The 69,985-nt window shown below is 33.7% G+C and overlaps 8 protein-coding genes and 1 non-coding gene across 18 annotated transcripts in view; 3 read left to right on the forward strand and 6 right to left on the reverse strand.

The window, feature by feature from the left end:
- Nucleotides 1–1,598: 1,598 nt before the first annotated feature.
- LOC101262223 (DDT domain-containing protein PTM-like) lies at nt 1,599–9,772 on the forward strand. 2 transcript variants are annotated; one of them, XM_004242059.5, is made up of 10 exons: nt 1,599–1,908; nt 2,164–3,109; nt 3,745–4,449; nt 4,617–5,469; nt 6,530–6,821; nt 6,950–7,074; nt 7,173–7,639; nt 7,719–7,747; nt 7,830–8,291; nt 8,383–9,772. In XM_004242059.5, the coding sequence occupies exons 2-10, from the start codon at nt 2,295–2,297 to the stop codon at nt 9,342–9,344; spliced, it is 4,710 nt and encodes a 1,569-aa protein (XP_004242107.1). In that variant the 5' UTR covers nt 1,599–1,908; nt 2,164–2,294; the 3' UTR covers nt 9,345–9,772. The 2 variants fall into 2 exon arrangements, with proteins under 2 accessions (XP_004242107.1, XP_069155545.1); XM_069299444.1 differs by lacking the exons at nt 1,599–1,908; nt 2,164–3,109 and adding an exon at nt 3,430–3,569.
- Nucleotides 9,773–9,892: 120 nt separating this feature from the next.
- On the reverse strand, nt 9,893–25,989 carry LOC101246147 (AP-2 complex subunit alpha-1-like). Of its 2 annotated transcripts, none has more exons than XR_003247280.2 (27): nt 23,505–25,989; nt 18,773–18,904; nt 18,364–18,489; nt 18,145–18,207; nt 17,959–18,056; nt 17,670–17,877; nt 17,358–17,429; nt 17,148–17,240; nt 16,650–16,751; nt 16,339–16,436; nt 15,922–16,003; nt 15,705–15,793; nt 15,407–15,512; nt 15,241–15,306; nt 13,512–13,618; nt 13,334–13,438; nt 13,109–13,229; nt 12,747–12,926; nt 12,409–12,654; nt 11,970–12,050; nt 11,725–11,908; nt 11,536–11,622; nt 11,332–11,457; nt 11,075–11,155; nt 10,916–10,987; nt 10,568–10,647; nt 9,893–10,478 (listed from the first exon to the last, which is right to left on the reverse strand). XR_003247280.2 is itself a non-coding variant. In XM_004241252.5 (27 exons), exons 1-27 carry the CDS (start codon nt 23,634–23,636, stop codon nt 10,343–10,345), a joined length of 3,054 nt encoding a protein of 1,017 aa, XP_004241300.1. In that variant the 5' UTR covers nt 23,637–25,989; the 3' UTR covers nt 9,893–10,342. The 2 variants fall into 2 exon arrangements, 1 of the variants encoding a protein (XP_004241300.1); XM_004241252.5 differs by having other exon boundaries at nt 11,725–11,889.
- A 1,509-nt stretch (nt 25,990–27,498) lies between these two features.
- TRNAR-UCU (transfer RNA arginine (anticodon UCU)) lies at nt 27,499–27,571 on the reverse strand. Its single transcript has one exon. It is a non-coding gene; the product is annotated as a tRNA-Arg (tRNA).
- A 780-nt stretch (nt 27,572–28,351) lies between these two features.
- Nucleotides 28,352–32,705, reverse strand: LOC101245851 (UDP-D-apiose/UDP-D-xylose synthase 2). Its single transcript, XM_004241251.5, has 9 exons — nt 32,127–32,705; nt 31,494–31,586; nt 31,213–31,320; nt 29,776–29,890; nt 29,569–29,702; nt 29,370–29,471; nt 29,196–29,288; nt 28,942–29,077; nt 28,352–28,852 (listed from the first exon to the last, which is right to left on the reverse strand). Exons 1-9 carry the CDS (start codon nt 32,391–32,393, stop codon nt 28,740–28,742), a joined length of 1,161 nt encoding a protein of 386 aa, XP_004241299.1. The 5' UTR covers nt 32,394–32,705; the 3' UTR covers nt 28,352–28,739.
- A 1,870-nt stretch (nt 32,706–34,575) lies between these two features.
- On the forward strand, nt 34,576–38,571 carry LOC101261928 (putative phospholipid:diacylglycerol acyltransferase 2). Of its 3 annotated transcripts, XM_069299451.1 has the most exons (7): nt 34,576–35,570; nt 35,764–35,830; nt 35,918–35,986; nt 36,275–36,558; nt 36,808–37,147; nt 37,266–37,528; nt 37,670–38,571. In XM_069299451.1, the coding sequence occupies exons 1-7, from the start codon at nt 35,035–35,037 to the stop codon at nt 38,151–38,153; spliced, it is 2,043 nt and encodes a 680-aa protein (XP_069155552.1). In that variant the 5' UTR covers nt 34,576–35,034; the 3' UTR covers nt 38,154–38,571. The 3 variants fall into 3 exon arrangements, with proteins under 3 accessions (XP_069155552.1, XP_004242106.1, XP_010322424.1); XM_004242058.5 differs by having other exon boundaries at nt 35,764–35,986; XM_010324122.4 differs by having other exon boundaries at nt 35,764–35,986; nt 37,269–37,528.
- A 341-nt stretch (nt 38,572–38,912) lies between these two features.
- On the reverse strand, nt 38,913–45,995 carry LOC101261630 (uncharacterized). Of its 2 annotated transcripts, XM_010324121.4 has the most exons (12): nt 45,714–45,935; nt 44,153–44,470; nt 43,273–43,458; nt 43,115–43,180; nt 42,853–42,992; nt 42,297–42,423; nt 41,536–41,690; nt 40,982–41,117; nt 40,635–40,719; nt 40,279–40,535; nt 39,887–40,023; nt 38,913–39,650 (listed from the first exon to the last, which is right to left on the reverse strand). In XM_010324121.4, the coding sequence occupies exons 1-12, from the start codon at nt 45,810–45,812 to the stop codon at nt 39,644–39,646; spliced, it is 1,713 nt and encodes a 570-aa protein (XP_010322423.1). In that variant the 5' UTR covers nt 45,813–45,935; the 3' UTR covers nt 38,913–39,643. The 2 variants fall into 2 exon arrangements, with proteins under 2 accessions (XP_010322423.1, XP_004242105.1); XM_004242057.5 differs by lacking the exon at nt 43,273–43,458 and having other exon boundaries at nt 45,714–45,995.
- A 1,076-nt stretch (nt 45,996–47,071) lies between these two features.
- On the reverse strand, nt 47,072–51,943 carry LOC101245552 (uncharacterized). 2 transcript variants are annotated; one of them, XM_004241250.5, is made up of 6 exons: nt 51,498–51,943; nt 49,932–50,900; nt 48,477–48,524; nt 47,961–48,387; nt 47,429–47,504; nt 47,072–47,344 (listed from the first exon to the last, which is right to left on the reverse strand). In XM_004241250.5, exons 1-4 carry the CDS (start codon nt 51,705–51,707, stop codon nt 47,974–47,976), a joined length of 1,641 nt encoding a protein of 546 aa, XP_004241298.1. In that variant the 5' UTR covers nt 51,708–51,943; the 3' UTR covers nt 47,072–47,344; nt 47,429–47,504; nt 47,961–47,973. The 2 variants fall into 2 exon arrangements, with proteins under 2 accessions (XP_004241298.1, XP_010322422.1); XM_010324120.4 differs by having other exon boundaries at nt 49,932–50,950; nt 51,498–51,900.
- A 6,477-nt stretch (nt 51,944–58,420) lies between these two features.
- Nucleotides 58,421–60,059, reverse strand: LOC101244961 (agmatine coumaroyltransferase-2). Its single transcript, XM_004241248.5, has one exon. It carries the CDS (start codon nt 59,821–59,823, stop codon nt 58,489–58,491), a length of 1,335 nt encoding a protein of 444 aa, XP_004241296.1. The 5' UTR covers nt 59,824–60,059; the 3' UTR covers nt 58,421–58,488.
- An 8,720-nt stretch (nt 60,060–68,779) lies between these two features.
- Nucleotides 68,780–69,985, forward strand: part of LOC101245260 (uncharacterized RNA-binding protein C1827.05c) — a 4,198-nt gene continuing 2,992 nt past the window's right edge. The window contains exons 1-4 of one of the 4 annotated variants that reach the window (XM_004241249.5): nt 68,780–68,938; nt 69,056–69,162; nt 69,602–69,716; nt 69,806–69,861. In XM_004241249.5, coding sequence (XP_004241297.1) covers nt 69,058–69,162; nt 69,602–69,716; nt 69,806–69,861 — 276 coding nt within the window. In that variant the 5' untranslated portion in view covers nt 68,780–68,938; nt 69,056–69,057. Of the gene's footprint in view, nt 68,981–69,055; nt 69,163–69,601; nt 69,717–69,805; nt 69,862–69,985 lie in introns of all 4 variants that reach the window. The other 3 variants (XM_010324117.4, XM_010324119.4, XM_010324118.4) reach the window with 3 other exon arrangements.

The raw sequence follows: 69,985 nt of genomic DNA on the forward strand, positions 1-69,985 counted from the left end.
TACTTAGGCCTAATGGACATGATTAAGAGAATCAAATCACAGTCTTTGGGTTTAGACTTGGGTCTTGCTTTTTTCTAACCTTTTCAATTTTTGATGTCAAATAGCAGCGAAGTTAGAAATTTCATCAAATACATTCACGATTGATATATATATATATATATATATATATATATATATATTTTGAAATAATCTTGTACTAAATATATTGTGCAAACTTACATCCTGCACTACATGTGGCTACTTATGCCATTGTTGAAGCCCATAAATATTAGTTCACTATACAAAATGTCATGTATTTGATTTTTTAAAGTATTAAACATGTTGTTAAATCATGTAAAATCATTATATTTGAGTAATTTTATAAAGTGAACATCAAATCATAGTTAATTATAATTTAAAAATTAACTATTAGTATAATATTTCTTGTAATAATTTATAAATATGAATAGATATAAATAAATTATTGTACGCTATATAACATAACAAATATTTATATTTAAGTTTTTTATTATAGTTTTGAAAACCTTTTTCAATTGAATTAATTGTTATACAAACTAACAATTTTTTTTTAGAAGGATTGTTATGATTCATAAGACATTCAAAGTTAAAATAACATTCTTTTAAATTAACTATTTCATGAAGTCGGATTTGAAATGTTTAAGAAGACGATTCAAATAATTGAAGATGGTTTTACAAAGTTAATGTTGAAACATGATTGATTCAAATTGAAGTTAACAAATTGAATCTTGTTCAAAAGCAAATATACCTTTTAAAATGAAAATTTATGCGGAAAAATAAACATATACTAATTAATTATCTAATATAGTTATAGTTTGAATTAATTACAGTTCGCAGCTTAATTTTAGCTGTATTAACGTCTCATGTCCTCTTTTATACATATACAAATATATATACAATGATATGACAGATATAGAAATACACCACTCTCTGCCCTTTCTCGCTTGCTCACCCCTCTCCTCTCTCTCCTAGTCTCGCTCGATTCTCTCCTCCCCTCCCAATCTCGCTCGCCACATATACAAATACATACGTATATCAATTATATATACGTCTGACAAATATACATATACAATTCGTCTCTCTATACTCTGTCTGTTGCCTCTCTCCTCTCTCTCTCAGTCTCGTTCGCCGAATATACAAATACATATGTATTTCAATCACACACATATATATATATATATATATATAATTATTTGACAGATATATTTATACAATTTGACAAACATACATTTACAATTCATCTCTCTCCTTTCTCTGTCTTCTCTCGCCTCCCTCTCCCTATCTCGCTCGCTTTTATCCTCCCTCTAAACATGTAACACGAATTATAATTAGCAAACTATAACTATGGATAATAGTTAAATTATTTTTGGGTAACTATAAGTGAAAATTCTCCTACAATAGATGAGAGTTTGAGATAATTAAAAATAAAAGTAGGAACCAAAACTCTAAGTTTATCTGTCAAATAATATAAATATAATTTATTATCATGGAAGAAAAAATCTTAAACGGTTAAAAAAGAAATCATTTAGATGAGTCGGAACTAGTTTAAAACATGGGATTGTCGATAAAAACAAGAAGAAGAAAGGAAGACGGTTAAAAAAAATACTGTAGAATTTTAATTTTTCTTTTATTCTCGGGATTCAAATAGCTTCACACACCGCCAAATTCGCCCGAGTCACGAGTTTGAAACTCAGAAAAACTGAGTTACCATATATTTCTAAGCCCACTAAATATATAAATGGAGAACCCTATTCACTATAAACTCCTTGTAGCAGAGTGTGATTTTTCCGTTTAGGGCAGAGAAGCCTCTTCACCGTCCACGTTACAACTCCTCTCATCGCCGGAACCGTTTCAAATCTTCATCACTGGCGCTGCTTCTTCTCTAACAAGGTATGTGTATGTGTGTGTGAATGTTCAATTTATATATCAGTTTAGTGCGAATGTATGTGTGGATGGATACAGTGTTTTATCCTTCGTACATAACGGTAGCTGGAGACTTATATGTTTAAGTTGAGTTCAAACCTTAATATCGACTTAAATATACAGATTGAATGCTTCATAATCTGCTGACTTTTTTGGTTGTTGTTTTGAGTTATTGCGATCTATGGACAAAATCCTAACGTATTCATTGTATATGTGAAATAGGTGCAATCCGAACCGGTATAAGTAACAAGGTGATCATTACTGTGGTGAATAACTGTTTTGTGTTGTGTTTTAAAAACAAAACAAATTGGTGTATGGTGTGATTTGGACAGATTGTGAATTTGATTGGTAGAATGAGGGCTTCCGTGGACAGATCAGTGAGGCGAGGCAGAAAAAGGCGTCAAAACTATGTTCAGAATGATCAGGTGGATCCGAATGGGAAGAAACGGGCAGTAGTGTTGAGGCCTAAGGCATTTTTGGGAACATATGTTAGGAAGAAGTTTAAGGGCTGTCGGAAATATATGGGGAAGATCATATCTTATGATACTGGTTTGTATAAGATTGTTTACGAGAATGGAGATCTTGAAGATATGGATAGCAGTGAAGTGAGGGTGGTTTCGTTGGAAGATGATGAGTTGAATGGTCAATGGTTGAAAAGAAAGAAGAAGCTAGACGAAGTAGTTGCCAAGATGGAGGCAACAAGTACTAAGTCTTGTGTTGAGAATCCAGCTGAGCCAATTAATGGCGTAATTGATAAGTTTGAGCCAAAAGATCGGGGCATAGGTTGTTCAGATAAACTTGAGGTCAACCACCAAGGACGTGATTCTGATTTGGTGAATGATTTGTCTGAATATTATATGGAGCAGGATTTGAGTTCAGGGGTAGAAGTGCCTCTAATTCCTGCACCTCAACTGCCTCCTTCATCTAACAGTATTGGTATTCCAGAGGAGTATGTATCATGCCTCTTGTCTGTTTATAGTTTTTTACGGTCGTTTAGTATCAGATTGTTTTTATATCCGTTTGGACTTGAAGATTTTGTGGGAGCACTCAACTGCTCTGCTCCAAACACATTGTTCGATTCTGTTCATGTTGCCCTTATGTGCGCTTTGAGGCGCCAACTCAACAAGCTGTCATCTGATGATTCTCTGCTTGCATCCAAGTGCCTAAGGTAAGCATATCTAATTATTTCATGAAGGAATTTTTCATAATGTGGTTGATTGTTTGAATGAAATTTTTGATTGTTGAATACTTTTAATGAAATTCTGTTTTCATTCTTATTTCCTTGAGTGCTGCCACCATTCTTCCACAAAAATATATGAAACGGGAAGAATGTCTCGAGATCTGCTTGCAGAAAGAAACTAAAAGCTAGATAGTTAGACAGGGTTATCAAATTGATAAGCTCAATTTACCTATTGCATTTATGACACTATACAGTTACATTTCTACTTAGTCTGCTTGCACTTGCACAGGGTTGTTCTGCCGCTGATACCTTCCTAAAGACATTGGAATGCCATGATTTTCTGATAGCCCCTTGGCTAAAAGTCAATCTACTCTCGATTGTGAATGAATAATTTCCACAATTCCACTACAACTATGCAACTTTATTAGCAGAAGACAATTGCCTTCTGGTAATGACATGATATTTCAACTGTCCTATGTTATCCTTATTGATTTACATTGCTCATATGTCTTTCTATGGATGAGCAGAAGTCGGAGAACTTCCCTTTACATTGCATATTTATGCTTATTATTCTTACATTATTTCATGAAAAGTCTGAATTAACTTATGCTGCTTCTTGTTAGGGGCATTGATTGGGGCTTGCTTGATACAATTACTTGGCCAGTATATCTAGTTCATTATTTAACAGTAATGGGATACATAGAACAACCTGGCTGGAAAGGTTTTTATCCCCATACTTTGCAGAGGGAATATTACTTGTTATCTGCTGGAAGGAAGATCATGGTTTTGCAGATTTTGTGTGATGATGTTCTAGAATCTGAAGAAATAAGAACAGAAATCAACATGCGTGAAGAATCAAAGTTAGCCATTGAGTCAGATTTACTTACAGATGTTGCTTGTGTCAGTGCACCAAGAATAGTGCATCCCAGGTATGCCAAAACTTCTGCCTGTAAGGGACAAGAAGCAACCGAGCTCTACAAAGAAAATCATGAAAGAAAGCAGGGTTGTAGTACAGATAATTTAGGACCCAAGGTTAGTAACCAAGATTATGTCTCTGGCGGAGTTCAAAATAGTAACAGTGATGAATGCTGTCTCTGCGCCATGGAGGGGACTTTGCTTTGCTGTGATGGGTGTCCATCGTCTTACCATGCAAGGTGCATTGGAGTTAGCAAGACACATATACCAGAAGGGGAATGGTATTGTCCTGAATGTACAATCAACAAAATTGAACCAAAAATTACGAGGGGAACAACTCTGAAAGAAGCAGAGCTTTTTGGTGTTGATTCGTATGGACAAATCTTCATGGGTACTTGCAGTCATTTGCTTGTGTATGTCTCTATAACTTCTTTTCGGATAAACTCTGTTCAGTTTCCTTATTTGGCTGTTGGCTGATTTCTATTTGGAGATATAGAATGCACTTAAACCTTTGTAATTTAGGCTGCAATCAGCTTTAGCTCTGTCTCTTTCTGAAACACATTCTGATCTTTGGTTGTAGGTTGAAGACCTTGGCTGGCGCAGACTCTATTTTCAGATACTACAACGTGAAGGACATTCCCAGAGTCCTGCTAGCACTTAATGCAAATGCACAGCACAGTACTTTATATCAGGAGATATGCAAAGGAATAATGCAATACTGGAAAATTCCTGGCAATGTCTTTTTCCCTGATGGTGAACTGTCTTTAATTGGTTCAGACAGACCAAATGGAACAAAATTTACTTGTTTCTCTTCATTGTCACTTAGTTCATTGATCAAGGGAAGTGCTGAACAAGTTGGAGTGGAATATATTGCACCTGGTGGTTGCTTTTACATGGGATCATCCTTTAGGCCTCAACAATACATAAATAGTTATCTGCATGGAGATTTTGCTGCATCTGCTGCTGCAAATCTAGCTGAACTTTCTCTCGGAGAAAACCAAGGTAGTGAGAGTCATGCTTCAGACAATAGGCAGAAACATTCTGCCAATGCTTTACTTCAAGCAAAAGCTTTCTCATCAGCAACAACACGCTTTTTTTGGCCGAGTACTGAAAAGAAGGTTGTGGAAGTACCAAGGGAAAGATGTAGTTGGTGTCTTAATTGTAAGGCTGCTGTGACTAGTAAGAAAGGATGCTTGTTAAATGCTGCAGCATCAAATGCCATTAAGGGGGCAGTAAAGATACTTGCTGGTCTTCGTTCTGCAAGTGTTGGGGAGGGAAATCTACGTGGTATTGCTTCATATATTATATTGATGGAGGAAGGGTTATGTGGTCTGACAGTTGGTCCTTTTCTAAGTACAGCTTTTAGAAAAGAATGGCGTAAACAGGCAGAAGAAGCTACTAGTTGCACTCTGATAAAGTCTCTTCTGCTTCAAGTAAGTTATTTTGTTGATTTTGTTAGCACCTTCATCAATTCCAGTTTGTTGGTTGACTAGATGAAAAATAGGTTTGTTTCGAGGAAGGATGTGAACACCGAAGAAGGAAATGTTGGTTAGTTCTTTAGGAGGCAGAACTTGATGTGACCACAAATAAGGAAAAGTTGGTTTAGTTCCCTTAGGGATCAGAACTTATAATTTCACATAATTTATTTTGTTATAAATGGCAGAGCTGTATACCTACTTAGTTTTATTTGCTTTTTCTACTTCCAAACGACAAGGGGAATGTCAGTTATTCCCCCTCTTCTCTTACCTCCTCTTCTCTGCCTCTCTTTTTTCACCTCATCAGCTCATCCAAACATTATTCCTTTACTGAACTATAAAATTAGACATTGCAGAGCGTTCATTGTAAACAATTTTGATTTAATAATACAAGAAAATCTACTAAGTTAATGTTATTGCTCAAGGAAGCTAGTTGTTTAGACTACTGTTTTATTTTATTATGACTAATGTTGTTGCTATTAAATAATGAGAGAATCACATGGGAACTAAATGGTGGAAAAGTTACCATCAGGCATCAGCACTGAACAACTTCTAAAAAGTTCTGAGGCTGGATGAAGTTCAGAGGTGCATCAACACCATTTGCACATGAAGCTTTTGCCCTCAACTTTGTGCTTGTTTATTGAGGAATTATTTTTCTTCCGCAACTGGTGTAATGACATGAACCTTGTGCATTGATTACACTAGCGGTTCATCAAACTGAATTTCAATAATGGATCTGACATATACTACTCTGCAAAATCTAAAATTTCTTGCACTCTTGATTTGATATTTTACGAATTTATGTGATAAGAATTGAATACTTGTTATTTATAAACTGGTAGCTTTGCATTTACATAAGAAGCCTTATCCCAGTTTTAAACTTTTTCTATGCGTCCCCAACTGTTGATTTTCCAAAGTGCTACTGAATCCAATTGTAGATTATAGATATTTTTTACATATGACGTGACCTATAGAGAGTATATTCTTCATGCTAAATAATAAAGTGTATGCACTGCAGTTTGAGGAGAATATCCGGTCTGTTGCTTTTTCTGGGGACTGGTTTAAGCTTGTTGATTGTGGGGCATCTGAATCTTCCGTCACTCATTCAACTGCTGGTGTTGTGGAATCATCTCATAAGCATAAATCAGGGAGGCGGGGTAGAAAACCATTGCCAATGGTTAAAGTAACTGCTGATGATTGCAAAAATAAACCGAAGGACTTCACTTGGTGGAGAGGAGGCATACTCTCAAAGCTTCTCTTCCAGAAAGCAGCTCTACCTCGATCAATGTTGAAGAAAGCAGCGCGTCATGGTACCTTGTGTACCCAATGAACTTATTTTTGCCCTTCATAGAAAATTTAATATTTTTGTTTTTATAAATTCAGTGGAATACAAATTTTGGTGTGGGGGAGAATCCACTGACAACTTTTACTCGAGCAGGTGGTCTGAGAAATATATCTGGTATTTGTGATGCTGAAGGGTCCAAGACTGCCAAAATAAGCAGGCAGCTTGCTTGGCGAGCTGCCGTTGATGTGTGTAAGACAATATCAAAACTTGCACTTCAGGTGATTTATGACATTGCAATCGATGATTTAATTCCTTTTGTTCTGCAGAAAAGTCTGAGTCAGGCTATGTATTCTGATAATGTTTGGTAATGTAACAGGTCAGGTACCTAGATGTGCATGTGAGATGGAGTGATCTTGTTAGTCCTGAACAGAGCCTCCTGGATGGAAAAGGTCCCGAATCAGAAGCTTCTTCCTTTAGAAATGCTTCCATATGCCATAAACGAATCGTTGAAAATGAGGTTAGATATAGTGTTGCTTTTGTAAATCAGAAGCATCTCCCATCTCGTGTCAAGAAGAGTATAATAGAAGTAGAGCAAAGTCAGGAGAAGGGAAAGGAAAAATATTGGTTTTCTGAGTCACGGATTCCTTTGTATATAATAAAAGATTATGAAGAAAACTTGGAAAAAGATCTCCGCTCAGCCAACAAGTTTGCCGATGCACTTCCCAAGTTGCAGAGAAGGTGCTTGGTGGCTTCTTGTAAAGATATATTCTCTTATCTTGCACAGAAGAGAGACGGAAATGCTAAATATTGTTGTGCTTCATGTGAAGTGGTTGTGTCACTTAGGTACCCATTTAATGTATATCTCAACTTTCCTTTCAGCTCTTTTATTCAATCCTTTATTGATGTGATCCCTCTTCTCCAGGGACGTAGTCAAGTGCAATACATGCCAAGGTACTAATTGATCAGCTACTTTCGCACATCAGTCTGTGCATCAGCAATTGATCTATTTAACTTCTGAGAATTTTTCTTGTAGGTCTCTGTCACAAGCAATGTACATTTAGTTCAACAATTATTGGTAATGAGGAGACTGAGTTTTTGACCTGCAAACAGTGTTATCAGAATAGAGCTTTAACACAAGCTGAAAGTAATCATGAATCTCCTACTAGTCCTTTACTCACGCAAGGAAAAGACATTCCAATTCCTATGTCAGCCAGAAAAGGAGGAAAAGTTGGTAGTTCTAGCAATCCATCTGCATCTACTGCGACTCTAAAGCATTCTTCTAAGGCGAAGCTTGCTAGTTCAAATTTGGCGACACGATGGAAGCACCACTGGGGCATTATTTGGAGAAAGAATAATGAGGATACTGGTGATTTTAGATCTAAACACATTCTTCTGAGGGGAAATCCAGATTGTGATTCAATAAGACCTAGTTGCCGCCTTTGCTGTAAGCCATATGATCCTTATCTAATGTATGTCCGTTGTGAAACATGCACATGTAAGTTTTTTCCACGTAGGAATCTTGTATTTTTGTCTTGAGTTTGTTGGTCACCTTTCTTTGGGTTTACAATTAATCTCGTGAGTCACAGGTTGGTACCACGCTGAAGCTGTTGAACTTGAGGAGTCGAAGATTTTTGAAGTGGTGGGGTTCAAATGTTGCAAGTGTCGTAGGATTAAAATGCCCATCTGTCCTTACTTAGATCCAAGAAGCAAAAGACAAGCAGTGGAAAGGAGGATGTGCGCAAGGGCTTTAAAAATGGATAGACAAGGAATTGATTCTGGGTTCATTTCAGAGCTACAGAAAGATGAGAATATGGCCACTCCAGCTTTAGAGGATAGTAAGCCTCTTGTTTCTGCTGTTGAAGAACTTACTGAGCACTTTCAAGTGGGTGATTGTGAACGGAATGTGGAAACAATATCTGTGCAAGGTCAAAGAGAACAGTCAGTCAGAAGTCATATAGAGAATGAGACTGATTTGAAATCTTCTGAGTTATCCACTCCTCATGGAGGAAACATAGTGTTTCCTAAAGATGAAATGCCAACTCATGTTGAACCGGGTGCTAAGCAGCTAGTAAGAAGACATGTAAGACTTGAGAAGGATTCAGATACCCCTTTTGCAAGCGATCCCGTGAATGTTCTGAGGAATACTTCAAGGGAGAGTTCTGAGGAATATGGTCATGAATGCAAGTATATGGAGTTTGAGCCTCAGACTTGTTTCTCTTTCAATGATTTACTTGCATCGGATGATCTTGGCCTATTGGATGATGGAGTTGACTCGTCTGCCACTATAAACAAGGATGTTGAAATATCATCAGGGTTTCTACCCAATAAGAATGCTGATACGTCTTATGTCAAGCACGAGCCTGCAGTTAGTACAATACCTACTGCTTCTTTTACAGCTCCATGTAAGTTGTGTTCACGTAAAGAACCAAGCCCTGATCTTTGTTGTGAAACATGTGAAATATGGATCCACCGTCATTGTTCACCTTGGAATGACGAGGATTCTGGACAAGATGATTGGAAGTGCGGCAACTGTAGGGAATGGAGATGATTGATGCTTAATCACTATGTAAGGGGGTGCATCTTGGGCATACACAATGGTTGATTGAAGGGGCTTACCCTTGCTACTTCTCATCACAATTGGAGAATGAAACATGAGAAAGCCACTCGTGATCTGCATAATCAAGTTCCATCATTTGGTATCACTGGTTTTGTCATAAAAAAAACGTATACTTTCCCCATGATACAAGAGTAATTGGGTTGATTCAGAAAGACTTCACCATGCACAGATTCTTCAAGAAAAGATTATTCGGAGGTTGGCCTTGATGGATAAGCAACCTTTCTCATTGGTACTCATCTGATATTTTTTACTGTAAAAAGAGGCCTTACAGTTGCCAATTCTTTTCGTTATCATTGAAAGAAAGACCTAAACGTTTAAATAGAAAGAAGACGATATGATATATTTACCAGTTCATATAATGGTTGTTGTCCTGCATTTTCATCCACTAGCCTTAATAGCTTTCACAGCTCAAGACAAGCAAATATGAAAAATAATCCTATGCTGCTGTATTAACAAGCAGTGCGACAGGATAAGTTCAATTTAGATAATTGAGTGTTTATCATATGAAACGCTTTTAACACATCTTCAAGACAACAATGGGCAAGAAATTCAATCACGCTATTTCTTTTTCCTAAATATAGTAGTAGGAAACTAAAATACATAGGGGCAAACCAATATGTAAAGCCTGACTAAAGGGAAATATGAAATTTAAAGGAGAAGAAAGAAAAGAATTAATAGACCCTCACATCTAAAGGCTACAGACCTCACGAAAGCACAAAATATATGTGCAAAAGAATCTCAAAACTCCGATTTAACGTCCCAGAAATCCAATGATATGCTATGCCGATCAGAAGTCTCACCCTCTCTTCCGCCAGCCCTGGCATCCTATTTCTCAATGTCCATCTTGCCTTTGGGACTTGTGGTGTGCAATATAAACAAATTTTACAGCCGTCGTTTGTGGACAAAGTCCATCACAAATTGAAAACCACTTAAAGCAAACCAGCTAGCAGTGCCCCAGGGTCTGATACTGGTGGAGATGAAGAGGTTGGCTGAGGAACTGGTTGTGCAGCAGCCGTGGCAGCTGTAGGGATTATAATCAATTGTTCTTTAATGAACTCCTTCAACCTACATAGTAAGAAGAAAGTTCGAAAGTTAATAAGAAGTTGGCAATGAACACCAAAAAGTCTCATTACAAATGCACATTTTGGTCGTACTCGAATGTCAGAGTAGGATCTCCAGAAGCAACTGTCATACGCAGTTGAGTTCTATCAGCTGGATCTGTTTCTATTCTCACCTGTATACAACCATAGAAGTTAGATAATAGTAACCATATGATACATTATGCCACTGACATCCTATGTAAGGTACAACAATTACCACCTCCAACAGAAGGAAATGACAACTTTTGACTACAGGCTAATGTAAAAGTTTGTGAACAGCTCTAACCAGTCACAGTTACCATATCATACAAATACAAGTCATACAATATCTAATTGAATCACTTTCAAATTAAGGACATTTTACAGAACATTAATGCCCAGAAACCACAAATCTTAGCTTACCAAACACAACATGGCTCGTGTACTGTCGGAGTAGAAAGTTGTGCTAGCAACCAAATTATTTGCATTTGGATCCTGAATAAGAAAATCAGAGGGGCAATTTAACAAATAAATTCACATGGACAGCCAAACTAGAGGAATGATAAAAGATCAAAAACTTACAAGCCCTGGACAAACCATCAAGCGTAAACTGTTGAACAGGTTTGTCATTTCCAGAAGTGACATTGGTCTTACACCTCTAACCTGGTCATATTAGCCAAATAAGTTAGGGATAGTGATTGGGATTACAATATAAACTACATACACAGAGAAAGAGAGAAGTTCAGAATTTTACTAGTAACGTTCTTATTCTGGTACATACACATTACAGAATGATATGTATATTCTACAAGGCAGGCAGTAACCAAAAAAAGACATACCACTTCTTGCAGCTTCAGTGGCGGCCCAGATAGTGATCTCCACTGCGGGAAAAACTCTTCGGCAGATACTGTAATAGGCTGAAGAAACTTATTCAAGATGGCAGGGAGTCGAAGTTTAACATTGACCTGTAAATGCTAAACTACGTCAATACACATATAACTATAAGAACTGTGGATTGATGATCAGAAATAAATGTCTCATACCAACTGCGCCCCAAAATTATATGAGAAGTCAAGAACCGCCACATCCCTACTTGGACGGAGGTTGACTACTTCAAGAGGACATTGAACCTGCAGGAGTTCATTTCACTAGGTAATCAAAAGGTGAAAAATTACTTACAAGAACAAAGTGCAGGAAGTCCAATCCTTGTAGAAGCACAATAATAATCTAACCTGTGCACGAGGAGGAATTGTCTCGGGTACTAATGACAGTTCTATTCTCAGATGAGATGGGGGCAATATCAGAGCCTGAACCGAAACAAGAGGAGCCGTATTCTTGTTTCCCAAGAAGAGGACCAACCGTCCATGATGTGCTCGCCACTCTGCTTTTGTGCCAATCTGGAATTGCATAAACAAACTAACCTAAGAGCTGTAAAGTCCGTCAGTGATAGTACCAAAAAAATTAACACAACAAGTACCTGAATATAAGGATCCTCATACAGTATACCACTGTCTTTGAGGACCAAGGCTTGAAACCTTTCTGCAATATTTCCTATTGGCTACAACCACGAATCGAAAAACAAGATGGTCAGAAGCATGAATTTAGAGGTAACAAGGGAAACTGAAGCAAAATAATAAATGTGGCAAACAAGCTCTCTGAATGTCGAATATTGATCATGTAAGTCTTAAACTAAAACCAGTTAAAAGAACTACCACTGGCCATATATTTGTGGTCACGGAAAGAATGCCCCTATTACTAGCCAAATACTATTTGAATCTTATTTTGAATTTAGTTGAATTACCATGGGAACTGGAGACAGAAGGAGAGGGCAGCATCTTTCTTTCACAAAATTAGAAGTCATCACATGAAAGCCAGAAGGTAAAGCAAAATTACCGAAGTCGGATGGGAAGCAGTACCTGAACTGTTGCAGTCTGTTCTTCAATAGGTGCAAGTGCTAGCGCATCCTCTGCATTTGGAGCAATGCCGACACCAGAACTCAAGTTATGGGCAGGTTGGGTGGCAGCAGGTTGAGGACCTTCAATAGCCAATGGACCTAAAAGATCTCCCAGGACATCAGGTGAAGGTACTGAAGGAGGTTGAGGATCCACAACAGTCAAAGTTCCATCTGGTTCAGACGCCCTTTGATCCGCTAAGTTGCGATCCTAACCATGTAGTAAATGTTAATTACGGTCTTATACTCACCATTAAACAATTAAATCCACACTTCAGCAAAATGGTGCAAGAAACATCTTACCGCGTTGGTCATGCTTGGAACCTTCACTAAACCAAGGTGACTGACTGGCGGAGTACCGTTAGCAGAGGGTTGATCTGTCACTGCAAGAGCATTAGAGGTCTGCTGCTGTGTACGCAGCCTGATTGCACTTTGTTCAGCAGTATCGGCCTCAGTATCTTCAGCCTTTTTAATTAATGAGGACTACATCCAAAGAGAATTTGTGGCTAAAATCAATGATAACTAAAAAAGGAAAAGAATAAAAACGATATATTGTACTCTTGCGAGGGAATAATGTAGCCGAAGGCCATCCCTCAAACCAAAAAGGTCAATTATGCAAACACAGTGTAGATAATAATTAATCAAAAGTAAAATTGGTTTCATACCTGTCGCTCAGGGAACTTGGGCATTTCAGCTAAGACATCCATTAAAGCTGCCCCTTTCTTACTCAACTCCAAGTATTCCACAGCTCGTTGCTGTATTTCAGCATCGATGCAACTCTCATATCTAGGATATTTGTGCAATTTTATCCATTAGCTGAATATATTTGGATATATTGGCACACTGAATAACATACAGGATTCACAAATTACATCACTCAAAAATCTTACTTTCTGAATATTGCCAATATCTGATTCTGTAGCTCTGGATCTGGTGGTTGTGTGTGCATCAAAATTTTTGCATATGTCGAAAGAAGAATAGGAATTGTTGAAGTCCTGAACAACATCACTGGTGTAAGATAACAGAAAAATGATGGCAAACTGAGATCAAATGTTAAAATGCCCTTACGAAACAGTAGGAAGCTTCTCATGAATGAGGCTGAAGATCTCCTTCGGACTACATCCTGGCCTTCTGGCAAGAAGATGGCTGTATTCTCCAAGGATATATGAACTTACCTGTTCCATCATACAACACCGAAATTAAATATTCCATTAGCTTCGCAATAATGTTTTGTTTCCATCATTGACATGAGGTAGAACACGCATCCATCAAGATTTAGACTAGAAACATGTGGAAAAGAAATTTTGTTCCTTGGGAGTTCATGTTTGCACCATTGCAATTAGTCTGTAAAACTTGAAAAGAAACTGAACACTAGGCAAACCTCTATGACACATTTTTTTGTTTGTTAAAACTACTGACAATTGACAGGGTTAGATATTGTAGCCAACAATGAACTACTAGGCAATCAATGTTAGTTAGAGAAGGCCATGTAAACCTTATTTTTAGGTGTTATATGCTTGAGCTGCAATCTTGAACAACAGGAGGCCCATGCAGTGTTATTAAAAACCATCGCCTTTTTGTTTAAGGCAAGTGTGCAAAGTGAGGTTATAGCTTCATGGATTAAGTCATGCGCTTCATAGAAACGTGCACTTCAAACAATGGCACGCAAAGTGAGCCGTACTACGGTTCTATGAACTCTCAACTTTAATGAGTTGGATTAATACTGGCACTATTGTACATTGAATATAAATTAATTTTTTTAATTGCAACTTGATAATTATATCATTATAGTAGTAAATTTATATATGATTGGTTCTTTTAAATGTTGTAACAAAAAAGAATTGTGTTTCACGTATCGCTTTTCTCTTCAAGCCCCTTGATCTGGTCACTATTTGCACTTTTCCCTATTAAAGAATTGGGTGCATTTAAAACAGAGACATGCAAAACTGTAGCTAAAATTGTTAAGGACATGGCTTAACTTTTGAATCCTCAAGAGAAAACTATTCCAGGTATAGGGTATACACTACACCAAGGTGAAGATCATAGAGAAGAAAGTTTTTCTCAGTGGTGTATTGACATCTTATGGACATCTCAAGTCAATCTCTCTCTAAATTTTGTCGGAAGGGACACGTTCAGCTTCTCTTCCACCTGGGAATCAAATATCTAAGACTTGGTTTTGACAACTAAGCATGTGCCTTCAGGTGATCGGAGCAACCTTTATCACAATGTCTTGAGAGTATTTTATACGTCAACTGCCAATATTTAGATGTTCTGAGCGCTCATGAGTTATGCAAACACAAACCCCTAAATTAGATTAACCCCTTCAAACAGTTTACTCCAGTAGTTAGATTTCAACAATTTGAATTCCTGTCATAATAGACACTGCACTGCAGTCTTAGTATCATGTGCTCTTACAGCTCATGCAAGTGTTCAGCGTATCAATTACGGGGTTAGCCATTCCTATTTGCAGCTAGCAATGTATTGCATCACAATTACGCAGCAAAAATATCATAATTATGCAACAACACATCCACAGGGTTTATAATTTATCATTTTGAGAAATTAACATTTGTTGTATAATATTAACTGCAGCATATACTGTTTAGCTGTCCGTAATTACAAAAGAAGAATATAATCTATCAACAACTTACAGAGAAAATCAACAAAAGATTCTGACTTCCATATATTCATTTTACACCAAAAATAGTAAAGGACTAAGCAATATCCTCAGCTTCTGGATAATTTATAATTATTCATTAACATTAACAGGGTAAAGTGTTATTGCACAAGAACGCACCTTGACCATTGTTTCATGAATGGCAGGCTTATCAAGATATTCTCTGGATTTCAAAGCTGCATAAGGCTGAGGAAAGAAGTTTGAAAATAAGACACGGAGCATACTGACTTCCACCTATATAGAAGCTAAGACCACACTGCACCAATGGAAGGACATCTATAGTTACCTGAAGATCTTCATTATTAGTAACAAACTGCACAACACGGAACCAGATGTCATCACTGACAAAATCGCCGGCCTTGTCAATTAATTGAAGGATGACATCGACATACCTGCATGTGAAACAGGCATACACTCTTAGATGTTATCACATCATATACCAACAAGGAAACACAGTTCGTAGAAACATCTAGATCTGAGTACTCAATAAAAACACGAGATATTTGTATGAAACAATCTCTCAAGCGTGACTTCACATAGTACATAAAAACAACGGCATTTTCTGTTCCATATCAATTTCATACCATGACAGATCAGGAGCAAACTTCTCTGCAAGAATTGCTATTTTAAGTGACAGTTCTTCACGCATCACGAACTCCGCTGTACTGAGATACTGGAAACACATAAAGTTAGTTGCATATTTTCTCTTAACCTTCTTCAACATTTTCATTCCATAGAGGAGATATCCAAATACATTGAAAAGAAAAATTGAATATAACTCACAGTTAGGTGGTTATATACCTGTAATAATTCTTCTACTATGTCCTTTGCATTAGAAACATCACACATGCCATAAAGTAAATCAAGGGCACGTCTCCTAATGCTGTAGAGAGTAGTTAACATCAGTAAAGGAAGCAACTAAAACTTTGTGTTAGAACAATGTGCTAAACTGAGTCTTAGAGTAACAGGGGACAGGCTTTACAAGGAATCTCTTTCCCTGATTTTTTCAAAAAAGGGAAACGCAATTTGAAATAAGAACACTGCAGATAATCAAATAAGACTCCAGATGTATTATCAGACAAATGATAAGCAGCAATAGCTAACGCGATTTCTTTAAGTTACCAATTTCCAAAAGTGTTTTACTTTTGCTTAAACGCAGATGTCATAATATAAAAATCTTAAAAATAGAAAACTTCCAACTTAATACTCATACTCCACCTGATATCAGGGTCCTTCAGTGAGGTAATAATTTGAGCTTGATGTCGTTTTATAATGTCCTGTACATCTGTAACCATCAACATCCGAGTCATATTCTCCTGCATTTAAGCAATAATAACATAGGAAAATCAGACAGTCGTCTAGGCTGGAATGCTGTTAACTGAATTTATTTGCAAGTTCGTTTTGAGAAATTTGGCATAAATAGGACCAGCGTGTAAAAAAGTGCAACAGAAGAACTACAAAACCTCTTAAACAGGCAAAATAAAAATGATAGAAGAAATAACAAGAATAAACATGCTGCTACCACTTACCAAGCCAAGATAACGAATATTAGGTTCGCGGACAGCAATGAATTTCCCGAGCAATGCAACACACTGAGACATCATTTCCTTTTCGGCATCAAGATGCATGACCTGCAGTAAAGTGCTTAGAATTCAACCCTCAAATGTTCCAAGAAAGCGGAGGAAACAAGAAAATTTAACCAGCAGTCAAGTTTTGAAAATCTGAATAGTGCCATATAGCATGTCTTAGCACGTAATGTGCAAAAAGGATTAAGAGTGCAATATTTTCTTGATGAACAAGCAGCAATTTGGTAAAAGGAACAGCTCTCAAAGTGGAAAGAAGAAAAGCACAAGATCAGTTTTGAGTTTTGACTTAGAGATAACCATGCATTATATATGAAGAGACTGTTCTCCATAAAGAACTAATTTACTAAAATGTCATTTGCCATAGCCAATAGCATTCACATAAAGCTCGGAACTGTACCTCAAGAATGTGCAAGGATAAGGACCTGATAATAAGAAACTTACAAGAGCAAGGGCTTCAAATAGGACTGCATGTGACGCATTATTTTTGTTCACATTTTTCACCACATCAGTTCCCATCAATATCCGTTGTAAAACCTAATTGATTAAAATGAAAATTGAATGAGTTATAGGACATCAATCCAGATTATTTTTTTCCTGGCATGGAAAAAAATATGATACTTTGCAGTAAAAGAACTTTTAGAGATGATTTACCTCAAACAATGATCTTCTAGTGCTTGGATCTTCAATAGTCGGGAAATATTGAAGAGACCTCATAGTCTTCACCTGAGATCAAAATTTAAGATGATATGTGAGCAGAGATTACGATCCTGTTCTTAAATTACTGGCATCAGTGCATCAAATTTGTAATTTACAGTACCAGCCCTTCCATTTGCGCAATTTTCAATTTAACAATCATCCAATTGGGAAGCATAAGTGTATTTCAAGGTTCATGGGATCAATATGCAGTTTTAATCCATAGTAAATACTGTCTTTGGTATATTCAACAGTAATGAGTAACCTAACCTGAAGCCAGGGAGACGGTATCCCATAGTAAGTGTATTCTTGTGGAATATCTTGGTTCCTGGCAAGCCTTTCCAACACTTTAACACATTTTGGAAGACAACTCCAATATGCTTCATGGTTACTAGCCACTAATGCAACTAGAAGGCTCATGCAAGATGTCAAGACACCAAAATCCCGTTCATCTAGTAGTTGTGCCATCCTATCTGACCTGGAATATCACAAAAACTCCAACTGTTGAATGATAAGTTAAGTCATCCCATAAACCATTCAAATACAAAATTACACCTACCAGCCATCAACATTCACAACATCAGGATTTTTTCTAAAAAGGCGCAAAAGACACAGGGCAGCCTTCTTTCTCACAAGTGGCCTACAACTGCTTGATATCTTGCAGCAAAAAAGGAAGGACAAAGAAGAGAGTCAACATTACTTTCAAACTCTGAAATATCAGCTCAATGCTGCAAGTATCACTTACAAGTAACTTCTGAACATCAGGTGCCAGAGATTCAGCAAATTCCCTTCCCCCAATATTTCCAACCTGCGCGCATATTCATGAAAATTTATATTTCGTAATATATGATTTAAAAAAACCTCAAAGCTTCAATTCACTTAACAATAAAAAGAAATCCTTCTAGGAAAAGTAAATAACTGCATATATGCAACTAAAGAACCACAAAACATTTGCAAGTCTTACCAAAGTCAATGCTAGACACTGGAAAGTTTCGTTGCGACCTATAATGTCATTGCGTACTGTATTAATTGCTAATCTCAAAAAATCATGGTTCTCATTGAGCAAACATGATGTGACTATGTACCCAACCTGCAAACCATCAAAAAGAAAAAATCAGTTGAACCTTTAGGTCGTTGCTTCAAATATTACACAAAACAGAAGCTGCAGCATAGGGAAGACTAGAACATGCACCTCCTCAGCCTTATAACCAACTATTTCAATCAAAACAAAATCATGATTTCAATAGTTTTTAGAGAAAGTACAGCTGAAAATACATATCTTGGACAAAGAAATAGGATTACCTCATATTACCACAACATTCAAAGGCGATTAGTTATCCATGTGATTGAATGAAAGAAGAATGAGGAGATACCTGCTTCTCGGGATACTTTGGAGCAGATATCAGAGATACAGCTTCCATGTGACCAAAATCCACATCATAACCAAGCATATAAATGTAAAGCATTTTCCAGACATATTTCTTCTTCTCGTAAGGTGTCAACCCCTGTTGGAAAAAAAAGTACAGAACTCCATCAATAGGATTGAAACCAATTAAATTTTTGCACACAAAACAGCTCTGATCACGCTAAATAACAAATTAAGAAACACGGAAATTAAATGAGAAATCAGAGTAAAGTACAACTAGAATGGAACAAATAAACAGCCCAAGCCACATTACCTAAACAAATTAAGAAACACACAAATTAAATAAGCAAACAGAGTAAAGAACAACAGATGGAGCATCTGCTCCCAGGTATTTAAATGAGAAAGAAAGAAGCTATATGGAAAAACATCGTGATCTGTTGTCTGAATATTCAGAAAGAAAAGATGCTAGCTTTAAGGTCTGAACTTGATTTGTTTTGGTAATTCATAGAAATTCAAGGTTATGCTTTTATACATCTTAATATCCTTAGCAAGGTAAGGTGATGTACAACAACAATAACAACGTTCCCAGTGTGGTCCCCACAACGAGGGGTCTAGTGAGGGTAGAGTGTATACAGACTTTTCCTCTACCTCAAAGGTGGAGAGTTTGTTTCTGATAAATCCTCATCTCTATTATGACCAAATAAAGCTCTTGTTAAATCCATATATTTGTGTTGGTACTATACTTTAAGTTGTTTCCTATCTTAGAAGAGTGTTGTGGTGTACAATGGTTGTGAATGATGAACAGTGGTATTTGTGTTAGTGGTAGGTGACAGGTATCCTGTGGAATTAGTCGAGGTGCGTGCAAGTTGGCTCGGAAACCATGATTATCAAAAAAATGGTTGTGAATGATCTAATTCACTAATTTCAGGGACAGTGAAGAAAATGGAAGTGTAACTGCCTTTCCATTTCCATGCAATTCAGATACAACGTAATACCAAAATATGAAGACCAATACCTGCACACCAACGTGTCTAGGATCATATTGTTTCGTCTGTCTCCAGTTTAGAAATCTCTTTGGTCTTTAATTTGAGCACCAACTAAATATATATCTATAGATTACTCAAATATATAGATATGGCGTGCATTTTCTTAGATTCTGTCCATATGAAGTTTTTGAACATTATTAGTTCTCTATAGCGGTGGAATAACGTGATTATCATTGCAAAAGGGATGTTATTTTTGCTGTACCACCTGAATAGAAATCTCACCTTATCAAGAGAAAAAAATGGAAGACACTTTCATCAAAAAAATGCTTCATTTCCTATAAAAAAAGATTATTTTCTGATAAACCAAAACAGTTTTTAAGCTTTCTATATGAGTATATCTAGTGAATAAAGAGATGTTAATTCTAGTTCATAAGCACCTTTCATCCTATCAGAATTTTTTGGACTGATTAAAAGGATATACAAGAATTTTCAACGAGGGTATGCTACTAATCTTATTCAATACTTCACCTCTTAGCATCCTATAAGATTGTACAAGGGTTATTTTCTTTTGGTTTTTGCTGACTAACTTTTTTTAGAACCAAGAAATCCCTAAGGACAAATGCGTATGGTTCAAAACTCAGTGAACATGGCCCGCCTTCTCTACTCTTTCTGCTTAACAATACAGGCTTTTTTTCTTCGACAGAATTTGAACCATGCTCTTACCAGTAGACAGTATCCCTACGGATAAAGGATATACTGGCATTCTTATTCAATGCTTAGCCTCTTAGAATCCTACATGATTACAAATGCATTCTTCTTATAGTTTTTCCTCGCTGTAATATTCAGCACCACCATAGTGTTGCTTTTATAATACACCTTCCTCTCTCTTAAGAGAAAAAAAGAAGAGATATACCAGCATTCTTATTTCTTGAAAAAAATATTTTCATGTCAAGGACAAAGAATTGCACAAGTACTGACTACAACTTCTATGACGTACAAACTTCTGGCATTAATATACCAAGCATAATGAAAAGTAAAAGTTTGTAAAGGGTTGAAATACTTGTCTTATTTCTTGAAAAAGAGAAGTTTGTAAAGGGTTGTAATACTTTTCTTATTTTCATGTCGAGGACAAAAAATTCCACAAGTACTGACTATAATTTCCTATGACGTACAAACTTCCAACATTAATATGCCAAGCATAATGAATTTTAAGTGGCCTAGAAGAGAAAAATCCCAATGTTTTCTACTAAAATCAGTTCTTTTTTTCAGAATGATGGCCTAAAGAGCAGGTCAAAGAAAGGATACATTAAATAAACCATTCTAAGTATTTCTAGAGTGTTAAACCTCTGTGAACATGAATTATGATACTAAGCTTCAGTTATGACATTAACCAACTCAGGGAAACGAAACCTAGAAATTATTACACTACAAGGATCCAAATGTGTGGCCTAGTGATCAATGAAGTGGGTGGAGAACCATGAGGTTTCAACTTAAATCCAATTTCTTACCATCTGTCCAAGCCTTGATAGGCAGAGTTACCCAATACACGACTACACGTGCTGGTGGAGGCAGCAGGAACCAGCAAACCAGGATACTACCGTCATAAAAATAATTAATTAAGTAAATAAATAAATAAAATATTACACTACAAAAATTGACGAGATGTTTTATCGTCTAGAGAAAATGCCTTGGAAGACAATCAATGCTTACGAAATTGCTAACCAGTTAACTCTTGCCCCTCCTTTGAATAGCACCTTAATAAATAAAGACTTTGAGAAATCTTCATTAAAAATCTAATACTACATTTGACCTTTTATGATTTTATTCCAATTAAAAAAAATCTAATTCTTCATCTTTCTTCCTGTTTAAGCGTGTTCAATGTCCCATATTTGAGACATGAGATCTATGTTCAATACCTTACATATGCAAGAAATGAAGAAGCAAAGATAGATTTTTTGGCTACTACAATATTCTCAGTAGATGAATACATACTACAGTGCCCCTTAACAAACAATGAGGGCCTAGTGAGATTATTATGTAGTATCAACAACATAGTACAAAGAACTCGACACTGTCCTGGTTGTAAAATCCTGCTCATATCCCTTTTACCTTACACAATATTCTAGTAAAGGCTTATAATTGCAGAATCATTGCACACTCGGTAAGCAATACTCCCTCCATCCCAATTTATGTGATACTCTTTCCACTGTTTTTTTAGTCCCAAATTCCAATAAGAACGACATATTTCTATATTTAGTAACAACTTAACTTTAAACTTCTCATTTTACCTTTAGTGAGATGATTTATAGCCACACAAATGCCTATGACTTATTTTAGACTACAATTCTAAAAAATCTTCCTTTCATTCTTAAATGTGTGCCCTGTCAACACCATCACATAAATTTAATCTTTGAGAGTTTCAGAAACATCATCAAATAAATTTATCTTTGGGAGTTTCAGAAACATCATCATATAAATTGAGACCGAAAGAGTAACTATTTTAGATGCTACTCCAGAGTCTTTAACTACTCCCTCCGTTCATTTTTACTTCTCCGCTACTCCAAAATTAGATTTTCATTTCTTTTTTTTGACAAAGGTAATATTGACATAGATTTTTACTTTTACTTATGAATTTTACCATATCGAGAAAAGACAATTAATTTTTCCATGTTTTACCCTTAGCATTAATTACTTCTTCCCCAAATCATATTCCAAGAGCTAATAATAAACATCAATTAGTATGGGTATTCTAGTAAAACACTCGTATCAATCATTATTTCTTAAAAGGCTTTCAAAGTTCAAAGTGAATAAGTAAAAGTGAACGGAGGGAGTATGTCTCATGATAAGAGAACACCATCTACCTGCTCGGATCGAAAAAGTTTTAGACCTAGAGTTTGCTTTAAACTTCTTGACTTTACATGATAATGCATATAAGAAATTCGGATTTCACTCCAGTTTAAATATTAACAAGCGCTCAATTTTTTTTTCCTTTTGTCGCCTTGGTCCAGCTAATAGTGTCAGATACGTCTACGAGAACCATTTGAAAAGTTAAAGTGAATTACGTGGATATATAGATCCACATTTAGATAGGAACAGTCAGCTTTTGCATAGACGACAAAATTGTTCCATTTGCACAATCACCACAAAATGATTCCACGCAACTTTAGTTGTTAATCACGCTAATGAAATCATCACAATTCACTATCATCCATTAGAAAATCTAAGAGATGTCTTTCTCTGACAAGTGCCGTTACGATAATGAATGAAGCTGGACAACAAGGTTCACGCTTCACACTTCTATCTTATCTAGCCTAAATCGGGGCGTTCTTTTCCTAACAAGCAAATAATTAAGCATCTCGCCACTTCAAAACCGGAGTAAGCATCTCGCATGTTCAAAACCCTTATACTGTAAAAGACAAGCATGAATTACGTGCATTCTGCTTTCTAATTAACTACCAAATGAACCCATTCACTAGTGAACATTCAATTTAACCCTACAATACCCCCTTCCTAAGCAGTTTGAACCTAAACCTAAAATCAAACAACACCATTTACCACTTATACCATATAAGTTATAACCCACAGCATAGCTCATAATACCAAAAACCCAATAACACTTCAACTGAAGCTAAAATCAAAGGAAAACCAATTAAAAGGCAAACACATCACACACATCTATAAAACAGCAAAGATATCCAACCCAAACTAGTTTAGGATATATAAGCTAAAGGGAGAAGGTGTAAAAGTTGTTACCTTTTCGTTTTTGAAGCGTGTACGAACATTGCCAAGCTCTTTATCTACACGAAGACGTTCCTGTTCTTTGTTCTGACAATTACGAATATCGCTGATGAAAACTGACAAACCTCTCATGCCGGATAACGCCATTTCCGTTCAGATCCAACCCGAGAGGCTTTTTGTAGATCCCTCAAATATTAGCACCGAGATCTTCTCCTATAAGATCGACCCTCACAATTCACCTAAATTCAAGTACAAATTCCTTTTTCACCTATACATACAATATCTATGTATGCATATGTTGTACAGAAGGGGGGTGGGGTGAGGGCAGGAGGTAGACTGAGAAATTTAGAAAAGCCGTCAGGGCAGTGGAGGAAGACGACTTTTAGTTTAGTTTAGTTTAATTTGACGAAACACAAAAGCATTATTTTCATTTCTGGCGATTTGAATTTCTAAATTTTAATTTTTCCTTTTTTGCATTGATTTTTCTTTCTTATTTTCTGTGTATTATATTTATTATTAGAATTAATTGCTCACTGTTCGTCATGCCAATGTAACGTCTGGGCCACATCTTTTTGGATTTGCATGGAAATTTTGGGTTCCTTTCTTGACCCGAAAATATAATGTGGATCCATAGATCCGAAGGGCTGTAATTTGCTTTGTATATATAGCTTTGTTTTTGTGATTATGGTAGTTTTAACGATTAAATTTTGGGAAAATTATATGAAATGGCAAACATTCATAACTAATTATATCATAGGGGTATAGTTTAATTTATTTACCTTATACAATTATAGTTTAATTTTTTTTGCTATAATTAATGGGGTCCACAACCTATTATGTAACCAATATTATAAAAACCTTATTTTCTAATTTTGTATATAATTATACACAAAATAATTTTCTCTCTCCTTTTCTCATTCCAACTTTTTCTCCTACATTTAATACTCCAGCTATCCGGTTTGAATTTCAAATTGTTGTCCAAAATTAGATTACTCCCTCCCGAAGTTGAAGTCAATTTCGTAAGTACTCCTTAATTTTAGTGTTTACCTTTTCTTCTTTTTTTTACTTATTCAAAATTTGTATATGTATTCTGTTTATTATTTTTTTCATATATTTTGATGAAATAATCGATTTTTTGTTCTTGATAGATCTAAAATTGGTCAAATAATGAATGAATCATCTCCATCTTTGAGGATTACCAGAGGTAGTCCTTTGCATGTCAATGTTGTTGACATTTTACCATCCTTTTCAATGGGGTTAACTCAAGATTTTGGGGTTGATGTAGGGTCTTTGGGAAAATCAAAACAAGTTATACAAGAACAAACCATGGAAGAGCTGAGATCAAAGAAAAAAAACGACCCTATGACAGTTCAACAAATTATTAAAAATGTCAAAGCTAGAGGCATTAAAATTGTGCAAGGAAGAAGAAAGAGGAAAGATGTAAACATTGAATCAGAGGAAAATGATTCTGAAGTTGTCGGATCTGAAGAACTTCATAATCATGAGGTAGTGTATTAAAACACAAAGTTAGATACAATTTTTTGGTTAATTAGTTGTCAATATACAAAAAATATTGCTTAAGTATTGTATATAGTATATTCCATGTTTAGTAATTGTATATAGTATATTGCATGTTTATGTTATTTTTGTTTTTTGTATATATATACAAAAAAGTAATTGGACTTAAATATACAGATGGAAAATTTTCATATACGATTAGAATTTGTATATTCTATTAGTTATATACAAATTATTGAAGTTAGTAAATATTAAGTTTATATACATATACAAAAATTGATATGTACATGTCTGTTTTAATAGCTGGTAGTAGGGGATTGTATATTAAAGGCTCGTTATTTTTTTTATATACATATATACACAAGTAATTGGATTTAGTTATATAGATGGGAAAATATCATATGTGATTATAATTTATATATTGTAGTAGTTATATAGAAATTATTGAAGTTAGTATATATTAACTTTATATATTATTGAAGCATATATAAAAAGTCATTTAGAAACTTGTATATAATGTCATGTTTAACTAATATATTCATGTACACATATCAATATACAAAAAAGGTAAGTTCATATATATATATAGAAATTAATTTGTGCATGACTTCTTTTTTAATTTTTTTTTATATATATGTAAGTATATATAAAATTATATTTTTGTTTCACTTGCTGTGTGATTTTTTTTTTTTTTGAATTTGAACGTTTAGCTTAAAAAAAGGGACGTTTTCCTAAAATTGTGGCATTATCTTAATTTATTGTTAGCATATTTAATGCTTCAGTTACAAACCACTTTTTAAAATAGAATTGTATAAATAAAAAAAAAACCTTTATATACAAAATTAAAGATACCTAAAATAACTAAACCATACCCATATAATGTAATTAGGTAAACTATACCCATATAATGTTATTTTTTGTTCATTTCTTGAAAATGATCAAGATTTTTTATTAAAATAACATTCTTATCTTCCGCCAATAAAATAAATATTAAAAAAGTGGAGTTGAATACCAAGCGAGATCCAAAGGATGAACTTAAAACGGCAAGCTTGTAGCACTAAATGTTTTTGAGTCGAAAGGAGACAAATGAAGGGAGGCATTACACACTAACATCAATAGATTATCTTATAGAAAAAACTTTTAACCCAAATTGAGAATAATAAATTCACCAATTCTCTCAACATGCATCAGTGATTGCAAAGAACCTTGAAATGATTCAGATGGATGCCTAATAAAAGTATTGGCATGTGGTGGTTGGATCTGATAACACAATGTTTTTGGTGAAAGGTGCCAAATTAAATTTCAAAAAGAAAGGGAAAAGTAGCATAGCAATAGGAATTTAGAAAGGATGTGTGTCATGATTATTCTTCTATCAAATTCTTTATTAGCTGGCTTACTCAAGGATACAAGACACCTAGATACCATTATTAACATCTCCTTTATTTGTTTTAACATATACTATTTGTTATTTTCTAAATTTCAAATCACAATACAAGAAGATTTTGATGGTAAATTTCTTGTAAAATGATTTAAAACAAAAACAATCACTATCTCTAGCTTCCTTTGGATTAAAACAAATATTTTTTTTGGTAACTAAGTGATCTCTATCTTCAAAACAGGACCTGTATAGCACACAAATAGGATCAACATTCAGTCCCCATTTATTCAGTCTTTCAGCCGTTACTCATCTTTCCATGAAGGCATAACCACAACGTAAATGTAGCTTTTGACCAAGCCTGGTTTTGGAATATAAGTCCCTTCAACCTAACTCGTGATAGCTGCCCCAGCAGTTGTAGGTATATACTTTTAGTGAAACTTCGACTAGGTTGAACGACGATATGCAATTTCTCCAAGATTATTTAAGCCCCAATAATTTTCCTCACCATTCAACACACTGCTAGGAATTATAATAGTAGCCAAGTCCTTTATATATATATATATATATATATATATATATATATATATAATATGTATTTATCTACCTGATTCACAATCTGTTTTGTTTGTTAGCTAGATTCTAGTGAAGTTTGGCTATAGGAGCTTGATTTCATAGATGTAAGTTAGGCAAGTTAAGTCCCCCAACTTATTTAGGAGAACGAACTTTATCCAATGCTACTAATGCTCTTAGTGATTGTATGGACTCAGACTATACATAAGTTTTGCAGAATGCTTCAATCGTTTGAACACTTTAGTAGGTAGTAAAAATAATTGAGCCCAGTAGGTTTGGATACCAAATATAACACTTTGAATCAATTGTACTTTTACCACCTAAAATAATTTTTTTGCAATCCATATGGTGATTCTGTTAATAATTTTTTTTTTTCAATCAAGGATTGTCATTGTAGTAGGATCATTTTTTTTTACAATGGTATTCCTAGATACTTGAACGGAAGCTCTCCTTGTGCATAAGACAAATATTAATCAAAGCAAACAAAACAAAAATAGGATTAAAACAAATATTGATCAAAGCAAACAAAAGAAAAATGAAAAACACACCCGGTGGGACTCGAACCCACAATCGCCTGATTAGAAGTCAGACGCCTTATCCATTAGGCCACGGGTGCTTCGTTGGCATTATTTACAGTTTTATAATTTTACCATTATAAAACTAATAAAATGTGTCTTTTGATCAAAACAGTTTCTTGTTTCCTGTGATTTAGCTGTTAAGGCATAATACGTAATGTGTCATTCAACTTAGTTGTAGTTGACATCTATGATATCTAATTTTAGTATACACAAGCAGACACTTATATTTGTATAAAATTAAACAAATAGACACATCCGTTTAACATGTCATCCCACATATTATTATATACAGCGTCTATTTATTTTATGTTATGTAGGACAAGTGTGTTTACTTATTTAATTTTATCTAAATTTAAGTGTCTATTTTTTTCACAATAAAAAGTCGAAAGGCATAATTACCAGCTAAAATAAAATTAAAAGACATTTTTATATTACGCCTAACTATAAAGTAAACATGAAGAGCACATTAGTGCTGCTAGCAATCCGAATTGTGTGTATTAGGTATAAATGTATAGGGATGGATATTAACGGGGGCGGGTTAGAGGCTTAGAGCAGGTAAAAAGTTTCTTTTGCCTTGCCTAATTTTGTTTAGGATTTTAACTTTCAATTGATTAAACATAACTACCATAATAACCAATTTAAATAAAGTCACATCAACGTAATGAATAATACAAAAGCGAAAAAGAATGCAACGTTTCCCCATTTTCAGCTCCAACGACTAAGACCATCCAATGTCTATTTATGGCCAATCATCTCACAATGCCATTTCAGCCATAAGCATTTCAAACCAACAAAATGCCAAACCCCCCGTACAAATATTTCATTTCCAAACAAACTACCAGTAATATTCCACACAACTCATTTAAAAAGGACAATCTGATACAGATGAACAAATGACTACCGGAGACAGCAGGTCTAAAAAATTATACAAGATGCTTTCTCATACAGAAGAATCAAAAGAATGAACAACAAAATACTAAAAGGACATTACTACAGGCTTTCCTTCATTTTAGTGCCTGATAACTGTTGTTGGCAAGTCTCTCTAGTAACAAAATTACATCAACCTATGACACAATTCCCTAATGACTGATGTCACGACTTACAAAATAGGATACATGATGCTTACAACCATCAGCTATTATAGATTTTCAAAGTGTGAGTGGCAAAAAGAAGTTAAACGTATATGAGCAACTGCTCCACCTTCCCTCAATTTGCAGTTGACTTTGACATGGCCTGCTTGATAGCCTCAGCATATGTCCTGTGTTGGTAGGTGAGTGTTGATTCAAGCAAGTCCCATAGGGAGGTTTTCGGGTTCCAAGCTGGTCAAACAACAATTCAAAATGTCAGAATATTCTTAAAACCAGTAAAATGTATAAATTATTCAATACATGAGAAAATACATGCATACCAAGCTGTTTGTTGATTATAGTCATATCCGGAATTCTCTTGTCACTGTCATCATACCCTTCTCCATAAAATTCTTTCGAACTTATATCAATGGTAGGCGTTTCAAGAGAAGATTCTCCACTCACCTTCGAATAGACCTGTTATGCAGAAATAGGAGCTAAGGAAATGGATGGACAGATGCCACACTGAAATGTAAAACTAAAAAAGCCACCACACCAAGAAATATCAAAGGAAAAACACAATGGTAATCACAACCTTGGTCATCATTTCAGCTAGCTGTCGCACAGTAACTTCATTGTTAGGATTGCCCACATTAAAAATATGACCATTGGCCCTTGCAGGATTTTCCTGATAGAAAATAATTGAATCAGCATATTGTTCTATGCATCTGAAAAATTCACACGAAAGAAGATAAGCGGGCAAACTAACAATCATCAAGAGAACAGCTTCAATAGCATCCTTGATATATATAAAAGTTCTCTGTGATTCCCCACCATCCACTAATTTCAGCGGTTCACGTCTTAAGAGGTTCTGAAATGAGAGAATGAAATAATAGGAAGTGAGATACAAGTGAACATATTTAGGTTTCAATTCAATCAAAATAAATCAGAAAACAAATCATTCATACATTACTAAAGCAAGCTAACACTCGTGGAACACCTTCACTAGGACCATCAATGCCCGGAATGAAATCCATTCTAGGACCAATCCAATTGAACGGCCTTACAATAGTGAATTCTAAACCATTCTCAGCACCCTCAGCTGCAAAATAGTATGCATAAGAATTACAGGAGAGAGAATATTCAACTTTAAAAACAGGCAAAACTTTACATACCATATATCAACCTCTCAATCAATTGCTTTGCACAGGCATATGACCACCTCTGCTTCTCAATAGGTCCAAAAATGCAAGGGGAGGTGTCTTCCTTAAGCACATAGTATGCAGGATCCTAAGAGATAATCAGGAGAAAGAATTAAAACATCTCCAAAATTTGAATAATACCAGAAGATGGTAAATGAATGAGCACTACAACATCCATGATTTTACAATACAAGTAACCATAGAGTTACTACTAAAATTCAACCTACATGATAATCCATGCAACATACAAAAACACACACATTGTTTTCAGTTGTTAATCACTTAGCAATTACTCAAAACTCCCAAGAACTGCGTATCACAGAGGATTACAAATACATAAGCACACAAATGTTAAGTATCAACCACTTCCTTAAGTTTTATTTTAAGAGGAAAAAAGATGCTTCATTGAACAAGTTAAAGCTACCTAAAAGAACTATGGAACAAAGCAACTTAAACATTGTATACTAAAGTTGTAAATAGTATAAACTAAGCCCATGTTGAGACCTAAGAGGAGCTCTGGACGGACCTATCAAGATCCCCCCACACATAAACACAACTTCCTCAAGTCAGTAAATATCAAACCAAAGTTTATAACCAGAACTCTATGACAACACAACTAGAACAACTTGAGGCAACTTTTCTCTAACTACTAATATATCTTTGTCCACAAAATTTGCCAGAAGCTGAATCAATCATCAAGCTTTACACGAGCTGGCATAGACAAAGATAACTAGCTTCCTAAGCTTTTCCTATAATTGAACATTTTCAAGGCAGTTCCTTAGTTTCTCCTCAACTTTACTCATTTAACAAATTCATGCAGTCCAAATATATCTTTAAATTCACAAAAATATCAATGTATGCCAAACATATTGCAAACATGGCTTAATCAGTAAACTGAATTAGCCAAAATCTCAATATTCATCATTGAGCGAGAAAGGGGAGGAAAAAAGGATCAAAAGAAGACAAGAACTAGAGGCAGACAACGTCTTTTATCAGGAAAAGATTTCATTAGCAATTGCATCCATAAGATGCAAATAAAAGCTGTAGCAACAAATAGCTCCTGAAAACAAAAGAACTATTTGCCACTTAACATTGAATAGGACTAAAAAGAGAAGAATGAGATAAGGAACTTCATTCCAAGTCATAATACCTAAATAGAAACAAACATCCAGAACGAACTTTACTTAATTAACATCACCATCACATCACATTTTGTTATAATAATACCGAATTTAGAACATCCAAGTATGCTATAGATATATCAAATAACATAGTGAACATTAATTATCATTTATAAGGATAGGACACAAACTCCCTGAAATGACATGATATATGAAGAAAATACAAAGCAAGATTTACCTTAAGTTTTGTATTAAATATGGCAGAAATAGGATGTTAGTGAAGTCTCACCTGCCGCAGTGGGCTGTCTTTGGGTAAAAAGGCTCCTATTGTTTTCCCATAAATTTCACAGGTGGAAAAATGAATAAGTCGCTTTCCATTTTCTGAGCAGTACTTCACCTGTATTAATCATTTCACATAAAGTTCACACAGTAAATTCAACAGAAAAGAAATATTCAACAGTCAAAGTATTAACCACCAGAATCAATACTATCTATCTCAACTAGATTCATTTCCAGTAACTAATATGAGCAATGAAAGGCTGCATGAAGTTAAAAGTGATAGATGCGTACCACTGGAAGAGCATCAATGAAGTTGCTGTAAATGGTATCAAGTGGACGAGTGTTGTAATCAGCTGGAGTGCAGATCGCAGCAAGATTGATGGTCTACATCACAAGAAAAGACAGAAGTCAGCAACAGTCAATGATTTGACAGGATCAGCATTTAAAAATTCAAGGAAAATGGGTCTAAAGCTGTGTGGGTGCATAAAGTAGTCCATGATTACAGTAAGATCACACTAAAATGATAAAATAATCCAAACATACAGGATTAAACAATACAGTCAAGTACATGATATTCATGGACACAAAAGCTTTAGAGGCCACAAATAGCCACATGAAAAAGCCTCTGGAAATTCTCTTTCATTTTGAGAAATCTGTGAAAATTGCCTTACGCAACACGACAATGATGAAACTCAGATCTCAAATTCACAACATAGATTCCAATAAATAATTATTTCAGAATGTTATGCATTAAGCTAGCTATGAACGCTACACATAATAGTACGAACAGAATTTCGTGATAACACGATTCCCTATTCGCAACGCATAGATCCATGAGAAGCAAACAAAATGCAGAAAACAAGAAGAAAAATAAAAATGCGCGGGGAAAAAAAAGAACAATAAGAAAGCGCGAAATGAAATTACCAGATCTGCCATCTTGATAAGGCCTTCAAGACGAGAATCGTTCTTAATGTTGATACGGTGAAACTCAATACGATCAGCCCAGGCGAGAGTAGCCGGTTCGAGAAGATGCTTGATCTTGTCATTGCTAACATCGACGGCGAGCACCTTGTGCGGCGTCTCCGACATCAATTTTTCACATAGATGCGAGCCAATAAAACCTCCGGCACCAATCATACATATTGTAATCGGCTTAATCGGATTTCCGTCCAGATCTACCCTTCCTGCCATTTCCAAAATTCTCTACAACTGCTACTTGTTCGTTAACTTCCACTCTGAAAGATAGAAATTCGTTGCTTCTCTGAAGGGAAACAAATGCTATGGGGAAAATGACGGTGAAGAAGAGAAAATAATTTGATGGGATGTATTTAAAGGAAGTAAAAGGAGGGAGTGTGTGGCTGCATTCATTGCTTGCCTATGTACGCGTTTAATAAAATAAATACTGCACACGGAAAATGTTACTAGCCACTGGATTTTCTCTGCTTTTCTTCATCTCTCACCAATTCGTTATAACTTGCTATTGCTAGTAACATATTTTTCCTCTTCACCTTCCAATTATTTATTCACCCTTATAAAAGTTAAAAAAAAATGATTTTCGAGGATAGATAAGAAATTAAATATATCGTGATTTATATTATTTCTTATTAGTTTATAAATATATAACATTTATGAATGTATTTTTAAAACATAGCTAGTTATTATTATTAATTTATTGAATAATGTATCTTTGTAAGATTATGTTTATTTGAATGTTTGAAATAATATATTATCACAAATTTATCTATAAAAGAATTACGTAAATTTGTGATTTATTAATACGATATTTTAATTAAGTTATTTATAAGCATGATGAATACATCTAATAATATTCCTGTTTGCATTGGAAAAGTTCTGATTATTTTTATGAGAAAATATTTAACTTTTTGAAAATAAAATTATATGTTTAAATAATATTTTAATTAATATAAATTGAGCAAGACACGCCATAAAAAAGTTTCCAACTGTGTCATGTGATTGAGCAGCAGTCAACCAATGAGCTGTCCACGCTTCATGCTAACCTGTCCCACACGCAACCAATGAGCAGTATCTTACACTAAATTTAGTTTGATTATAAATGTTTAATATTAATTAGTAATTTATAAAGTTAAAATTAAAGTTTGAGTTATAAATTTCTTGAGGTCTTTATCTATTAAATTTACAAATATAGTTACATGTAAATTCTGAAGTTGTCACTTATACTTAAGTTTTGATAACTAAAATTAATGATTTTTTCTACTTATTTTTAATAAACATGTGCTTATAACTCCTTAACTGAAAATTAAGTAAAAAGAGTATGAATCATATGTAAAGGGTTTGGAAATTTGACGAACGAGATGTAAGATAGTAGTACAAAAATAATTAATATATTTTGAGATCAATAAATTATGATACAACTTAAATTTGAACTCATAAATTTACTTTTAAATATAATGTGCAAATATAAAATATATAACTAGAAGGACAAAACACTATACTATCCTTAAAATAGTATTATAATCATCAGTTCAAAACTTTAAATTATGTGTACTCTAATCTATATAGCTTTTAATACAATGAATTGACCAAATAATAATCCTTCTCCTTAATTCTTCATTTTTAGGCCATATGGATGAGGAGGTTGAGTTTAAAACTTAGAATTAAGCAGAAATTTATCACAAATAAAACTATCTGTTATTCAAATAAAAGTTGCTTTTAGTAATTTTTATCGGGGATATTTAAAATAGATTATTAATAGCAATTTAAATAAAATATGATACACAGAAAATATGAAATCATCAAAGATATGGTGTACTGGATAAGGTCATTTCACCCTTAATTAGACGTATTGAGTTATATCTGGAGAATGAAAAATTCTTTGATAAAAAACACTTTTCTCTATTGAGTCCCTTAGTGACGTAGATTCAAGTGACCAGCTCTATAAATCGAATATTGAAAAGCAAAAAAGACCATTTTGGCTATTGGCCAATAGTTTAATTGCAGAAATTGCCAATAACTAAAAAGTGGCCATATTAAATAGAACTATTTGACGAAGTTGACTGATCCAGTACTCCGACAAGGCTAGTACTTGGGCCGATCTACTAAGCCCAATTAACTGTCTGAAGCCCAGTCCACTTCCTCTACTAGGGCCTTTCCGATTTGGATCCATTGCAAACAAAGCAGATCAACGAATATGCTACAGTAGATATGATTTTTTCTTTTTAATTAGAGTTATCGAATTTAAATATTCATATAATAAAATCCTCTCCGGAGAGTTTTACCTACGTCTGCATTACCATCTTCATCTTATAATTTGCGTGTAAATCAAACGGCCCCTAAATTAAATAAAGGGGAATTAGCTATTCTTCTATGTTCTACCTCAATTTTTAAATTTTATTTTTCTGCTTTTTTTCCCACTAGACCATTTAGATATCTGTGTTTTCTAATTTCTAATAAGGTGTGCTATTTTCCCGATAATTCGGATTTTAATATTGGAACTATCTATTTGTATCTCGAGAAGTGTTGACGATTGAGGTTCGAGATGTGTCATTCTTTGCATGTAATGCACAAAGCAAGGACACACGTCTTTGTAGACAACCCTCGATTTCATCACACAACTAAACGTTAAAACTTGCCAAAAGACAGAGACTATTCTCACACTCAAATTTAAATATTATCTCCCGATACGGAGAAAGAGAAAATTTCTCTTCACCTCTGACTCCATCTACTGCCACGTGTAACTAGTGCTTACTACTAACCTATCACCTTCATCACTTCTCTTGATCCTTATGGAGTTTCATTATTTTCCAAAATTTTGTTTGTTACTCTGCTCTTCTCAATTCTGCATTCTGAATTGATGGGGTTCTTCCATTTCTTGAAAACACAGCTTACTACAGCTTTGCAGGTCAATTTGAGTGCTATTTCTAACTATTTAGACTGTAAAGTTAGAATCTTTAGTTCAATTCTTCAATATTGTAAGCTCTGTTTTCTTGAACCATTAAAGCGTTCTTCAGTGGTCACTCATGAATCATTTGACAAGAAACAAGAAAAAGCTGTGTCTGTTTATGAAAAGCCAAAACACAAGAAAAGTAGCAGGGATGATAATGAATGGAGGTGTATAGATAACTGTTTTTGGATAATTGGATTCTTGTGTATAACTTGGTGGCTACTTTTATTTCTATGCAATTTTTTGCCTGCTATTTTGCCAGGTTTTAAATTAGCTGAATTACCTGGGAGTAGGCTAAAAAATGAAGGGTTGAATGCTCATCACCCTGTTGTTTTGGTGCCTGGGATTGTAACTGGTGGTCTTGAACTTTGGGAGGGCAAGCCTTGTTCTGAAGGCTTATTTCGTAAGAGACTTTGGGGTGGTAGCTTTTCTGAAATATTCAAGAGGTTCGTCTTTATAATATTTAAGTTACAAAGTTTTGTTAAGTCAAGTTAAGTAATTGTATTTTACCAGCTATAACGGTAAAGTTCAGTGATCATTCGTGAAATTAGCCATTGCAGAATTGGAATTACCTTTGATTTAATCGGATAATGCAGAGTTTTAAATCCGAGTTGAAAATCTTTTCTGCAATTGAATTAGGCCGTTATGTTGGTTGGAGCACCTATCTTTGGATAATGAAACTGGGCTTGATCCACCGGGAATTCGAGTACGTGCAGTTACAGGATTAGTAGCAGCTGATTATTTTGCTCCTGGCTATTTTGTTTGGGCTAATCTTATTGAAAATTTGGCAAAGATTGGCTATGAACAGAAGAATATGTATATGGCTTCATATGACTGGAGGCTATCCTTCCAAAATACAGAGGTATTAAATTTATCTTCTTCATTTCTTCGATCTTACTATTACTTGTTGTTTTCGTTGCTACTAATCCTATAACTACAAGCAAGTTGAGGTCAGCGATATGAATCCTTACTGTCTAGGTCACTCCATTTACAGTAGAAGTTGCAAATATTGTAAAGGACATATGTACTGTATGAAAGAAAAAAAAAGTTTCTTTATTCATTTGGTCGAAAAAGTCTAGAGGTTGTTGTCCTGCTTGAGGACATTGTTGATGTAATTCTGATACATTCTCTTTAATTTGGGAGCAAGCAGATCAGAGACCAATCTCTGAGCAGGCTAAAGAGAAAAATTGAGCTTTTGTATGTTACAAATGGCTACAAGAAAGTGGTGGCAGTGCCTCACTCAATGGGTGTCAACTATTTTCTCCACTTCCTTAAATGGGTTGAAGCACCTACCCCTATTGGAGGGGGTGGTGGACCAGGTTGGTGTGCCAAGCACATTAAAGCAATCATGAATATCGGTCCGGCATTTCTTGGAGTACCAAAGGCTGTTGCTAATATATTGTCTGCTGAGGGAAAAGATGTTGCGTTTATCAGGTTTGTAATGCTATTCATCAACCATTATCCTCTCTTGTGTTTTTAGTTAGTTTTTAACGGTAGAGAAGTCCCATTTGCATGTCTATTTTTGCGTCATAATCACATAAATGGGAAATCAACAAAAGCAAATTCCTTTGCTTTTTGTTTTCGGTATATAAGTTGATCTATCACTGCGTTTAGCACCTCCAATTTTTCATATTTGATTCCTTTCTACCACCAATGAGGTACTGATCACATTTACTTCTGCAGAGCCATGGCTCCTGGTCTGTTTGATTTAGAGACCTTTGGTTTTCAAACCTTTCAACATGTTATGAGGGTGTTTCGAACATGGGACTCCATCATTTCATTGCTACCGAAAGGAGGAGAGACGGTCTGGGGCGATCTGAATAGGTCCCCAGAAGAAGAAAATGTATGTCATTCAGCGAAGACACAATACCTGCATTACTCTTCAAAGGAGAACAACGGAAATAATACCAACCCTCAGAGGAGTATCCAGGTAAAAGAACTGGCAAAATATGGAAGATTAGTATCATTTGGGAAAGTAGCATCTGAGGTACCTTCGTCACAACTCTCTTTTATAGATCCAAAGGTAAAAACTATGAGTTCTTATCTCAATTTACATTTGAAAAGAATACTTGTTGACATTCATACATACCTCTTATTCCCTTGAAATGTGATTAAAAATGGAATGAGTTGTTTTATAACAGAAGATCTTGAACGGAAGCACGCGCACTTCCAGCACATCATGTGAAGACTTCTTGACAGAATATAACGGGCTGAGTCGGGAGAGCATCAAGAGAGTGACTGAAAATAAAGCCTACACGGCAAGAACTCTAACAGATCTTCTCAGGTTTGTAGCACCAAAGACGATGCAGCGCGCTGAGGTACACTTCTCCCATGGATTAGCAGATAACTTAGAAGACCCAAAGTATAGTCATTATAAGTATTGGTCAAATCCACTTGAAACCATGTAAGTGCGAACAAGTAGTGACATTACTATCCCTTTTTCTATTTTTCCGCCAAATGTACTAACGTTGTGTTAATGAGGAAGCGTGCTTCATTTAGGTCCGTTGTGTTTCTTGGTATGTTAATAGTCAACATCATTTTTCAGCTTGCCAGATGCTCCGGATATGGAAATCTTCTGTTCATATGGAGTGGGAATTCCCACTGAAAGATCATATGTCTACAAGATATCACCTTCTGACAGATGCAAGAGCATTCCTATTCAGATTGATATCTCTGCAGATGGAAGCGATAATGGTTGCTTGAGTGGTGGAGTATACTTTGTCGATGGAGATGAGAGTGTACCAGTCGTGAGCGCTGGCTTCATGTGCGCAAAAGGATGGCGAGGCAAGACACGTTTCAACCCCTCAGGCATCACTACTTATATAAGAGAACACCAGCACAAGCCACCAGCTAGTCTGCTAGAGGGGAGAGGCACAGAGAGTGGTGCCCATGTTGACATTCTGGGGAACTTTGCCTTGATAGAAGATGTTCTACGAGTTGCTGCTGGTGCCTCAGGTACAGAGTTAGGCGGTGATAGAGTTTATTCGGGTATAACGGAAATGTCAGAACAGATAAATATTCAGCTATGACATCAAAGATATTTTGATACGTGGAGGAAGAACAAAGTAAAGGTCAGAGGAAAGAGTTAAAAAAATATGGGGTGTAAATATGAGTACAGTAGTGTTGTTACCAGAACTGCGTAACACAATTCCGGAGAGGACTTGAATGACTTGAGACACAGCCCCACGAAAGGAACACCGCAAAATCAAGTTGGTAACTGGGGCACCGTCTGCATTGATTGTAAGTTTCTAACTCAAAAAAGTAGCATTTCTGACTTATGTAATCTAATTCTCAAATTTCTATAGCCAAGTCGAGTTAAACTCTGGTCGCCTTAAATTATTTAGGTCTGAGGGGCATTGCTGAGTGTCACAACTTGTGCAAATTTCTGTTACGGATTTCATTGACCTCAACTTAGTAACATTTGCTGACGCATTGTGAAATTTAAAATTCTGTTTTGCAAAGAACTACAAAAGCAGAGAAGAAATAGATGTTTGAATATCACTTCAAACATTAACTGCTGAAGAAATACTTATACGATTTTTATTTTTTCTACTAACCAAGTTCCATTTAAAAGAAATTACTAGAGTACCATCTCAGGTTCGAAAATTCCAAAATTAGTGTGATGTATCTCCTCTTAGAGATGGTCAGATGAAAAGAAAAAAAAAGGTATGTTCTATGTTCTGTGAGAAATAACCAGCTTAAAATCCCCACTAGCAACAAGGAAATCGTCTACTCGTGCATCATTTTTGGGATCAAAATCACGTCAATAAACGAAGTCTAAAGACAGCTTATATCATAAAATAATATTTGCTCTTTCCATTGACCACCAAATGCAAAATTATATGAACAAGCAAGTTAGAAATCAGTTTCTTCTCATAGAAGATCAGGAAAACAAGTTTTAGTTTGTCCACGATATGAGCGGTAGTACTGGACGTGTTTTTCCTTTCCATAAGACGAAGCATCATGCAGCAAAATTGGACTCCGAGTCCTGCACAATTTCATCATAGATGCAACTGTGTCATCGCCGACCTCTGGAACTATTCCACAAGTAGACAGTGAATCGGGTAAACTGCACAACGCTCTGGAACTATCTACAAGAATTGTGGGATGGAATGGCGATAACCTCTACATGGGACAGTTTTGAAGCTACTTAAGTTTCCTGTAGTTCATTAGTGATAACTCCCGAGCAGCTAGAGGCCAGATACCTAAACAGCAAGCCGAGACGACAGCTCATAGAATCAATCAGCACCATGTATTGCGAGTGAAGAAGAGATTCTCAAGGATGTTAAACCAAGCCAACACTTGTATTTTGTGCCACTTCTACAACATCAGCCAAACCACTTCTCCACGGGTATTTTCAGAGAGATAGCCTGAAGTGAGGTCATTCCCTTTTAGCTGTTTTACCGAATACCCGTAGATTGCCCAGATAAATGATGAGCATGCATCTTTCTTCATCGTGTTAAATTTATCAGTCAATAGTTGGATCATTCTTGAGTTCTCCTCCGGCGATATACCTGTGTCATTTACTTTGAAATGAAGATTGTATTAGCAGCTTAGCAAACATTAGTATCTAACAACCATGAAAATAAGATATAGAGCAAAGATAGTTCTGAATTCATTTATGAATCAGCAATTGGAACAATAGTTGGTTCTGAAACCAAATACAGTCAAATCTACAAACACCAAACAGGAATAAGAATTCTCAAGCACGTCTGAATTCCATATAGGATGGTTACCAAAGAAAAAATAGAAGCAATCTTACTTGGTGTATTTGTAACAGTAGTACAACATTTTATCAACTTCTCCTTCATTCACATAGCATCCTTCCATAGAAAGGGTTCCCTTCATGTGGTCGTCAAGGGTTCTCCATCGACTTAAAATTTCAACAATTCCATTTAGCTATTCAACAATGAAAGGAAACAGAGAATTCGGAAGGTAACATAAAAATCAATCAATCAATTATGAACCAATTCCAAACTAGGCGGTGTCCGCTATGGGAATCCTCCATATCCGGTGCACTCTACTCAGGCACATTCCTTTCCAACACTACCAGAAAGTAACATCAGTTAGAAAAAGAAACGTGGACACTAGTGAGGACAATTCTTTTATCTTCAAAAAATAAAAATACTTTTGAATATATATGAAGAAGGATACAGCAAATGTTCTTGCTGTTAATTTGGTGGAACTTCTATGGTCTTCCCTGGAATCATCAACATCATAGATAAGAAGTTCATCCTCAACCACCTCTGACTTGCTTGTGAGAACTGAGACATGCTGGTGCAGATTTGACGGATCAGTTTTTTGAATTCGCACCAGCAACCTTGCAAGAATGCTCCAAATTGCGCTCCGTGCTTCAGTATCATCAGAAGCAAAAGGAAACACACCAAGTAGACCCTCTAAGAAAAGTGTATCTGAAATGATCCAAGGGTCATTACTGATTCGATAAATTGACATAAACTAAGGCCAAAAAAATCAGGCTAGCATGTGTTGGTGCAATTATGAACTCTCACCCTGTGATATCTCTAAAGCCAGATCAGTTACATCAGTCAGAATATTTGCTGTCAAAACTGAAGCAGTAACACAAGAGTTGGCAAACTGCAGGCAATGCATATATTAGGAAATAGCCTCTGCTTAAGGAATCAATTACTGCAGTAATATTTCAGGACTACCTTATTCTTCTTCTTTTGGGGGGATAAAGTTCTATGCAGCCTACTTTATTGTTTACTTCCACATTTTGTTCTCTCAAGTTGTTTGATATATGCATAATAAGGGAAACTGTGCTTCCACTAATCTTTGGCACAATTTGAGATACGTAAGGATAAACATGAGAAGGTTCTGCAAGCTGTTAACAGCATACCTCAGCTTTATCTGGATGCTTGATCAATTGAACAAGTAGTTGGAAGAGTTCCTTGTTTGAGCAGATTTCTTGTGAATAATCATCAATGACTGAAAGCGCTTCAACAGTCTGAAGAATCAAATCTAGAATGGAATACCTGATGTAGCACATAATCACTTTATCAGTTGATCAGTGAACTGCAACCACAGAGGTTCACCACAATGATAATTTAAAGGAAAGCCTCATGCATGAGCATTAGAGCATGAGGGGGGAAGGAGGATGACTGCAAAAATGATGAGCTGCTATCTGCTTCTATGTTATATAATTCCCAATTCTTGCACAGAGAAAACCAAGTAATGTGAACTCCAAAAAGTAGAAAACCTATTCATGATACGAATAATGTTTAACATGAAAAATATTAAAGAGAAGTACAACATGCCGAGGAATAAAGTCCTGAAGAATTGCGGCACAATAATCAGCAATCATATTAGCAGGAAAAAAATTAGCAGTGAACGGAGAAAAAATTAAACTGCTCCTCCTAGAAAAGGCCATCCCAAGATAAGAAAAGACCAGACCTTTCAGGTAATCTTTCTTCAGGGGTTAACTTGCTTATCTCAACAGATAGGAGATCAACCAGACTGCGTGGGAGACCTAATTTTATCAGTGGTGGTAGCAGTATCGCAACCACATCCTGCTTACTTTCTGCTATTGCTAAGAGAAGATTAATGCTCTGTAGACAAGAAAAAATTACATCAAACGCAATGCGGAGCAATAGCAGAATAGAAAGCAGCACAAAGACTGTTAAAAAGAATAATAGTAGAAGAACATTTCAGAAGGGAAAAAGATGGTATTAGATCTCTTTCAACAAAACTAAACAGATTAGGAACTTAATGACTTTATCTATCTGACAGATACTATTTCCAGATACCATACTCGAATTACATTTGATTCAAAAACAGTTGCTGTGCCGCTAACCATAAAGTAATCTTTATATTACAAAAAGAATATCAACCCTTTCACAACTCCTAGAGAAGTTATTGGTAGAAGTATTTGGAAGTGTGTCATCTACGAATCAGTGATGATTAAAAAAAATGATGATGGTGACCACAATAACAGTGAGTATGCCACTTTAGCATCAAGTTTGTCTTTGGAAGGAGACATTTATTTGATATAGGGTGAAAGTCGAGAAATACAAACAAATGCCATTAGACTCATCCAATAGGGAACATATATACAACTTTTTAAATTGCAAGACCCAGATTCAAGAAAGTCAGAATAGAGAGACAATATTGAAAAATGAAAAGCTACATGGAAAATTGAAGCCAGTCATTGCTACCTTCTCAAGAAGCTGAATGTTCAAAGTGTTCTCTACAATCCATAAAATACGACATAAAATATGTTCAGGTTGCAGTGCTTCTGCCAAAAAACCACATTCGTTGCTTGGAAGAAATAAAGTTATCAGCCTGTAGGTAATGCCAATTATAAGAAAATTTGATCATGATAAAGCAAAGGCTACAGGAAATTATGATGCATCTTATCACATGTTCTTAGAATAGAAAATACTGAACTGGGATCTCAAGTCAACGGTAGAGGACTTTCACAGCGACATAATTTGGGTTGCAATTTTTTAAAAAAGTAATACTTAACAGTAACAAACATAACAATGATTCCAGATTAATAGTAACAAGCATAAGAATGAAATTCTACATGATAGCACTGTAATATAAATATTACTACCATTTTTGTTGCCCCCAATCCCCCAAAAGAAGGTTGAAAGAAAAAACAGTGTGGGCTAAGTTATACTCCCTCAGTAAAAGTTAGATATTAGCAACAAGATAAACAATATTAGGGCAGAATCAGTTATTAAATTCTGTCATAAAATAATATTGTACCGGCATGCTTCACAGAGACATGCTGTGTCATCTAGAAACAATTGTTGCAGTACTGCTCCAATCAGACCATCCGTAGTAGTGATTTTTTTCCGTGAGACATCATGGCAAGCTAGGTTCCCAATAATACCAAGGTTGATTTCCTGTTTACATGCAATGATTTCATCAAACCATATCTCAAGTTGAGTCATCAGAATACCTAAATATAATGAAGTAAACCTCCAAAAAGAAGAAGGATCCATCAGAAGAATAAAGGAAGACTTACAGTAATTCGTGCAGATTTTGAGACCATCAGAGTCGCCAAAAGCACTTCTAGGGCAAAGTTTTCAACCTGCACATAGAACTTAATCATCCCTCTAAAGACTAGAGTAGTGAACATGTGTATATGGAAGGCTATCCTCCCAATAAGCATATTCAACCCACCGACCCCTGATCCTCTTTTTCTTTGGATAAGTTTATAAAGCTTTGATCATCCAAATGGGAAGTTTCTTTCCTAAGCTGCTGGAAGCTTGTATAGACAATATACAGCAGGGTACACCAAGCACCAACCATCTGAAACAGAAAAACTGGATGCCAGTATCTACACAAGAAACCTCCTCTTCTTCTTTCCTGAAATATTCTCAATGACATAAGAATTCCAGTGTCTACACCTAGGCCTAAGTCTATTCAGAATAAAATACTTCTTAACCAGAGCTTCAACTAAGAAACTGGAAGGCCTCTTTTGCAAAGCATTCAAAATGCCCCTGATTGTATAAAAATTTCTTATCACAACTATACTAAATACACAAGGAACCTTTTCTTCTTTCCTGAAGATGTTCTCAATGACATAAGAATTCCAGTGTCTACGCCTAGGTCGAAGTCTCTTCAGAATAAATGCTTCTTAACCAGAGCTTCAACTAAGAAATTGGAAGGCCTCTTAGCAAAATCTTCAAAATGCCCCTGATTGTATAAAAATTTCTAATCATAACTATATTAAAAAAAAAACAAGAAACTTCCTCTTCTTTCCTGAAAATATTATCAACGACGTAAGAATTCCAGTGTCTACGCCTAGGCCTAAGTCTCTTCAGAATAAATGCTTCTTAACCAGAGCTTCAAATAAGAAACTGGAAGGCCTCTTTTGCGTAGCCTTCAAAATGCTCCTGATTGTACAAAAAATTCTTATCATAACTATAAAAAATAAGGAAAACTTCTGCTTTATTCTTAGGTAAATATCAAAAACAGAAACGAATGGGTGAAACGACCCACTCTTCCTCCAGCCAACAGAAAAAAATCAAGTTTCTAGACAAGTAGAAGTTCTAAATACCATGAATTCAGCATGAGTTTTACTAGCTGCTAGATCCCATAAAATGCAGCCAAACTCTTCCCAAGCCTCTTCTCCTACTGCCACATCCTCACGCTCATTTTGGCAATAGAACTTGTCATCTACTGATTGTTTGACAAAAGTTTCAACATTCTTCATATTTTTAGACTCATCAATAGACCAGCTCTGGTCTCCTTCATTCTCAGGAGGAGAAGATGTGGTTATCTTGCTTCTTTCTCCATGCTTCACATTTTCTGATAGGAGATTCCGGATCAAAGATATTATATAAGCCGGATCAACTGTGGTTGTTATATCAAATAGCTGCAGAATAAATCATAATGCCTTGAGAGAAGAAGCCAAACTAATTGAAAAAAGAATCTAAAAAATAAATGTAGGCTTAATCTATCAAAAACTTTTGAGCGAGAAGTAACCAGTGTCTGGCATATAATATAAAGAAAAAATAAGAACACACCATCAATAAGTAGCAGTGTTCTATTTATGTGATGCACAAGCCTTGCCAAACCAGCAGTCAGAAAGTCTCAACATGCAATATTGGTCAATCTTCCACTTGTTAATGTTAAGCATGAGTAAGAGAAGTTTCAAATGGGTTACAGTTAGTGCCTCTGTATTGGGAGCTTCTTACAACCTACCAGATATTCCTGGATTCCAATAATTTATCATAATGGCGTATATAGTCGTTAAATTTTTAGCTGAAAAAAATCACTTAACCAGTTCTTTGTTGTTGCTCTAGTAGTGCAAGTTACAAAGATGAAACATTCTCTTTGTGCAGTTTTCCTTTCTCACTACACTAATGCAAGAATTCTTGTCAGTCTAGAAATATCTAGCTTTGAAAAGTTGATTAGCATTAGGGACCAAAGTCTAATACGGTCGTCTTCAACATAAATGAGTCAAAATTGGTAAAACACAGACAAATTTTGATGAATTTCCTTCATTTCATAGACATAATCCAGCAAAAGTGCATCATTTTTGAACCGGGTGAAGAAATATCCTTTTTATTTATAACCGGGAAATCCGTCTTTGACCCGCCCTTCGGACCAATCACAGCCTTCTACACTCCGTGGATAATGAGCCCGCCCCTCTACCCTTCTCTACCTAAATACTGCGCTTTGATTTGCGTGCTGTGGGGCTTGAACCTGCGACTTAAGCCACAAATCCTCTACCTTTTGTCGCTCGTGCTAAGCCTTGGGGGCAATGGGGTTGAGTAATATGAAACCGAGGAAGTGTTAAATTATAGAAGATAACAATGAGTCCTTTGTCAATCCAGCAAAAGTGGAATCATTTCACCTCACAATATATCAGCTTCTAGATATGGATTTAGCAGGAATTTAGTACGCGGATGACATCCTTTCAACCAGATTCCTTACATGATACATTAGCTAGTGCATGGAACAATAAAAAAAAGTAAATAAATTGCAACAAATGTAAGTCTACCACCGAATATTGACCAATAGAACCCTAATAAATTCACATCTCAAAACTATTCAAAGACTCAATATCAACAGGAATTGGTATACTGTGTGATGAATACATTTTCATGGATTACCTCACCAGAAGGAGCAGGAGGGTGATGAGTACTGCTCTGAAATTCTTGTTCCGGTGCTTCTTCGTTATGTTCAGAGGGAGATTCCGGTGGAATTGACATACCGGAGCTAGAGACTGTAAGCTAGGGTTTTCGCGCTCTTTTACCCTTCCTTTTCCCTTTTGAATGGCGGAATTGAGGAAAGACAAGCTTATATAGTACCTTATAGATTATTGCATTTTTGGTTAATTACGTATTGTTTATTGGGATCAACATATATAGATAACAATTTCCTTTGCTTAAATATATGAAGTCGTTTCCAACCAATCTCTATATATATTTATAATTATAATGTTTAAATCAGCTTACATGCGATGAATTCAACTAGTGTTTTGTTTTTTCTGAGAATTGGATCTCATATATATATGTTTTTTATAATTATGATGTTCAAATCAGCTTACATGCACGAATAGAATAATTTCAATTCGTGTTTTGTCTTTACTGAAAATTGGACGTAATAAAAGTCAATCTCATATAATATAATTGCTTATTCAGTAAACTAACATGTTTAGTAACAAATTTTACAACATTTTTACCTTGCCCTTTTAGCGTTGCATTGAAAAAAGTACACACTTTGGCCGTCAATAAAAGGACCGGTAAGGGATCGGTGATTCACCATTCAAAAGACAACGTTATTATTAATTTATGGACTAATGATCCAACAAATCACCATTTAAAAGGCAACATGATTCATTTAACTTTACCTAAACTATTGAAGGATCGAGGTTCAATTGAATGATTGATGACAGAATTGTTTCACCTACAACCTCGTAAATATAATTGAACAGATTTTAATTTTGTTGTTGTTTCAGTTTTGTCCAATGTACTACTATTATTTGTTAAGAACCAAGGCAAATACTGTATCCAATTGACCATCCCCAGTTAAGCCATTGGAGATTTAGCTTTCCATTTGGCTCTGCAGCATTAGGTATAGCTAATGCCATTATGTGTTTTGTGGGACTTGGCATATAATCTTGTAATTTGTTGCAGCAACATGATTATTCATTTAAATTTCATCCAGATGCAAGATCCTGTGGTTTGCTAGGAGCAAAAGAAAAGACAGTTGCAGCAGAAACCACATGGACAGTAGGTTTATACCACGGATGACAACAATATTATCAGTATAATCCCACAAAGCGAGGTCTGTAGAGGCTGACAGACTGATGTTACCTTACATTAGAGGTAGAGAGTTGGTTTCCAATAGACATTCAGCCAAAGGCAAAACAATTCAAAGCATTTTTGAAGAAAGAAATAACGATGTGAAGTTAAATAGTAAGTAATACAAAATAGGAGATAAACAGAGTACAAGAAACAACAATAAATAGTCTAAGCAAAGCATAAGATACTTTCTTGTTATGTAATATAGCAATTAGCATCCAACCATCGGTCACTGAGTTTTGACATCAAAGGCTATAATGTTCTTTCACTGAAGAGTACGTGTACATCATCAAAGGAAAGCCAAAATAATAAGAATCCAATCGAAGGGGTGGCTCATAAATTGTCCACCAAAAGTTATACAACTGAGAGAATCTGTTTCACTCACCAAACCAACACCAACGTGCTGCTTCGGTACATGTTTAAACTTGCCTGCTCACCTAAAGTTAGAGAAAGAGATTCTATCAGTCAGGACCCAGCCTACCAAATGGATTAGCTATTAGTATTTGCTTAATTCAACTCACAGTTCATGTAGGGATGTACGATTCTACCCACAGTGAAGCAAAAGAGTCATTCCTTCATTTTCCAATGCTCACAGCACTGCATTCACCAGAAACAAAGCTGTCAATTGCAGGCGTACAGTATCAACTGTTTTTTTCTCTTTTTCCCCTGTTTGATAAATTAGAACTGCAGTAGCACTATCAGGAGAAACACGGACAGAAATGTAACATAACATGGATGGTAGGACAACTAAAATACAAAGATTCAAGACTAGTAAGTTCTCAAATAAAGCCAAAAGTGAAGACATAATGTTTAACTTAAAGTGTACAATTTCCAGATAACAAAGAGAGCAAACGAGCTGCAGTTTGCTCAGTTACTCTGACATGCTGTAGTGAAATGCTTCAACCAATGACACAACGTCGCTGAAGATTATCACCTTAAGAGATTGAAGAGGGGCAGATAAACTTGGCATAAAAGAAATAAAACTGATCATGGTCCATTTTCTAACTTTGATAAGGGATCAAAATTTAAATAAAAATGTTAAAGTAGCGCAACCTGGACCAATCAACTATGTCTTCTTAGCAAGATCTGAAGATTGAGAAGCTTTGACTGGGGCTGGAGCCCCATCAATTGCAATATTACCCACTCTAACTTCCATTGCCTCCCTTTCATCCTTCTCTCTATTGTTCTTCGGACCATGGTTTTCAGTTGCTTCAGATAGAGAATTAGTCGAAGAACCAAGATGTCGAGGACCTCCAGTAATCCATGGATGACTAAGACATTGAGCTGCTGTCGGTCTTTTCTCAGGCACAAAGTCAAGGATAGGTACAAGGAAATCTGCCATCTCATTCGCATCTTGTTCGCATAAATCATACTTTTCCATGAGCACTTTACTGAGAGTCCAGAACCGCAAGCGCCTGATGTGCCTTAGTTCTCCATTTCGGTTAAAAAAATCTCTTGAATGGCGTCCACCTAAGGCAATCTGCAGGAATACTGAAAATTAGATATATTGTGGGGTTATTTCAATCAGAACTAGCATTTGGTTGCTTCTCGCCAGACAAAGAAACACACCTTGCGTGGCATCGTCCCCAGAAGCTCCATCATGAGGGCCAAGTGATCCTGTCAACACCATTTAAGTGAACAATCAAGTAGGTGTTCGGACATAAAAAATGTGATATTTGAAAGAAAAAATGGAAAAAGGTATATGGAAATTAAAAATTGTGTTAGACATGCGTTTAACTTGGAAAAAAAAGAAGTAAATGTTATGCGAGTACAAACAACATCATTTAAAAAATCAGTCCAATGTACAAAGACATTTGATTATTTTTTTAAAGAAGGAAAAAAACACATGTCCAAAACTAACACTTAAAAGAAGCATTAAAAACTAAAGAATTAAGTATTTAAAAAGTCTCTACAATGAGATCAGACAGAAGCTAATGTACCAATAAAGATAACACAGAGCCTGGCGTTAGAACATTGATAGAGGCAATCAATCTAGTATAAATAGGATCACACGAAAAGAAAACATGTTTATCAGAAAGACTTGCAAGCTAGGGCCACTGGTAAGAATTATTGCTTTCACCGACGACGTGACCAAGTGAGTCAGATTTTTATAAGCAAGCTAAAATGACAAACAATAAAATTTTAGCAAAACCATTAAAGAGTAATAATAAATAATAGCCTAAAGTGACAAACAATTTGAGCATCCATGCAAAATCTGAAGGCAATGGATGTGAGCGACCGAAGAAATTATCAACTCCCTTCAATCTTTAACAATGAGGATGGTGGTATGCCCTAACATCCTCCCCACGCATGTTCTAAAGTTTATCTGATGATCTTTGAAGACTTTCATCTTTTATAGAGTTCCCAGGACATTTTGTTTGCTAGGTTAAGTCAATATCTAAGAGATTTTATTGGAAGTGTATAAAGACCTAAACTAGTTAATGGGACCCAAAAATCTAGCTGTTTAAGTGACCTTCGCTCTTTCTTCCTATGCAATGGACAGCAAAAAACATTTTCATAGCTATCAATGCAAGAAATACAGAACCTCAATCTTTTAGTTATAAAAGACATATATGTCAAAAGGTGGGAGATGTGGGCTCAGCCAATATGAACTTTTTTTAATTATATCAAGAATTCCTGCGTGCTACTGAAACAGGGTATGTGACATTTCTTCGATGGAGCAACATATTTTTGGTTCCAAAACTCATCATTTTCTCACATCGAATCTTGTTGGTGAACTTAAGGAATTGCTTAAAGTGTGCTTGCTTCTTTACCTCACCAAAACCACAACACTGCTGACATAAGTTTGAAGAACCATCAAGCAAAAATAAAGCACTTTTGATATACCAATACGCTTCCAAGACATTAGAGTCCATCAAATTGTCACATCATGCTCATAACATACACGTAATAATTAGCTTAAGCAACAAATAGATTTAAACACTAACCAAGTCCTACCAAAGAAAATTGTTTGTGCATGTCAGAATGGAAATGGTGAAATGATCAAAAGTAAAGTTGTTGTACCTCATCTCTGTCATAACCGTCACCACTGTGAGGATCAAAAAGAACATCACCTGTGGTGAGCTCAAAACAAATGCAAGCAAGGGACCAAAGATCTGCTGAAGTAGAATACTTAGCGCCCAGTATAACCTCCGGACATCTATACTGTCTTGTCTGGATATCACTTGTAAATTGTTTATACGTCCAACATGCATTACCAAAGTCAACTAATTTGCACTTAAGGTCAACGTCAGCCAATAGCTTCTGCCTATCAGAGCGGCTGCCTCGCTTATGTCTCTGAATTTTTTGGTGCCCTTCCTTTGTTGAGACATCTCCACTGGCTTCAATACTAGTTTGTTCATCAACTGATTTCGCTTCAGGTTTTTCATCACGAGCAGAGTCTTCAGGACCAGTAGTTTCATTATGTGGTTCAGTCTCCTCAGAAGCTTCCTTGTCGGCACACTTTTGAGCTACCCGCTTAGCCTTTTTTCGAATTTTCTTTTTCTGGTTCTTGGTCAGGTCACCATTTAAACTCTTCACAGCTTTAGAAGCCCCAGATTCAGAGACAATCTTACTTTTATTGGAGGGAAGAATGATAGGAGTCCCCGACTTTGTATGATCTTTAGCTGGATCAATCATTGATAGAAGCAACACATTTTCTGGCTTCAAGTCTGTGTGTATGATGGAAAGTTTGCGATGTAAATAATCCAAACCCACCAAAACATGAAAGCATATCTCTTTAACTTTGTGGATAGGGAGCCCTCGGTAGTCTGAATACTTGATAAGTGTCAAAAGATTATCTCCCAAGTATTCAAATACCATACAAACATGTTGCCCATTAGGACCAGAATGCTTAAAGTGATCCAATAGCTTCACAACACACTTCTTATCATCTGGATCTCCCTCAGCAACCTGCTTTAGTATTGCAATCTCATCCATTGCCGCTTCAGTATAATGCTGAGCACTCTTTTGAACTTTCAGAGCTACATATGTCTATTTCCGCACAAAAACATAAGCAGCAATTAGCTGAACAATCCATAAGCCTGACAAGTTAACAAAATTTAAGCATCTTTTCTCACCAACATACTCTAAAATTCACTATCTACCACTAGTTCACCAATGCAGAGCATGGAGGATGACAATGCATCCTCTGATAATTAATCAAAGCGAATGAGAGGCTTCTTATTTGCGCATGAATGTCCTCAAGATCCCCTTTTCAAGAAAAGAGTAAAGCTATACAATGCAGGATTACAATAATAAAAATTAAGTTGGAACTAGCTATATAAATCCTCTAAATCCATTCCGCTCTATCTGAACCTATTTCCTTCCCGTAATCAGCATTTTCATCTTTTAAAACAAATAAGTAGCTCCCCAAAACTATAGATTCTCTAGGGACACACTTGTCAGTTGTCAATACACTGACATATACATCTCTAAATAAACTACGAAAAGACTTTCGTCAATCACCAACATGTGTAAAGTTCAAAAAATAAATCACGATAAGCAGAATTTATAGAGTAACCAGAAACGAGTTAAACGGGATTTACTGATAAATTATGAGTAATCGGAAGAACATAGAATAAAACTAACAGATTTTTGGATGTCCCAAGCGAGCCAAACAGTTGAGAAATGGCCCCAACCGAGCTTGCTCTGCACAACGTATCGTCCTAGTTTGAATGTATCTCCGATTCGTACAGCGTGGTATCCTCCGCGCTTGTAGTCCTCCGTTCCTTCGTCCTCCGATGTATAGTCACTCGTTTCACTTCCATCGCCGCCGTTCCTCTCCTCTTCTTCAGCCATCGACCGATCCAATATCACAGAGATCGAAAACAGAAATAGTGGAGCGGATTTCAGTGATAATGGAAGAAAATCAACCCACAGTGAGAGAAGAGAAAGCTCTGCAAATAAGACGGAGGGAAGATTTTTATTTTTCCCTTTTTCAAGGAAGAAGAAGTAGGGTTTCTAATGTTATTTGAGTGGAGAGGGATGACACAAATTAGTTTTTCTTTTTGATATTACTAGTTCATTAGTACTTCATTATTTAAAAAAGAGAAAATTGTATATATAATTGCAAATTAATAATCTAAAATAAATGGAGTAGCTAGTGTTTGATTTAATTGTGCTCCATAGCAAGCATTTGAAAAAAATTGTGAGGTGTCTCTCTCAAATCTCTCGCTCGCTTCCTCACTTTTTATACAAACACAAGTGTATAAAAATTGTTTCTAATTGTATAAAGCAGAGAACATTGTATAAATACATATATTTTTGTTTTCCTTTCTCCCCTCTTCCAGATCTCGCTCGCCAATCTCCCAAATCTTGCTCGCCACCCTCGCCTTTCTAACTTATACAAACAGAAGCGAAATGTATAAATTGTGTTTCTGTTTGTATAAATCGTGAGAAAATTGTATATGCACATGCAAGTACATATATTTTCGTCCTATGCACTTATAATTATAAAATAAAAATACTCCCCTGCCCAGTTTCTTTTGTCTTTCTCTCTTTCTCGTTTTATGCAATTTTTAAATTGTATCTAATTTTTCTCTTTTTCGTTTTATACAATTCGATTCAATTGTATTTTCCTTGTCAAGTCTCTTTTGTATTTCTCTCTTTCTCATTTTATACAAATTCAAATTGTATATAATCATTTATTACACTTATAATAATATAATTCGCTTTATACACTTCGTTTTTACACAGTTCTCTGTCCAAGTGTCTTTCTCTTTCTTGTTTTATGCACTTCGTTTTATACAATTTGCTTCAACTGTATATGTATAACGAATTGTACAGTTTCTATATTTGTTATGTAATGCAATTATGCAAATTTTGCTATAGCATACAAATATGAATTTTATATTTGCTATGTATAAAAGTTGCCCTTTTAAAAAATATACTTATTGAATAGTATAGTAAAGAGAATTTTTTAAAAAATATTTGTGCTAACATTAACTATTTATCAAGTGTTGCTTTAAACATATAGGTCATTCCACATAGTACATCATATTTGCTACTTATAAGTGAGTTATATGCATCTTTCCTCTCCAAGATGTGCATTGTGTAGCTAAAATAAAAATTACATTCTGTAGCTAAAATAAAAATATCTTTTATGTATATATATTATATATTGATACTTTTTGATTTTTTTTTATGATTTTATTATTTTAGATTTTGATACCCCTTAGATAAAATTCTAGTTCCGTCATTGTGCACTATATTCTTAGTTTTCCTCGTTATAGTTTCATCTTTAACCATTTTGATAGTTGATGGTTGGAGTATAGTATCAATCTAATCAACTTCTCAAAATATGACTCCACAGTTATAGTTTGATAATTACAATTCGTAGCTACATGTTGTAAAGAGGAGAGAGGAGCTAGATTGGGAGAGAGAAGAGAGAGGCGAGCGAGAGAGGGCAAAGAGCGGGAGAAGGGAAATTGTATATGTATATTGATTAGATAATTGTATATTTACATATGTAATTTGTATATATTGCAAGCGAGATTGGGAGAGGGAGGAGAGAGGTGAGCGAGATTGGGAGATGAGGAGAGAGGCGAGCGAGGTGAATTGTATATGTATATCAATTAGATAATTGCATATTATACATATGTATTTGTATATTCTAGCGAATTATACATGTACAAACGTGATTAATTATACAAAATCGAAGTCAACCCACATAATTAATGTACAATATTAGTCGAATGGTAATTATAGCAAACTATAGATACGATAAGTAGTAAAGTAATATAAGTTTGTTTAACCGCGTAATTTTTTCAAAAAGAGACATGTATCTTAGCCCCCAAATTTAAGGAGCCTCATTTTTTTTTAGTAACAATAAGTTATAAGTTGTTATTATCTTTACAAATATTGAATATTATTTGTAGAAAAGGTAAACTTTTCATGAAAATGAAAGAGTTATTTATAGAAATTTGACATATTAGGAATATTATATCTCATGATAAACAAGTTAAAATAAGAATGGTAATATCATTAATTGAAAACTAAAAGAAATCAATTATATAAATGTTAATACTAATCTAAATTTAAAGTCCCATTTAATTTTTTGCTTTAGCACATTAATATGCTTGAGCCCCGTGTTATAATAAGATTATTTTGTATATTATTATTTGAAGCATACATTTTTCTGAAGAGATGTTTCTTTTTTTTAATCACTTAAAGAGTTGTGTGTATTGAAAGTCGCGCGCATAATTTTGAATGAGAGAAAAAAGTGACTACCGTACGTACACATGAAATTGTTTCACGGCGATAGCTTTTAATAATACTACTCACACACCACATAGAATATTAATTGCATATGTATAAAGATTTACTTTATGCATGGCTCATACTATTAAACAGAAAAAACGTGAAGCCAAGCTGTAGAAAGACATTAAATTATTTCTGATATATCTCATATGAGGCTAAATTGTTATCAAATACAAATTCAGAAGTTTTTTTCGTAAACCTTATATTTTTAGTAGATAAATTAAATAAATATATAAGTATATTATCTTATGAATCTCCTAACCAAATCGAGTGACGATTTAATGGTAAGGAATGGATTGTGGAAATTTTTTTAATCATACTTTTTTTTTATGTCCTACAATTTAGATCTCAAATTTTTAATTCTAACTCTGCATTTGATTATTCGGCATCATTATAAAAATTAATAATGGTTACAATTATTATGCATCATTAAAAAAGTTAATAGATGCCAAACCACAATTTCTTCTGCTACAGCCTACACATCCAGTTCTCTTTAATACTTAGGCCAATTTGCCATCTACACAAGATTGTATGTAAATAATGTCAACTTTTTTTTTTTTTTTAAATAATGTCAACTTGTTGTCACGATTCTTTTGGTTACATCTAAATAATATTTACTTTGTTATTTTTTTTCAAATGATATCTCCTGTCTTTTGCATGGTGCATATTTTTATTTTTATTTTGGTGAAAAATGTATTTTAAGTGAAATATATAATTGAAGAATAACAAAAATTATAATGGCGTTGCAAAATAAATGATCCATACATGTGATGTGCGCTGTGGGGATCTGTGTAACAAACAAACTTCATTGTAATCAAGATACTATTTCCTAGATGAATGTTTCTTTTCTACCAAACATATAAAGTTCATTCGGGGTTACGTATAACATTAATTTGTGTGTTTGAGGCTTTGGGTTGTGACATTTTTCATCTTAGGTCGTCCCAGCAACAATTTAGTGATTATACACGGTATATCGACTGTATTCATATGACACATTTTGCCAAATTTTAACTCTAGGTATAACTATACGCATGCTTGAAAAGAAAAAAAGACAATGATAACATAATCATTAAAATTCCACAAGTATAATTTGAAGAGGATAGAATATACGTATGTTGAGGAAGAAGGAAGCTGAAGATCGGAACATATCAAAAGAACATATCCAAAGAAGCTGACTGACTGAGTTTACAACAATATTGAAAAATTAGAGAGGCACTAGTACTAGAGTAATTATATTTATTAGGATTATGTTATGTTTAGAATTATATTATGATTAGGACTATAATACAACAAGGATTAGATTATTTATAATTGCATTATTATTATAGTAATAATAGGCATTGTAGTAGGACTCTAAGTATATTTAATTTATGACTCTACAATTCTCTTTTGTAACTCACATTATTTTTATCAATACAATATTTGATTTCTCTAATCATTAAACTTTATTCTCATCTCATAAAAATAAAGAGGTTATTTTAATAATCCTCGATTTAAACAAAACATATCTAAGCAGCTTATAAAAGATTATATATAGAAATGACAGCAATAACAAAACAATGAAACAAAGAGCATTGAGTACATATCGAAAAGAATAAAAACACAACAGAGAACCGAACCACAAAAACTACACAGGTTAATCAAAGTCGAAGAACAAGAAACTATGAAAATAGTATTAATACTTCTGAAAAAAGGTAGGTACGTACTAGCTAAGTACGACCATCAAGTATATCCCTTAGAAAAATGAGAAATAGCTCAGTTACCAACTAAACTTTTACCCTTATTTACAACCTCAAAATCCTCCTATGTATTAACGTGTCATCGAAAAGGTCAAAATATATATAATGCACCATGCCATGTCGAATCACTTCCTCTAATGCTTCTTGCAATTGGTACTTTTAAAATAACTTTTCAAATATTTTTATAATTCATGCTTGTAATAAGATCAATTATTTTCTATTTCATGATATATTTTTTGTTCTTCCACTTTAATTATGAAAAAATGTTAAATAGAATGATGTATGAGATGAGGTGTTTACTCATATTTCTAAGCTTATCCATTGATTAAATTTGCCTAAATTTGAGGAGCGATATATATATAAATAGAGATCTTGAAATTTGAACTAACTAACATGTGATTATCCAACTACATCCCAACAAATCCTATTATTTGCCTAGCCAAATCTCAGTATAAATTCAAACAAAATAATGCAACAACAATTAAATACTATGGCAATAGATTATTGAAGAGCATCTTGAAGTAGTTAGAACCGTACCAAATTCTTAATTCCCCCGGCTATAAACATTTTTTTAAAAATGAACAACGGTATCGATGCCAACTTTCATGCACTTCCCATCAACGATAGATAACTCTATTACCCAAAGTTAGAGCAGATGAGAAAAATCACTTAGTAATTTTTATTTTCACTAAGTTTTAAACATGAGACTTTCAAATTAATCTCAACCACTTTATTGACCACTAGGCTACAGCCTTGAATATATACTCTCCAGCTATAAACTTTATTCCACCAATAATATCGAATTAACAGATAGAAGAGAAATAAATAAATCTTAAATTTAGGATATCTTATTTAAGCCATGCTATATTATAAATCTTAAATTTGCTAGTAGCTAGCCGACTACTCCAATAATCCGTAGGTTGAATTAATTAATCTCTTTATTAGTATAGTTGACTGCGCATGTTCCATAGTTAAATCATAATTAAACAATAATTAGATTAAAACCATCGTCCACCACAATATATGTGTACATGTAATTAAAAAATCTAATGGACCGACAACAGTATTTAAAAAAATGTACACATTATTATATTGATTTTGCCAGAGCTAACAGAAATTATTCGCTAAAAATAGATAATACCATTATTTCCTCATTTTAGGCAAGCAAACTAAATGAGATAGTACAAATCATGTTAGATTATTAAGGGTATGTTCAGAAGAAGATATTATAAAATATTTTCTAACTTTTTCATATTCGATTGATGAGTTAAATTATAAATATATATAGTACACTACTCTTTGAGCGAATGAATTAGTTACTGTGGCATAACATGTTAATTAGTCTTTATGAGACGTGCCATACATTGCTCGTTTTAATTATTGAATTTATAAATTAAATAATTATATATATTTAATAAATTATCTATTTTAAATATAATATATAAATAAAAATTATTGAGTTTAATTAAATTTATATGTAGATAATATTATATATAGCTATGCCCATATTAGTTTAACCATCCACTAATTAATTAAGTTGACAACAATATTCCAAAGCGCCAAGCCAGTATAACGTGGAACAGGACCACAGGGTCCAATTGCCCAAAGACTAGGCATATAAATTTATTTAGTATTGTATACGTGACAAGCTTCAACTTTACCAAATTTGTGAATTATCTCTTCCTTAATTCAAATAATATGAAAGGACATAGAAGTAGTTAGGGGACAGAAAAAAACAACACTACAATAAAACATAAACAGTGATGGGCTTCTCTTTGGGGTGTGGGATACCAAAAAAAAATAATTGATTTTCGTGTCTTTCGTTTGATATTCATATTAAAGTTCGATACATTCTTTAGTTAAAATTTAAAAATGAAATACTTCTTTTTCTTTAATTACTTGTTTACTTTTATCTTTTTGATTAAATTACTTGTTCATTTTGACAAATCAAGAAAGAATAAATTTTTTTATTTGTTATAATACCTTCAATTGATTACTTTGAAAAAGATAAAACTTTTTGAAAAAAATTTAAATTTTTAATTCATCTATTTTATAATTAATAGAGGTAAAATAATATGACAATCATTGTTTCCTTTATAGATATATCGATTCAAAAGTGAGACAAGTAATTAAGTACACTAGTATTTAACATTTCACCATAGTCTTTGTTGGTATGGACAGATACGTTAGATACAAAAATGAACTACTACCTGTCTTTTTTTTTAAAAAAAAATTTGGCATAAAAGTCAAATTTATCTTTTGATCCGAGAGTTTATTAGAAATAATCTATGGAACGGATCTAGAGAGCTATAACGGTGTTCAATCAGACAAGAGATTTATTCAATAATTTAGGAGTTTCAAAATTCACCTTATTTCAAGTCGAGTTCGTATATTATTATTGTTGCATAAAATTAAAATTCGTAATAACTAGTTCTATTATTCAACAACATATAGATAGAAATATTCCCAGCCTCCCTTGCGCTTAGCAATGCGTAAGAGTAAAAGATAAAAATCTTAAAAACAGAAAATGGAATTAGCAAATGAATTTTCATATCATGACATAGTTGAGTAATAATTAATTCTCAAGCAAGATCTAAAGAATAGCAAATTTTCTTGAAGGTGGGCAAGTTGTCTTGAAACAATGGAATAAAAGCATCAATGCTTCCATCTCCAATGAATGATGGTAGAAGAAACATCATCCCTTCTGTTGGGAAATATGAAGGCATGAACATGTACGGACACCCCATTCCAAAATCTAAGTCGTAGAATGGAAACCTTAACCAACTATCAACTTCGAGATTAGGACATAATATGTGTTTGTTCATATCTGCTGTTGGTATGAGATCCTCATCTTTGTGATTAGCAAAGTCTATGAACGATCTAAAATAGTTATTGTTTACTTTTACAACCGCGTCATGAATGAGCTTTGTTGCATAAGGAAGAGGCTCTCTTAAAAGATCCTTCACTTTTGATGTTGGAAATGCCCACAGTACTAAGTTTCCAAAGTACTCATTAGGTACTCTGGGGTTCAACCTCATTCTACCATTTACTGAGATTCTTATATGAGTTGTCTCGAAGCCACTTAGGCCTCGCGCTTTAGTGATGGCCCTCCATAAATGTGCAACAAGGCTTTCAAATGTGCTATAAGGTCTGTTACTGTTACTGTTATTGTTATTGTTCATTGAAGAGGCTTTTACTTTGAGTTTTGCTAGAAACTCAACGGTGAAATGGACTTTGTGCACCACTATATCTTCCGTTACATGATGAGTACTTTCATCGAGTGAATTTTCCTTTTTAACTGATTTTGACATAAACTCGGTCCCCTTATGCTCATACTCGATAAGAGGAGGGTTTCGAGGGTTAAAAATTGTACGATCATGTAAAGGAAGAGGATTAATGTCAAGCCCTCGACAGGCTTGACCCCATGCAACTAAAAAGTTGCTAGTGGAATGGCCATCCGCCACAGTGTGGTGAGCGGTGAACCCGACCACCAACGAGCCACAAGTGAACCTTGTGACTTGAACTTGCACCAACTCGACCACATTGTTCAAGCGAGGATGTAAGTTAAGCAAAGAAGCGGAAGGTTTAAAGGGCATAACTTTATCAAGGGTACTATCCGCTGATGCCTCAACGAATCGAACACCTTCATCATTGAGCGAAATTACTGGAATACCATTTTCGTCTTTACCTAATCGCCCTGCCCACTCCCTGTAAATCGCTAGGGCCTTTTGAAGCCCCAATTGAATCGCGGCGTTTGGTGGAGTGGGAGGGCGATAGGCATAGATAATAGCAATTTGGGCTTCATAAGTGACTTTATCAAAGACACTAAGGGGAATATAGGTTTTAGTAGAAGGAGGGATGATGTTGTCTTCATAGAAAGGCTTAATGATTTTTGAACTTTCTATTTTGACCTTCATGGTTTTCTCTAATTCTTTGATTTTGGATTAGTAGATAGAGAGAATTAGAAGAGAAGAATGGCTAAGCTTGAGTTATGGTAATAGCATGAGTTGGGTTTATATAAGTATATAATCATTGCAAAAAAATCCTACAATATAATTGGCTAGTTAGACGTGTTTATGTTATAAAGAAGAAAGAAGAATATTAAAAATTGGCCACAGAAACTAGTGGAAGAAAAAAGGAGTCTAGAAAGGATCCGACTACAAAGCCTATCGTATGTCGTCTTACTTTGTATTTTTATCAGAAATTATTTTCAAGACTTGAATTCGTAACTTCTTCATCACGTGATAAAAATTAGTAGAAGAAAATAAAACAGACAAAAGTGGAAATTAAATAGTGGGCCTATATTATATTATTCAATTAGTGTGGAAGTGCTTAAATCTTAGTTAATTAGTAGCCCTTGAAGATGCTACACAGACAATTAAAGTAACTCCTACTATTTGTTAATTTGTGAGTTAGCGCTGACTTTCTTTATCAGTGTGGTGTTAATTTTTAATAATTGAATTACAACCTTGTGACCAAGTTCAGTACTGATAGTCATGTGATACCAACAACCTTCTTGTTAAATGTACAACTCATTGACAACTTCGAATTATTTTTTTGTTACTTAAATCCATAATTTTCTTGTATTCCCTTCTAAAAGACCGGGTCTTTTATATTCTGTTTTTTTACTTAAAAAAATATTAAAAATATGCCTAGAATAAAAAATTTCGACCTTAACGAATCGTTAAGATAGCGTGAATCCTCAATCCTTAACGAGTGTTGATTCATAATGCATTGGACAAAATATCCATCTTTAAAAATGTTAGGTAATAAGGTGTCCGTGTCCAAAATGAAAGTTATTCTAGATTATTCTTCTCTATGTTCTAATTTGTATATCAATTTTAACTTGATAAAAAAAGTTTTAAAAAAAAAGAAAGACAAATTTTGTAAATTTGTAGTATATAGATTTGATTATAAATTATTTTAAGGCTTTAATAGGAATTTGAAAGTTAGATAATTATTAATAATAGAAAAGTATCATTTTTAAAAATAAAAAATAAAAATTAAGTGTGCCACGTACATTGAACGATCAAAGTAGTACATATTATCACATTGCAAGCCTTACCAAACAAATCACATTAAAGTCGTTATTAATATAATTTCGAAACTGACTATTAAATATTTGATGAGGAAAAAAAGAACTCTATCATCGTGTTATCGTGGACATCTAAACGTCTGTGATCGGCATATCGTCAATAATTACTGCTAGGTTATAAAAGGTAACATGGTTTACTTTTAAAATTTCTCTGAAATGAGCTTTCCTCAAATAGAATAGAGTAAAAAAAAAAAATCTTTTATCTTTGGTTAGCTTATGGAAAATAATTTTTGATAAATTTATTTTTCTAAAATTTAAAAAATGAGCTTACCTCAAATAGAATAGAGTAAAAAAAAAAAAATTCTTTTATCTTTGGTTAGCTTATGGAAAATAATTTTTGATAAATTTATTTTTCTAAAATTTAAAAAATAATTACTTATCTTCTCGAGTAAAGAAATATTTCTCAATTATTTTTTAGAAAAAACCTCACACTTCAATGTTTCCTTTTTTGGTAAAAAAAATACGATATATTAATATATTAAGTTAGCATCATAACATGATTAACATCAATTGTGTCTGTATTGCTGCTAGCTTCAGACTGCATTACATGATATCGACACTTTAATTTTTTACAAGTCTCGAGTACTAATCTAAATACTAATCTAAAATTCGATCCTAATTATCGATAATCATCATGACTAACTGCGATAGAAATGCATTCAGAATAACTAATATATCATGCATGATAGTGTAAAATAAAATCGCATTTTTTTCGCGATAAATTCTCTATATTTTAATGAGTTTAATATACACATTTTTACAGCTCAAAATATTCTTATTGTTCGTATATACATATTTCTTCATATATTAAAAATAGAACTAATATTTTGTATCAAAAATGATTTAAAATAAATATTTTGCTTTCACTTAACTCCATATCTAATATCAATATATATTTATATATTATCAGTATACATAACTTAAAAGGTCTTTTCAACTCCATATTTACTCTCCCCGTGACTTCTTACTCTCGGTTTTCTTCCTTTCTAGTTCCATTAAGTCCACATCTACTTTGAATTTCTTGATTGATACTTCCATTAAGTTCAAATTATTACCCCTAAAAGCAGCTGAATTAGGTGAACACAATAAATACCTTAGTACAAAACGTTACATTTGGCAAAAATATATCGTCACTTTAATTTGGTTTGGTATTTTTGACTTGTGGTACATGCGTACTGCTTGAATAAGACTTGTGTCCGTCTACTCCAAGAATTCATAAAATGACATAATAAAATTAAAAATGTTCACGTATCTTTTGATACACGTGTCACAATCTAATAAAAGGACAGCAATTTTGAAATTGATAAATAATTACTACTTGTAAAGCAGATAAAATTAGTTACAAACTTTCGTACATATGGCCTATAGGATTTGCTTTTATAATACTCCTATTTATTTTATAATAATAGCACTTCGTTTTGGTACCCTCAATATTCACATTATATTCGTAGCAATCTCACAATCTTAAAACTAATTCGGGTGTATACCACTGAGTTCTACTGGAACTAGCAAATCTCAAATCGAATTTGAAAAATAGTAGTACATATTTTTTTTTCTATTGGTCTCAAATACGTGATTTTAATTAGTCGAGACCTCAAAATTAATATAAAGAGAAAAAATTTAAATATAATATAAACAATCGATTAATAAATTAATTAAGTGTCATATCAAAATAAAGTGATCCCGCACTAGATATGTTGACGGTGCATGGAAAAAAAGTTGTGGTAGGTGTCATTGTTGTACGTATTACTATGACTCTTTATCTAAAAAAAATTCAAGCAAATTAATGCACGTAATTTGTTTTTAAAGAAAAAAGTTGGTTAGCAAAGTCCTAATCTAGGCCACCCGTGATATAAATGGTCCATATAAATATGTAGTACTCGATGTCACAAGAGTCGAGACGTGGCTTTTTTTTATATATAAGAGATAAAAAAAAATCCTTCGACAAATAATAGATGTATATATGGAATTTTGTTGGCCACACAAAAAAAACATATACAGTAAACACCTTAAAAAAGTCGAATTTTTAAAACACAATAATGAAGCAGGGTACCAGACCTTAATTTAGCGAAGTGCATTGAGTTTAATCTCAAGGAGTGTTTGTGATCATGTTTACGGTGGAGCACGAATTAATGAGATTAATAGATTTTTAAGTTGATAGATTTTTGAAAAAAATAAAATGAATAAAGTATTGTGTCTACTATTAAAGTAGAAGAAAAAGAAAAGAGAGTAAAATGTGGTATAGGTAATTTTGTACAGGTACGTGAATATTATACACTCATTTAGTCATTTTAAGTAGCTCATATATAATATAATTTAATTTACTAAAGGATAGTTTTGTAAAGTTTCTCACACACGCTCCTACGTAAGATTATTCATAATTTAAATTTAAAAAAAATCAAGTCAAAAAATTGAATCAAGTTAATTAAATAACTCGATTTTTATTTAGTCTTATTTTGATTTTATTAGACAACCAAAGAAATAAGATCTGATAAAAAATATATACATGTATTTTTTATAATATGTACTAATTATTTATATTTTTTATGATCAATTTTAAATGTCAATAGTATATTTTTCATTTAAATATATTAAACAAACCTAAAAGGCCGAAACAAAAAATTAATAAAAGGACCAACTTATTATATAACTAATTATATAAGTTGCCAAACACAAACAATTGTGCTAGTTGCTCAAATTAAATGGTGTTTCACCAGATAAAATGATAATATGAAGTTAAATATATTTTTGTTTTCATATAAGAGTTATAAAACTCAAAATGACACGAAGATGATTCATTTCTTTTGAAATGAATTGTAAACTTCTCTTCTTTTTTGAAAATGTTTCTTTTATTTTGATTTACGAGTAATAACTGAACAATTAAAATAGCTAAATCTGATTTAATTTTAAAAATTTAATAATTACTTATATTTAATTATTTATCATCAATTCAAATTGATCCGTAAACACCTAACTCAAAAGTGTAAGGCACATCACATGATTTTTTTTCTTTTATTTTTATGGAAAATCAGTGAAAAGACAAAGACTTTGGAAAACAACTACATAAAATGAACATAACGTAATTAGAACAATTTGTATAAATTTTTTACAATTAGTACTTAAAAAATGTTCTTTTGCTAACCAATTGATAAAGTCACATAACTACGGCCTTTTTATCTATTTATTCCTCGCTCTCCTACTTCCAACTCTATATATACGTCACTTTTATTTATTCTAAGACGTATTATTTTTGGTAAAGTATAATTATTTTTTTTATCTATATTACTCTATTTGTTTGATAATATTTTTCATGTTTCATTTTATGGAGTCAAATTGAATAACATTCAACTAACATATCGAAATAAGAAAAAATAATTTAAAAAGTATTTTAATTATTTAAATTATAATTTTAAAATATTTAATTTAATTTAATTTTAAACGTTAATCAATTTACTTTTGAGTTTTGAGAAACAAAACATGACAATTAATATCTAGTACACTTGCAAATGTAATTACGGAAAAGTTTAGGAATAAACTTTATGTTATTTGTATAATAATATCTGTTTATTGGGAAGAATAGTTCAGTTTCTGTATTGACTTTGATATCTACTTGTTTTTTTTTAATTTACTTTTATATAAGGAACTGTAATTATACTATTATGGTCAATTTTTTTAGGAGCTAGTACTATTCGTTTATATACTTCAAAAAATTGTTAAATTAATGTTTGACAATTGACATTATCAAATTTTGTCTAAAGGCCTAAGTTATCTCCAGTCACTCAAAGTCGTCCGTGTAATTCATTTAGACACCTCAACTAATTCTTGTGTCAATTGAACACTGTATTTGTTCAAAAGTCAATCCTATTAAACACAAAATGCTGACATGACAAAAAACGTGTAATTTACTTTCCTTGAGCGCGTTAATTTATTAAAAATAATATTTTTATTTTTTTTTCTTAATTTATACCCCTAAGTTAATTTTTTTTTAAAAAAATTAACAAAAAAGAAGAAAAACAGTTGTCTTCTTCTTCCCTATTTCTATCAATCCCACCCCAACCCCATACCCATACATCAGTGGTTATCTTCTTCCCCCACCATTCTAATGATTTCAAAATTCTTAGTATCAGTGGTTATCTTCTTCCCCCACCATTCTAATGGTTTCAAAATTATTAGCATTTTGTTTCATTTATAAATTTTTTGGAGAGATTTTTTTCCCCATCTTTCTCTACCTAAAAAACAAGATGAAGTAAAAAGTTATAATTAATAAAAAAACTGATGAAAAAAAAAATTGTCGAGTTAAAGATGAAACTGTACAGGGAGGGGAGGATCGCCATTAATGGAGTTAGAGGAAATGTATGTTTTGTTCCGGTTGAAGGCACTGGGTGTTTAAGTTTTACTCTTTTTTTTTCATTTTTTTTACTTTAAAATAATTTTTTATTTTTTTTACTTTATAATATAATGTTTAAATAATTTTTTTAATTAAAAATAACACATGTCATTATTTAATTGGTCAAATTGACATGTCAGCGCGAGTGCATTTCACACATCCTCAATTTTTTGTTTATTCTCAAAAAAAATGTTCAAATGGTTCAAATTCAAAATAGTTGAAGTGTTCAATAGGTAGTACGTCTAGTTGAAGTGTCTAAATGAATAATCGGGACAAATTTGAGTGGCCGCATATGACTTTGGCCCTTAATTTATAATCAAATTTGTCAGCACTTACTTTTAAATCATTTTTCCACATATATTTCCGGTTATTAAATAATTTTGACTATTTTTATTTTTATTTTTAGTTGAAATAACTTTAATTATCGAAATTATAAAGAGTTGCAATTTCTAAAGTTAATTAACAAGTAATCACCTAATTTCAGATAAGACATCATATAAATTAAAGGTCATCTCCTATTTAAATTAATCCAAGCATTGCAATTTTTTTTATTAATATATATTATAATGAGACACTATCCAAAAAAGATAAGAATTAGATTTTAATATTATGTTTATGCTTTGTATTTAATTACACTCTTCTTGTAATTTTTTATTTTCTCTTTAGAGTAGTTGGTGTTAATTAGTAGTGATGTGGATTGAGAAGCAAAACTTCATATAAAAAATGAAGTGCTCTTCACCAATTAAATCTGGTAGCTATTTCTATATAGATTTAATTTTTCCAATTCTTTTTTTAAAATAATAATAATGAAAAATTAATGGTTATATATCAAGCTCTTACCTGTGAATTGTGATATATCATAATTTAAGTCATACAATGACATAGAATAAGCAGGGTGAAATTAAGTAGCAGAAGTGTGAGTTTGATCGAATTCATATAGTACAAATATAAAAGCTACCAGACAATTATTATAATTAAATCATAATTTTAATCCGAACTCGTAAAGTTAAAATCTTATCTTTGCACTTTGCTTTCGAATGTAAACGACTATTTTAAATTCTTTAATAATCAGAAATTACATAAAGAGAAATAAATCATATTACGTAAGTCTCGATTAGTGGCGGAGCCATATGTAGTTAAGGAGTGTAAATTTCGTCGAAAAATTACATTGTATAGTTAGAATTTGTTTATGTATATATATTATGTATTGACATTTTCTAAGAGATATTACTACTTTATATTTTAATACCCCTTAGTTGAAGTTTTGACTGCGCCACAGATCTCAATCTTGATCGAGATAGAAAAAATTATCACGGAGGAAAATTTCAAAACTTAAAATCCTCCATTTTGAAAATCACATGTGCATTTAGCTCGATCACCTATGATTGTAAAAAAAAATCAATAAATGCATATTATTTATTTATTTTTTTAATTATTATTTTTAAAAAGATCACGCGTATAATTAGAGATTTTAACTTAAAATTTATACAATATTATTTATTAGCGTATCCTACGACTCTATTAGATAGTTTGATAAATTCCAAATAGTGATTGTGCCCCCCTAACATCCCAATATTTTCCATTACTATTTTCCCTCTATGCATTTGAGAAATACTCGTGGATCATTATTTCACATGATTTTCTTAATTGAAGAAAGAGATTTTCACATTAGATATATATTTGTACCTACTTTGATATGTACTGTTTTTCTATTAAGAATTATGGTTGACAAGATATTTTCAAAGGTTGGGAGGTTCACAAACACTATTCACAACTATACCAAAAAAAAAAACATTTAACATATATTAAAGTAGAAGGTGATATTTTAGCATTTTTTAACATTAAGATTTATGGCCAGAAGTATATAGTAAGGTTTGCTCATTCTTATTTTGAAAATGCAGAGAAAATTAAAGCTACGCTGAAATGTAATTTTATTCATAACAAAAAAAAGAAAGACAATTTATGTTTTGTTGACATTATATAACATAATTTACTCAAGTTTGAGTCATTCATTGACTCACCTATTTATTAGCTTAATCTATATTAGCCCATTAAAAGAACTAGACTGACATGCCATTCATATGGATTATGGATCAATGAGAAATTTCATCAAAATATTTAAACAAATATATATTTTTGGAGTATTGACATATACATGGAAAATTAAGCCCAAATGAGATTCATTGATTGTCATCTTCTTAATCTCATCATTTTTTTCTATTTATTTCATTTTTGTCTCTCTTCCATGAAATCTCTCCATTTTCCTATCTTTTCCATTCAATCTTCTAAAATCTCTCTAATTAAGTTGATGATTTATCAAAATATATCCCATGTGGATATGATTATGCATACCAATTTTAACTTAAAATATGTTATATATAATATATAGTGATATACATTATAAAGATCACTTTTAATCTAAATGTTTAAAACTTTAGTCATCAAGAGAGAGAAAAAGGATGAAAGCTCCTATACAGTAAAAAAATAAATAAATGCATTATATGTATACTACATAATGTACCTCAAATAAATGGATTTTATTCATATGAACATTTATTAGTATCCATACATATTAGTAATATAATATTACTAAAGCTAATACACAGTAGATTATTTCAGCTATACATATTAATATACACGTATACATATTAATAATATGTACCATATTTTTATGAGACTTAGTGTAATATCTGCAAATATATATATATATATATATTGATAACACAATGCCTATAAAATATGAAAAAAAAATCAATGAAGAGGTGTGAGAGATATTGAGTATGAAGAGAACGTAAAAATATATCAAAAAAGTATTAGAAAAAAATGTCAAATATATATTAGATATAAAAATATGAAGGTCAACAATTAGAGTAGACGATTAGTAGATAGTCGAGTATTGTTTAATTTAATTATCAGTATTTTTGCTCACATATTGTTATTGTATATTATTCTTCTACTGAATATTATATAAATGTTGCTTAATTTTCTTTGCTTCAAACTTTAGTTAGCGTATTATTTATTGTTGCTATTATTTCCTTTTCTTTGTAAGCGTAACTCCTTCCTAGTGTAATTTTTTATATACTTGACTTTCTGTATATTCTATAGACATAAAATTGCACAACACAGTATTATCTTTAGATCATTTAAACAATCACATGCAATATATTGTTATTTATTGTTATAATATTATCTGCTAATTACTTATAAGTAAAAATTTTGTCCAAATAAAGTGTTAGGAGAATTATTTTTCTTAGCAGTAACTTCTGGTTAAATTTTATTACGTTTTCTATGACTTCGATTTTTGACAAAGTGTTCAATCATGTACCCTATCTTATTTTATCTCCTGTACCAAATAACCCCTTAAAGAGAATCAATTCACAATTATGACCCTGCGAAACCATGGGTGGGTGATTCGACCCGAAAATAGGAAACGAGAGGATCCGAACACAGGGTTTAGGGTTTAAGTTACCGCGCATCTACAAACAACTCTTTTCCCTCTCGCGCTTGGCAGCTCCGGCGAATTCATCCGCTTATCTGTCACCGTTCTCCGGTGAGGTTTACGAAGGTTTATAGCTCAAGTAATTTTCTTCAGGTTTCAATTTTCCTTACTGTGTTTCTGTTTTTATTTGTGCAAAGTGCTTGACGTTTAGTATGATTATGTAAACAGAGATGGGTGTTAAAGCAAGGAAGAAAGCAATAACGAAGAAATTGAAAAAGGGAGCAAGCGATTTTTCTGCTTCTTCAGCTTCTAAAGATGAAGCCCGTGAGTTTCTGGTACGTTATTTGTTCGTACGGCTCCAGCATATGAGCAGTCCATTCAGTTTCTTCGAACTATATAGATGTATATAATGAAAACTGAAATAAAGCACCTCAAATTGTGCATATATAGTTAGTAGTGAGCTCACTCTATAGATTACTAAAACAATTGTCTCCTTTATGGGATTTCGTGTTAATATATGCTTTAGATTTTATGATTTTTGTGTCATATGTACTCCTTAATTCTGCAACTTGTTTGGTATATGCGTATAAACTTTGGTTGTCTGGTCTGTGATGGGGTGGGCAATGGTATTGAAGAGTTTAGCTAACTTAGAGTTTATATTTGGTCTGTGATACTTTGAGTGGGCAATGGTCTTCGTTAGAATCATTACTGTAAAATTCTCCATGGCAATTGGTGTGCTGTGTATGACTTTTTTTTTGTCCTTCAAATAAATAGCCATTAGAAGGTGGGCCAGCGCAGAAGCTTCCAAAGACTGAGGTGAGGGAAAATAAAGCAACAGTGTTATATATCGGGAGAATCCCGCATGGATTTTATGAGAATGAAATGGAAGGTTTGCATTTCTCTCTTTGAATTTGTCTGAGAATGGCCTATTTAGATACTTGATATTTTCTTCTTATGTATTATAAATGTGGTCTTCAGGTTTTTTTAAGCAATTCGGTACAATCAAGAGGCTTAGAATTGCAAGGAATAAAAAGGTTAATTTTCCAGGCATATTATTATTGGTCAATTGTTCGTCTGTTTGGTTAGAGATTTCTTTCATGTTTACTCTTAAACTCTCTTATTTGATGTTTTATGGTTATATTATTGTTATGCATTTGA

This window comes from Solanum lycopersicum, chromosome 6 (assembly GCF_036512215.1).
Source record: "Solanum lycopersicum chromosome 6, SLM_r2.1".
In the NCBI taxonomy this organism is placed as follows: Eukaryota; Viridiplantae; Streptophyta; class Magnoliopsida; order Solanales; family Solanaceae; genus Solanum; species Solanum lycopersicum.

Coding starts and splice junctions, on each gene's coding strand:
- LOC101262223 (XM_004242059.5), top strand. CDS start 2,295: ATGAGGGCTTCCGTGGACAGATCAGTGAGGCGAGGCAGAAAAAGGCGT. Junction 6,822..6,949: donor GAAGAAAGCAGCGCGTCATG/GTACCTTGTGTA, acceptor TTACTCGAGCAG/GTGGTCTGAGAAATATATCT. Junction 7,748..7,829: donor CAAGTGCAATACATGCCAAG/GTACTAATTGAT, acceptor TTTTTCTTGTAG/GTCTCTGTCACAAGCAATGT.
- LOC101246147 (XM_004241252.5), bottom strand. CDS start 23,636: ATGGCGTTATCCGGCATGAGAGGTTTGTCAGTTTTCATCAGCGATATT. Junction 15,794..15,921: donor TAGTAGAAGAATTATTACAG/GTATATAACCAC, acceptor ATGTGTTTCCAG/TATCTCAGTACAGCGGAGTT. Junction 15,307..15,406: donor CTAATAATGAAGATCTTCAG/GTAACTATAGAT, acceptor TTCTTTCCTCAG/CCTTATGCAGCTTTGAAATC.
- LOC101245851 (XM_004241251.5), bottom strand. CDS start 32,393: ATGGCAGGAAGGGTAGATCTGGACGGAAATCCGATTAAGCCGATTACA. Junction 29,289..29,369: donor AAGCTGTTCTCTTGATGATT/GTTAGTTTGCCC, acceptor ATTTTCTATCAG/GAAAATCCTGCAAGGGCCAA. Junction 28,853..28,941: donor TATAATCAACAAACAGCTTG/GTATGCATGTAT, acceptor TTGTTTGACCAG/CTTGGAACCCGAAAACCTCC.
- LOC101261928 (XM_004242058.5), top strand. CDS start 35,035: ATGGGGTTCTTCCATTTCTTGAAAACACAGCTTACTACAGCTTTGCAG. Junction 36,559..36,807: donor AAAGATGTTGCGTTTATCAG/GTTTGTAATGCT, acceptor TTACTTCTGCAG/AGCCATGGCTCCTGGTCTGT. Junction 37,529..37,669: donor TCAAATCCACTTGAAACCAT/GTAAGTGCGAAC, acceptor ATCATTTTTCAG/CTTGCCAGATGCTCCGGATA.
- LOC101261630 (XM_010324121.4), bottom strand. CDS start 45,812: ATGTCAATTCCACCGGAATCTCCCTCTGAACATAACGAAGAAGCACCG. Junction 43,181..43,272: donor AAAAAGAGGATCAGGGGTCG/GTGGGTTGAATA, acceptor TTCTATGTGCAG/GTTGAAAACTTTGCCCTAGA. Junction 40,536..40,634: donor GGCTTTAGAGATATCACAGG/GTGAGAGTTCAT, acceptor GGATCATTTCAG/ATACACTTTTCTTAGAGGGT.
- LOC101245552 (XM_004241250.5), bottom strand. CDS start 51,707: ATGGCTGAAGAAGAGGAGAGGAACGGCGGCGATGGAAGTGAAACGAGT. Junction 48,525..49,931: donor ACGGTTATGACAGAGATGAG/GTACAACAACTT, acceptor TGGTGTTGACAG/GATCACTTGGCCCTCATGAT. Junction 48,388..48,476: donor TGGGGACGATGCCACGCAAG/GTGTGTTTCTTT, acceptor GTATTCCTGCAG/ATTGCCTTAGGTGGACGCCA.
- LOC101244961 (XM_004241248.5), bottom strand. CDS start 59,823: ATGAAGGTCAAAATAGAAAGTTCAAAAATCATTAAGCCTTTCTATGAA.